This window comes from Felis catus, chromosome B1 (assembly GCF_018350175.1).
Source record: "Felis catus isolate Fca126 chromosome B1, F.catus_Fca126_mat1.0, whole genome shotgun sequence".
Lineage (NCBI taxonomy): Eukaryota > Metazoa > Chordata > Mammalia > Carnivora > Felidae > Felis > Felis catus.
In genome coordinates, this window is record NC_058371.1 from 34,328,266 (window position 1) to 34,400,354 (window position 72,089).

Here is a 72,089-nt window from a genome sequence, read left to right on the forward strand (position 1 = left end):
GAAGTATTAACAGACTCTTATTTCTCAATGCAGGTCCCCTACGGAAGCAAAAGCAAGCAAGAATCTCCTTGTATGTCCAACTAAGAGTCCCAGGTTTGGTATTTAAACTCCAGGATCTTCGGAGGCCTGAGTAAATGTAATTAAATCTAGGTTTTCCCCTACTAGACTTAATTGTCACTCACTCCATGATGGCAATAATAATACTAATAATAAGCTCTTACGTCAGTACTTTTCAGCTTTTCAAATGGCTTTGACATGCTTTATCTCACCTGAGCTTAATAATAACCATGCAGCATAAGTAGGGCAAGTATTATTATCCCCATTAATACTAATAATAGCTAACATTTAGGTGGCCCTTTGCATTTACAAAGTGCTTTCCTACATATTTTCCCATTGTGCCGGAGGCTGAGTTCCTGGACACCAGAACTGTGCCTTACTCACTTCCTTACCCTGCAGTGGTTAGCAGAGACCCAGGCACGCAGCAGTCACTCCATACATGTGTATGACCTTTTAAATTAGTTTTATCCTCATGAAAACTGCCTTAGGTCTGTAGGCAAATATGTTCATACCCAGGCATCAAATAGGGAAATCGAGGCTCGGGGTTTCAGCGACAGGAACAAAGTCACGTACAAGTGTCCAGGCCAAGAGAACGGTAGTTTCTAAATAAGCCCAAAATGCTATGCTCTTGCCTGCACACCAGTGCTTGCCAAACTTAAGGCGTGAATAGATTATTTGGAAATCTTGTTAAAACGCAAACTGGATTCAGTAGGTCTGGGGTAGGGCATGAGATTCTAAATTTCAAATTTAGAAATTTAACTGCTAGGCGATATAGAGACTGCTGGTTCAAGGACCACTTTTTTTCTTTTTTAGCTTTTGTTCCCTTTTTTTTTTTTCCGCTTTCCTCCCCCAGTTTTAGTGCGATATAATTACCATATAACATCCTGTAAGTTTAAAGTGTACAACATGATGACTTGATATTCGTATGCACTGTGAAATGATTACCACAATAAGGTTCCTGTAAGATGAATACCTTCTGGGGATCTAAGGTACAGCATGGTGACTGTACTTAACAATACTGTATTATATACTTCAGAGTTGCTAGGAGGGCCACTTTTTGAGGGCAAAGAGATTCTCTCCACCTCTGTTGTCAGAGAGGCTCCAGATTCCCTAGTGGTCTAGGAAATCCCCTTCTGGAAGGACATAGACAGAGAAGGGTCAGGCCCTAGGTCAGGCCATGCTCGAGTACCAGAAATTCTGATCTTGCCAAACTGGAAACACAAGACAGGAATTAGTAACTAGGCACCGGAGAGGGCCACAAGCGCTGGTTCCATAACCTCTCCGTGAACTTTATGTCGTTATCAGTCATTCTGGCCAATCAGCAGATCTTAGGCAGAGCTCAGGGCTGTGCAGAGACCAGGTATATTAGTCAGAGTTCTGCAGAGAAATAGAACCAATAAGATGTACATATAGAAAGATAGAGATCTATTATAAGGATCTAGCTTACACGATTCTGGAAGCTGGTAAGTCTCAAAATCTGCAGGGTGAGTTGGCAAGCTAGAGACTGGGAGAGCCAATGATTCCGTTCTAGTCTGAGTTAGAAAACCTGAGAACCAGGAGAGTTGACAATGAAGTTCCAGTCTAAAGGCCAGCAGGCTCCAGATCCATGAGAGCTGATGTCTCCGTCTGAGTCCAAAGGCAGGAAAAACTGCGACACCAGTTTGAAAGCAGTCAGGCAAAAAGAATTCTTTCTGATTCAGAGGAGGCTCGGCCCTTTTGTTCTGGGTAGGCCCTCAACTGATTGGATAAGGCCCACCCACATTAAGGAGGGCAGTCTTGCCTGGACTACTAATTTAAACGTCAGTGGGTTTTCTTGTGGTTTGTGTTGAAGTTTATTTATTTATTTTGAGAGAGAGAGAGAGAGAGAGAGAGAGCAGGAGAGGGGCAGAGAGAGAGGGAAAGAGAGAATCCCAAGCCTCCACATCATCAGCATGGAGCCTGACACGGTGCTTGATCCCAGGAACCATGACCTCATGACCTGAGCAGAAACCAAGAGTCAGACGCTTAGCCAAATGAGCCACCCAGGCGCCCCTAAATGTTAGTGTCAACACTCTTCCAGGAACACCCAGAATCATGTTTGGCCAAATATGTAGGCACCCCAAGGCCCAGTAAAGTTCACGTGTAAAATTAACCATCACGCCAGGGGCACCAACCACATTCACTCACTGTCCAATTACAGAGGAAAAAGTACCCCAACTCCAACACACTCTGACCTATGCCACTATGCATTTCCTGTTTTGTAGGATCCCCTCCTCCCCAGAGAAATTTTCTCCACATGATACAGCCACAGACTGCGGACCTGTTTGCGATCACTGCCCAAGGCGCATTCAGGAGATACTAGCTCCGAGTGACCAGCAAGCGAGGTGGGGCAGAATGGGCCACACCCACAGCAGGATGGATGATTTCAGTGTGGGATCCCTTCTATGGTGTCCAAGAGCTCACGCAGAAGGATAGATGCTGACCTTATCTCCAATCCACTGTTATCCTTGAATCCTAGCCCCTCTTCCTTAAACTCAACTCTGTCCTCTTCGGGTATAGCTCAGGAAATGAGGGACAGTTCCTCAAAAATCAGATATGTATTTAAACATGAATAATATGGGCTCAGGAGTAGTGGAGCGGCCTCTGAACTAGAAAGGAGCTGCTATAGGAGGCATAGCCTCAGGTCAGGGGCATCTCCCGTGTGCTAAGAGGTCACATGACGTCCAGTCCCTAAAGACTGTTGAAAATATATGCTGGACATGCTCCCAGAAGCCCTCCTTGGCCATGGCCCGCTCTAGTCCGTGTTCTCACCGGGCAGAGAGGCCTTGAGAAAAGAATCGCCAAGTTTCCTGCATCCAACAGGTAACAATAGAAGGTCCTAAAAAAGAAGGCGTGTACATGAATGGGCAAAAGGGAAAAAGGAGGTCACTGCGTCGGGCTGGTCATCGGAAGTGGAAAATACGATACTGATGGGTAGAAAAAAGAAAAAAAAAAGGTGGCTCAGGTATTCTGCTTGCAAACGTTTTTCTTGGTTCAATCCTGAAACAGGTCTGCAGGAATCCCAACCGTGGCCACAGCTGTGCACTGTATATGTGAAGTATGTGACATTTAAAAACTATGCTTATTATATGCCAGGCATGGTACCGGGTTACTGGAAAGAAATACAAAATAGCACACTAATCTGTTCCATTTGCAAAGAACCGTATCATTTCTTAAATACACAATCTCCGTTAGTCCCTACAACTGATTTCTGAGTCATACCTTGTAATCCCCCTTTATACATAAAGTGAAGCTCCCAAACTCAAGATGAGATTATATGAACATAAGGTAGCAGAGCTGGTGTAACTAAGAGAAGTCAACACGTACCTGCAAGCGACAGAGTTCTCGCGCCAAGAATCTCAGAGTAACCAGAGGCCATCTTGGAATCCCCAGCATCCTTTTCCATGATGTCCCACCCAAATCATCAAGCACCCAGGACCCTGATGCTGCACCCCAATTCCTCCACTGTCATTCACCAAAGTCTCCTCTCAGAAGCGTTCTGGTATTAATTATATAACCATTCATGGTGAGAAACAGTGACCTTTTCCGAGGGTAATTCTATATTGTCTTCTTATAATAGCAAAGTGAAGGTCATTGCACACCCTCCTACTAAAGGCAAGTATAATCTTCCACCAGCGAGAAAAGAATTGGAGGGCAGTTGGAAAAGTTTAAGACCCCACCCCCCTTATACTGTATCATCTGAACTTTTACTTTAGGCACAAGACTCCAAAAACATGCATATTCAACTACTTTAACTAGCATTCATTCTTCATTCATTCATCAAGAATTTATTACCTATTATGTGCCAAGGACTGGGAATTCAGAGGTTAATAAAACACAGGTTCTGCCCTCAAGAACCTCATGTCCTACGCAGGGCTGAGACACAGAACTACAAAGAAGCAGATGACCACAATTCAAGTTCTACAACAGAGTTCTAACTGTGAACCTCCAGAAAGGAGCAACTAACATGGCCTGAGTGAAAAAAGCATCACAGAAGAGTGAAATTCAAGCTGAGCTTTGAGGGACACGATGAATTATCTGGAGGTAGACGAGACAGAAAAGCATTCCAGGCAAAGGAAAGCTACGTGAACAAAAGCATAAAGGTATAAAATGGGAGAACACTGCAGCAAAGCGTGGAACATCTCCCCATGCTCTTCATACCACAGTTGGGTTCATGGAGAGCCTACCATGTGTCAGGCACTGTGGGGCATACTAAATCCTAACTCTGAGATATAAACTGATGAGATATTACAGCACAGGATAAGCAAACAACACCTTAAAAGATCATTATACCAGGCTAAGTTATCACAAGGCAGTACATGGCAATTTATTAATGGGTGAGAGGGACAATAACTTCTAGGAAGTCATTGGCATTGTTTGCAACGAAAGCACATCAAAACAGGATCATTTTGTCCTAATAGAAAGTATGTGGCAGGAGCATCTGGGTAGCTTAGTCAGCTAAGCATCCGACTCTCAATTTCGGCTCAGTCATGATCCCGGGGTCGTGGGACCAAGCCCCACCTTGGGCTCTGCTCTGAATGTGGAGCCTTCTTGGGACTCTCTCCCTCTCTCTCTCTCTCTCTCTCTCTACCCCTCTCCCCCACACATGTCCTTTCTCTCTCTCTCTCTCTCTCTCTCTCTCTCTGAAAATAAATAAACATTAAAAAAAAAAATACGTGGCAGCTACAATTAAACGTGTAGCTAGGGGTCTAGAAGACAGAACGTAAGTTGCATAACCCCAGATGACCTTCTCTCAGTCATTGATTATCAAGTACTATATGATGCCTTCATGTGCTGAGCGGTCTAGTGGGCATAACGGGATAAGCAGAATGAGTAAAAACACTGGGTGTCTTCTTCCCAGGATCCTACAGTTGAGTTAACGCACATATTTGAATCGATATTGGAGAATGAATAATCGCCAAGTGAGGCAGACTAGGGATACAAGTGGAACAGCCCAACAGGAAATGTCAGGAGACATTGCATAGAAAAGGTAGCATTTGAGCTGTTCTTTGAAGGGGTGGAAGCATTAAAGAAAGAAAAACAGAAGGACATTCTATGCATGAGACACAGACTATGTCAGGGCAGAAAAAGAAATTCTTCTGGAAAGTGCAGGTAGAGTAGGAGAAACCATTGACCTCGAGCAGAGGTTTTGTGTTGGACAGTGATGGGTAAGATAGTGAACAGGAGGCCAGAATTTAACAGGTACTAACTCACAGCCAGAGACGTCTGGACTTGACTTTGTAGACCCTGGGGAGCCACCCTAAGGACTTCTCTGATTTGGGTGTGAACTACAGATAGCCTGAGAAAGATGACTGAATTATTACCAAAGAAAGGAGAAGCTGGCATTTGCCTAGGTGGCCTATGGAGTAATGTATCTTCTTTATACTCTGGTCAGTGTACTAATTAGGATTCTCTAAAGAAACAGACCCAATAGGTGATAGATAGATAGATAGATAGATAGATAGATAGATAGATAGATTAGACAGATTTTAAGGAACTACCTCATGCCAATTGTGGGGGCTCTGCAAGGCAAAACTGTAGGCTGCAGACCCAGAGAAAAGTTCACGCCAAAGTTGGAGTCCAAAGGCAGTCTGAAAGACAGAATTGTCTCTTCCTCAGAAAACCTCAATTTTTTTCAGTTAGGTCAGACCTTCAACTGACTAGTTGATCCCCACCCATATCATGGAGGATAATCTGTTTTACTCAAGGGCGACTAATTTAAATGCTAATCTCATCTTTAAAAAAATCCCCTTAGCAGTGACATTTAGACTGGTACCCACGGACTGCGGCCTAAAGAAGTTGACACACAAAATTAACCATCACCGTAGGGAAACCAGGAATCGTTCTTATCCCTCCATTGCTGCCTCCTCTGCCTGCTGGCTCAGCTTCCTGGGGGAATCTGCAGTCTTTCTGGAGGGGATGATTGAGCTTACTTGAAGAAACATAAACAACAAGCAGCCAGTCAATGAAAAGGGGAGCCAGATCTTCTTCTGCCTCGGCAGGAAAATCTTCTCTGTCTTCCTACATCCACTTTTTCTGAGGCGCATATGACTTCCCCTCTTCTCTTTGGCTGAGCAGCCCCGACGTTGACCCTGAGAATCCACCTCTCGCAAAGACTCCCAGCCAGTCTGTGCAAAACAACCTGGCAAAACATTGCACACGAAACTCATGCCGGTAGGGCTGTGTTTTGCTTTGGTTTGGTTCAAAGATTTCTAAACTGGCTCTCAAAACTTCACTTAGCTTATAATTCACTGTGGTTTGACATGTCTGATGTGGGGGAGAGGGATGAATTTCATTTAATATTAACCAAGCAGCTCTCCACCACTTCCTCTTTTCCATTGTTTCACTTTAATAAACAATGGATTTAACAATTTGTTTAAAGTCGGCCGGGCTCTGAAACATTCTTCTAAGTATTCTGCCTCACACATGACCTGAAGATTTTATTTAACATCTGTTTAGAAAAAACACACACACACCAAACACACAAGACCCAAACTATGCATTGTTTCCAAGTAATGGTCATAACATACTTGATGTTTCTTGAAAGGGAAATACGAAGAAAAAAAATAAATAAATAAATAAAAAATTGTTTTCCCCCAAATTATTCAAGCTGAACGGAAAAAAAAAAATTAAGAACACTGAAGTCAGATACATTAACCCACAGCTGGTTAACTCCCTTTCTAGTTGAAGAAGGATCTGCGATGAAAAACAACCCTTAGAACTTCTTGATTAAAATTTGGTCTCCACCAAATTTACACTAAAACATCACTGAGGGTACAGAGAAATATAAAAACTTACTACACTAAAACTTAAAGCCCAAGGACACTGTAATATCACTCTCTGTTAGTAATTTCCAGGAAAGAGAGGAAACACCCAATCAAGACCTCTCTTCATGCCAAAACCAGGCCTGTCTTTGAAACAAGTAGGAAAAGAGATCTTACAGAAATAAGTGGGAAAGAAGGAAGGTAGCCTTCCAGGGGTGAGCCTAAAGCACCGTATGCTGGAGAAAGAGAAACCCTATATGCAGTGCAAGTCGGGAAATGTCACGTTCCCTCCGACCCTCTGTCAGTTCCTGGCACAAACTCAAAACACAGTGATCCAAAAAGTTCTAAAATAAAAGAATAAGCAAAGATAGGCCAGGTAAGTGGCAATAAATAAACTAGGGGTAGTTATATTTATGATAGACAAATTAGGATTTGTAGCCAAAAGCATAGAACATTCCAAAGAGGGCTGCGACACTAATAATGAAACAGCAGGAAGAGAAGTGAAGAAAACAATCCCATTTACAATTGCGCCAAAAAATAGTAAAATACCTAGGAATAAACTTAACCGAGGAGGTGAAAGACCTGTACTCTGAAAACTATAAATATAAAACTGTACTCCAGAAGACCTGTACTCTGAAATTGAAGATGACACAAATGGAAAGACATCCCATACTCATGAATTGGAAGAACAAATACTGTTAAAATGTCCATACTACCCAAAGCAATCTACAGATTTGATGCAGTCCCTATCGAAATGCCAACGGCATTTTTCACAGAACTAGAACAAATAATCCTAGAACTGGCGTGGAACCACAAAAGACCCTAAATAGACAAAGCAATCCTGAAAAATAACAAAACTGGGAGTATCACCAGCCCTGACATCAAGATGCCCTACAAAACTGTAGTAATCAAAACAGTATGGTACTGAAACAAAAACTGACACATAGATCAACGGAACAGAATAAAGAGCCCAAAAATAAACCCGCGATTACGTGGTCGATTAATCTTCAACAAAGGAGGCAATATGCAATGGGAAAAAGACCTGGATTGCAAAGTGTTTGTATTAAAGTGAACAGTAAAATATTTTAGCCTCATGTCTTTATGTGAAAAATAAAGCCTACTGGACACAAATCACTTACGGAAATATTCCAGCCTTCCACAGAAAAAAAACCCTCAATGTTTCTTATCATTTGGTAGCAAGAAAGAGGGACAAAGTGACTGTTCTAGGACACCAAGGACTACGTTTTCCATGATTCTTAGTTTGAAAGCTTGGATCTATCTAAAGATAAAGGGAAGACACTTTTTGCTCTGGGACATAGCGCAAGTAGAGTCTCTTCCATCATGCAGATATACTTTATTAAAGTGCTCATTATTTAGTCAAGGAAGCTCCAGATGCTGTGAAGTCATTGCAGTGCAAACACAGCAGAATGAGACGTCAAATATTCTCTCAAGGTTGCAAGGGGTCATCTATTTCCACGGGGAATAGAAAATGTGCATCTGGCTTGGGTCTATCACCATATAGCAGGGGTCACACCTGAATGCAACTTAGACAAATTAGTGGGTGGGTTGCGGATTCTGGAACACGCAAACCTCAAACCTTCAAAAGGAGCAGCTAGTACTCAACCCCAGCCTCATTACTGTGAAATGACAGTGTAGTCCCAATGCTGTTAGATCGTCCTGTGTATAAAGCCACAAATGCAGATTTTTACGCTAATTCATTAAGTCTAAGATACACATTTTTTTCACATTTTAGTATTTTTAAAACCGAGATACGTCTTGCAATCAGGGATGGCTGACAATTATAATTAGCAGCAATTTTTTTCTTCCTCGGTGCTATAGAAAATACTGGCACATCTTAAAATCAGTCCTGACATCTTGGATTTTATGGAGTGTGGGATGTAAAATCTCCAGATAGCAAGACATTGGTAACTAATTCAAGCTAGGTCAATCAATGACGCGCTCAATCACACTGTGGAGGCCAATCAGAAATACCTGTGGGCTCGAGAGATGAGCTAACAGTTCAAAGTCTTTCGTACAAAGATATTTTGGCTCACTCCCGGGAGTTTTGCAAAGACAACTGGAAAAAGTTTTCTTGGTGCCACATAAAATTGTTGTCATTGATAGAAATGAGCTGCTTTGTCAAAGACTAAGAAACCTGACGCCCCAAAAAGTTAAAATGGCCTGAATTATACGTAAATGAGATTTAAGAGACTAAAATTTTACCATACGTATATAGAATATGCCCTCTTGTCTAGGGATCAGAAAGTATTTATCAAAGTTAATCACACGTTAAGATTTTTTTTAAGTTACTAAATTACAGAAATCAAAAGTTGTCTAGACCAGGGGTCAGCAAACTATGACCAACAGGCAAAATTCAACCCACCATCTGCTTTCATAAGTAAAGTTTTACTGGAACATAACCATTTGGAACACAGCTTTTTTTCTTTTTCTTTTTTCTTTTTAATACTGTCAAAATGGCTACTTTCTGCCAAGTAGAAACTCTGCCAGTGACAGAGTAGTAGTTGAAACACAAACTATATACCTGTAGGGCCATACTATGTGGCCCTTTACAGAAATTTGCTGACCTCCAATCAAGACCAAAATCTATTATCACAACATGATTTCTAAAAGAGAAAGATAATTATACCAACCATTTCAAATCATGGCAGGAAACCAATTTAAAAACTAGAGAACAGATTTAAGCGATTTTTTATTATTGGAAATACAAATCACAGTCTGAAATTATTTGGAAAATTCATAAGATACAAGTAGCATGTAACACAACAAAACTTGGGGGCCAGGGTGGTTCTCAGAGGAGAAATGATCCCATTAGACATTTTTCTGAAAGGGCCCAAATCAACAAAGTTATGAATGAAGGAGGAAGCATTATGCCTGATAACCACAGAAATACAAAGGATCGTAAGAGACTATTACAAACAATTAATTGTATACCAGCAAACTGGACAACCTAAAAGAAATGAATAAACTCTTGGAAACACACAACCTATCAAGACTGAATCGGGAAGAAATTGAACATCTGAACAGACCAATTGCCAGTAAGGAGACTGAATTAGTGATCAAAAATCTCCCAACAAAGAAAATCTCAGGAATAGGTGGCCTCACTGGTGAATTTTACCAAACATTTAAAAGGGGAATGAACATTGACCATTCTCAAACTCTTCCAAAAACTCAAAGAGAAGGGCACACTCCCAAACTCATTTTGCAAGACTAGCATTACCCTGATACAAAAGCCAGACACAGATATTGCAAGAAAAGAAAACTACCGGCCATATCCCTAATGAATATAGATGCAAAAATTCTTAGTAAGATGCTAGCAAATCAAATTCAGCAGCCCATGAGCAGGATCATTCACCATGATCAACTGGGATTTACCGTGGGATTGCAAGAATGGTTCTACATACTAATTTGTGCTGGTCTCAGCCTAACAGGAGTGATGGTTGGGATAGAAATGCCTGGGGGCACTCATCTGGGTCTGCGGTACGCCCACACAGACATTTCTCTTTTCACAACCAATGTTGTGGCTCGACCAGCCTTTGCGATACTTCCTGATTGTAAGACACACTTCAGCAGTAACCATCACAGAACTCTGGGGAAAAAATTAGGTGTATTATTCGCATGTCGTTGGAAGGAACATGGCATGCGTGGGGCCCACACAATTGAGACTGCAGATAGAGAGAGGATGTGCTTGTGGTTATGCTTCTATTAGGACCCAAGGGTGGGGTGCCTTGCTTTTGCAGGTTCACTCTTTATTCATGAATTTAACACAGGAAAGCAGGAATTCAGGGGCAGGCAGGGAAAACAATCAGTCAAATGGTCATTTATTTAAGTCACCCAGAAGTCTGTAAAACAAGTCTGTAAAAGGAAGCTTCGAGGGCTGGGGCGGCTAGCTCTTCGTCTACTCCTGTGGCTGGCCACATCCTTATTCAAGGTAGCTGTCTTTGAAGATGATGCCTCAAAGAGCGAAAGCTTCATGTCAGGGTAGGGGAAGAAGGAATCGGAGGAAGGCAGTCAAAAGGTACAAACTTCCGGTTCTAAGTGCTAGGGATGATGCCATCCATGCGGACAACATGACGACTAGAGCTAACAGCGTTGTATGATACACAGATCTTCCTCAACTTACGATGGGGTTAAATACCAATAAATGTGGCATAAAGCAAAAGGCATTTAATATGCCTAACCTACCACACATCATAGCTTGGCCTAGCCTAGCTTACACATGCTCAGAACACTTACGTCAGCCCAGAGCTGGACAAATCACGTAACTAACACAAAGCCTGTTTTATAACCAGGTGTTGAATATCTCATGTCATGTACTGAATACCGTGCAGCCTACTTCCCTGTATCACAAGAGAGGGCCATACTGAGTATCGCTAGCCTAGGAAAAGATCAAAATTCAAAACGTGGTTTCTACTGAATGTGCATCGTTTTTGCACCGTGGGTAAAGATCCTAAACTGAATCATCGCTAAGTCAGGGACCATCTCTATAGAAAGGTTAAGAGAGTAACTCCTAAAAGTTCTCATCACCAGGACATTTTTTTTTCTTTTTCCCTTTGTTTTCTTTATTTTTACTGTATCTGTATGAGAAGATGGATGTTAGCTGAACCTATTATGGTAAGCATTTCACAATATATGCAAATCAAAGCATCATGCTGCCTGCCTTAAATTTATACAATGATGTATGTCAAAGATTTTTTAATAAAACTGACGAAGGAAAAGCCTTAATATTATGAACTTGTATTACAATAAAAAAAAAAAAGCCAACTGTCAGGCACTTACACGACGCTTACCCAAATTAATAAATGTGATACATCACATTAATAGAATAAAACCTAAAAATCATATTATCATCTCAACAGATGCAGAGGTTTGGAACTGGAGTTGGAAAGGAAGAAGTACAATCGTCTCTACTGCACAGGACATGAATTTATACATTAAAAAACCCTACATACTTCATCAGGACCTTTTCTTACTAAGCTTTCAAAATTTCAGAGAAAAAGCACACCTGTGCTGTTTAAAATTTACTAGACCATAGAACACAATAAAGTTACTTGGTGATTCATTTCACCAAGTTTCACTTACCCTCTCTGACATCCGGCCCCTCAAAAACAGGGCTGCAAAGCAACCTTTTTAGCAAAACACAAAAGCAAAGATCTGGAATAGATTCTAGTCAATGAATCCACCAATTATCAGGAAACAATGTGTTTTTAATCAAATAAGGTCTATTCTAGGAGAAGAAGGAGAAGAAGAAGAAGAAGAAGAAGAAGAAGAAGAAGAAGAAGACTATTAGAAATCTACTAATAGAATTCAGACTGTCAATGAAGAACACTAGAGTCTCCACATTTTGGACAGAAGTCCTCTGATTCGGACTCGGGTACCTGTAAATAAAGCCCTCTCTCTTAGGGCAATGAATTAGGGGACAAGTATGAAAAAGAAGAGGGACCTGATAAACATTTCAGAGGGGCTATGAGGAAGAATACTACTTTAAATGTGAATATTGCACGGGTGCCTGGGTGGTTCAGTCGGCCAAGCATCGGACTCTTGGTTGCGGCTCAGGTCATGATCTCACGGTTCATGGGTTTGAGCCCCCCGTCAGTTTCTGCGCTGACAGTGAGGAGGCTTGCTTGGGATTCTCTCTCTCCTTCTCTCTCTGCCTCTCCCCTGCTTATGCTTTCTCTCTCTCTCTCTCTCTCTCTGTCTCTCAATATAAGTAAATAAACTTTTAAAAAATTTTTAAATAAAAAATAAATATGAATAATGCAATCTCTAATGAGGTTAGGGTTGCAAACCAGGTCCTTCGTGCTCACCTTTTCAGTCCCTGAGTCACCACTTCCTGGTCACTGTATCTCCCATGCATCCTCATTTTCTCCATACTCATACTAGTCTAAAACTACTTGGAATGCCCTAAAATTGCCATGCTCTTTCCATGGCATGCTGGATCTTCTTTTTCAAAAACCCTCCTCTACTTGGCCACTTGGCACTTATCCTTTACGACTGTTGAGATATCACTTCTTCTTTTTTTTTTTTTAAGTTCATTTATTTTGAGAGAGAGAGAGAGAGAGAGTGTGTGTGTGTGTGTGTGTGTGTGTGTGTGAAAGCAGGGCAGGGGCAGAGAGAGAGGGAGAGAGGGAATCTCAAGCAGGCTTTGTGCAATCAGAGCAGAGCCCGACGTGGGGCTCGAACCCATGAACTGTGAGATCACGACCTGAGCTGAAACCAAGAGTCTGACGCTTAACCGACTGAGGCACCCAGGCGCCCCAAGATGTCACTTCTGAGAAATCTTCCCTGTCCATCCTCCAAGGAGGTGTCAGATGCTCCCTCTAATTATCTCATATGGATCCCGTAAAACTTATGTTGGGTACTGTGAATGTCTATTTGTCTCTTCTACAGCTCTTGATGGTGTATCCTTACAGACTCCCATTCAGTATTGTTCCCCTAGCAGCTAGCATTGCGCCTGACATATAGGAATATATGAAATGAATAAAGTGCCTTTAAACTATTTCCTACCCCTCTGCTTCCACTGTGGCTCTCTCATGAAGGCTGCTGGGCCCTTCCATCCCACTTTATACCCCAACATTCTCATCCATGTTTAAAGGTGAAAACACAAATTTCTTAGAGCGAGTCAAGATGCTCACAAACCAGACCCAAGTTTGGACCTTCTGCCCACCATTTCCCAACACAAATCATCAACCTTACCTTAGACATGCTGATCCCAACTGTTCCCCAAACACACCTCATGCTTTCCTGACTCCTCCTCTTTTTAGCTCATTTTTTCCTTCCTCAAACTCCTCTGACATCCTATTTGTTGGTCCAGTTCCTCTGCATCCTTCAAGGACTAGCTGAGTGCCTAATTCTTCTAATGCCTTCTTACCCTCTTGCTCTTTTCAATTCTTCTTTCGGTTTATATTGGTGCCACTTGTTAGTTACTTAGCTCACACAGACACACACATGTGCACACACAGACATGTACACTAATTTAAAATAAAGGCATCATGTCTAGTGTCTGTTCGCTATATTACGAGCTCATTCATTCATCCCATGGCATGGGATGGACCCATGGGATAGACCCCAGGGATACAGATTTCAAATAAGACATGGACCCTCTCTTCAAAGAATTCAGTCTGGTGTTTAAAAAAATACATACAATGAGACAATTGCAGTACAAAGTGAGAAATAAGTAATGAAGGAAATTGAAGAAGATATAAAGAAATGGAAGAACATTCCACGCTCATGGATTGGAAGAATAAGTATTGTCAAAATGTCAATACTACCCAAAGCTATCTACACATTCAATGCAATCCCAATCAAAATTGCACCAGCATTCTTCTCGAAGCTAGAACAAGCAATCCTAAAATTCATATGGAACCACAAAAGGCCCCAAATAGCCAAAGTAATTTTGAAGAAGAAGACCAAAGCGGGAGGCATCACAACCCCAGACTTTAGCCTCTACTACAAAGCTGTAATCATCAAGACAGCATGGTATTGGCACAAAAACAGACACATAGACCAATGGAATAGAATAGAAACCCCAGAACTAGACCCACAAACGTATGGCCAACTCATCTTTGACAAAGCAGGAAAGAATATCCAATGGAAAAAGACAGTCTCTTTAACAAATGGTGCTGGGAGAACTGGACAGCAACATGCAGAAGATTGAAACTAGACCACTTTCTCACACCATTCACAAAAATAAACTCAAAATGGATAAAGGACCTGAATGTGAGACAGGAAACCATCAAAACCCTAGAGGAGAAAGCAGGAAAAGACCTCTCTGACCTCAGCCGTAGCAATTTCTTATTTGACACATCCCCAAAGGCAAGGGAATTAAAAGCAAAAATGAACTACTGGGACCTTATGAAGATAAAAAGCTTCTGCACAGCAAAGGAAACAACCAACAAAACTAAGAGGCAACCAATGTAATGGGAAAAGATATTTGCAAATGACAAATCAGACAAAGGGCTAGTATCCAAAATCTATAAAGAGCTCACCAAACTCCACACCCAAAAAACAAATAACCAGGGAAGAAAGGGGCAGAAAACATGAATAGACACTTCCCTAAAGAAGACATCCGGATTGCCAACAGGCACATGAAAAGATGCTCAACGTCGCTCCTAATCAGGGAAATACAAATTAAAACCACACTCAGATATCACCTCACGCCAGTCAGAGTGGCCAAAATGAACAAATCAGGAGACTATAGATGCTGGAGAGGATGTGGAGAAATGGGAACCCTCTTGCACTGTTGGTGGGAATGCAAATTGGTGCAGCCACTCTGGAAAACAGTGTGGAGGTTCCTCAAAAAATTAAAAATAGACCTACCCTATGACCCAGCAATAGCACTGCTAGGCATTTACCCAAGGGATACAGGAGTACTGATGCATAGGGCCACTTGTACCCCAATGTTTATAGCAGCACTCTCAACAATAGCCAAATTATGGAAAGAGCCTAAATGTCCATCCACTGATGAATGGATAAAGAAATTGTGGTTTATATACACAATGGAGTACTACGTGGCAATGAGAAAGAATGAAATATGGCCCTTTGTAAAAACATGGATGGAACTGGAGAGTGTGATGCTAAGTGAAATAAGCCATACAGAGAAAGACAGATACCATATGGTTTCACTCTTATGTGGATCCTGAGAAACTTAACAGAAACCCATAGGGGAGGGGAAGGAAAAAAAAAAAAGAGGTTAGAGTGGGAGAGAGCCAAAGCATAAGAGACTCTTAAAAACTGAGAACAAACTGAGGGTTGATGGGGGGTGGGAGGGAGAGGAGGGTGGGTGATGGGTATTGAGAAGGGCACCTTTTGGGATGAGCACTGGGTGTTGTATGGAAACCAATTTGACAATAAACTTCATATATTGAAAAAAAAGTGAGAAATAAGCAAACCCATAAAAAAACTCTATGGCAACTCAAAGCGTGATAGTGGATGATGGATAGATGGAGAGGTGAATAGACACATACACAAATTCTTTGGAAAGTATCTCTGTTAATGAGAGAGAGGATGAGAGAGAGAGAGAGAGAGAGAGAGAGAGAGAGAATCTGATAAACAATAAAATTAAACGAACTTCTGCTAAGGAGAGAAGAAAAAAGAAATAGCCACAAGGAAGCAAACAACTCAGGACTCCGACCTCCAGTTTTTTTCTTTAGTGGCAGTCTCCAGAGATCTACTTTTCCTTCCCCGATATGTTTCCCTCCTTCCTAGTCTTCTCCAGACAACATCCACTCTGAAATATCAGGTAAATGAATACCTCTATTCCCTGCATTTATGGACATCGACTCATGGACTCTATGTACCAGTTTCTCACATTTTCCTTTAATCACTCTCGTTTTACCAGTCCACTGAAACCCAAGGTCGTCACTGTCAAAAGCTGTCATGGTTACCATGGTTCTACTTCAAGTTAATTCCAAGAGCTCAAGAAAAACAAACTGCATGGAAGGAAGCCCACCAGCCGCTTTTGTAAAACTGTGCTTCGATTCCCAGAGGTTGGTCTCTCCGAAGGAGGCGCCTCACACGGGATCCTTGTCCTCCAAGGCCGCGCTTGGGGGCTGAAGTTGAACGCTTTTGAGGGAGGCTGTGACTATCACATACTGCAAGAGAAGAGGTCTTGGTAAAGTCACTTTGAGACACAGAGAGCTCAGTTTCCTCAAATATAAAATGATGGGGTAGAACCCGATTAGTGTGCTCAACGCTCTACTGTGAAGAACAAAAAGGAGTGAGTGAAACTGAGGCTGACCATGGTCACCTGACACCAGGCGGGGCAGCGAGTGGAGAAGAGGAGACAAAAACCCGGCCTCACCAGCAAAGGGCTGTCTACAGTCTTGGTAAACTCTTACATTCATTAAATCATTGTCAAAGGAGGCCCGTTCAAAGGCAAAATGTAGATTAAGAGACGACTGCTCTCTACCTCCTAGTATTTTCTTCCTATTCTACTTGTCTTCTTGAACACTGGTAGGGTCTGACTGTTTATATATGACCCAAATTCAACTGTTGAGTTCCTAATGCCCAAGTGATGGTATTGGTAGGTAGGACGTTCAGAGGTACTTAAGTCGTGAGCGTGGAATCCTCACAAATGGGATTAGTGTCTCATAAAAGAGACTCCAGATAAACCCCTAGCCCCTGCCACCAGGTAAAGACACAGTGGGAAGGAGCCAGCTATGAACCAGAAAGAGGTGTCTTATGAAAAAATAGCCATGCTGGCAACTCACTCTTCCAGCCTCCAGAACTATGAGACATAAATTTCTCTTGTCGATAGGCCACCCACTCTGTGTACTGTGTTACAGCAACCAAATGGACTCAGACAAGCACCTCTTCATTAGGATTAGATAATTCTAAATATATCCTCAAACTTCTTCTCCATCACCATGCAGCCGCCCCCGTGTGAATCCAGTATTATACCACAATGTACAACAACTAGCTAATCTGATACAATCTACAGATTCGTTGGTGAATGTTGGAGGGAGTAGTATTTTTTTAAAATTTTTTTAATGTTTATTTATTTTTGAGACAGAGACAGAGCGTGAGCAGGGGAGGGGCAGAGAGAGAGGGAGACACAGAATCCGAAGCAGGCTCCAGGCTCCGAGCTGTCAGCACAGAGCCCGACACGGGGCTCAAACTCACGGACTGTGAGATCATGACCTGAGCCGAAGTCAGACGCTCAACCGACTGAGCCACCCAGGCGGGAGGGAGTAATATTAACCTTTGATCCCTCCAAGGAACATATTAGCATGTTCACCAGAACTTGTCCAGAGAGACAATGCTTTTACTCCACCATGTCTCAGACTTGAATTATTCACAAATCATTTTGAAAGCACAGGAGAAAGAGAGCACCATTCCAAGTCGTGACAGCCCACGGTGTGGCATGGCAGTGGCAGCAGAGAGGCATGACCCACAGTCACACGGAGAAAAACAGGGCATCCAGAACGGCGTCAGGATGACTCCCTCCCTTCAGGGACATGAATTATTCCAGGTCCTGAACCTTCTGCCTAACACCCACTACATTCTCAGGTCTGAAGACAAAAGAGTGACAGTAACAGCAGCAGTAATTAGAGAAGGTGGTGTCACTGATATCATTGGCATCAGAGATAAGGAACTTGTCCCCTGCAATAATACTGCTACAGCCAACCACCCTCAGTGCTCCACGTGAGAACCTTCCATCATCTTTTTTTCTCCGCACACGGACTGTGTAGGCACACAGGGTTCTAGAGAGGAACTTCCCTCAAAGGCAAGGAAGCCCTTTTTTCCTCAATATTTCCAGAAACGCTAGCAACCAGGTTCTTAGCCTCACCTGGATAGACACGAAAGTGGCAGAAGCCCCAGGAAACCAGACCCCCAGCTAAAGCTGCCGTGCCCACCACTGAGTTGGCCAAGTAGCTAGAGGTAAACACAAACACCCAAAGGGTCAACGGGTCCAAATTCCACTGAAAGAATGGGGGAGGATGAAGGCAAATAGGCTGTTTTCCAGAGATCCGGATGTGATGGGAGAAACGCACTGGCCCTTCTGGATGTCTGGAGTGATCACCGTGATCCGGGGACGCCTGAGGACCTGTTCGTGTCACTGGAGTTTCAAAAAGCAAGTTCTTGGCTTGAAACTAAACAGAAAGAAAAGGTGAAAGACCAAATGACAGCAATCTCATCAACTGAGAATACAGAGTAAAAAGCATCCATGAATTCTCACTGCCTCGAGAGCTAAGAGGGGATTCGTAGGTGGGGAGATTGCATCACGATTAATATCATGTGTTATTGTTTGGGGATTTCTTCCGAAGTTTTGCAAATGTGAGATCAGATAGATTAAAAGGGTAACGTCTACAACATCACAGGAAGTTCTTAAAAACTGTTTGACCATGAAAAACCAATACCCATATTTTATCTTTTAAGTCTTCCTCTTTTTCTTTTAATTGTATTTTATGATTGTAAGAAACACTTCACATGAGATCTACCCCCCTAACAGAATTTTAATTGTATAATGTAATATGTTGGCTTTAGCTACAATGCCAGTCTCTAGAACTTATTCATCTTGCTTAACTGAAACTTCATACAAGTATCGGCAAGGATACGGAGACGCTCTAACCTTTGTGCTCTGCTGGCAGAAATGCAAAATGGTACAGCTGTGACAAAAAACAGTGTGGAGGATCCTCAAGAAATTAAAAATAAAACTACCATATGATCCAGAAACCCCACTTCTGGTTATTTATCCAGAAGAATTGAAATCAGGGGCACCTGGGTGGCTCAGTCGGTTAAGCGTCCGACTTCAGCTCAGGTCATGATCTCACGGTTCGTGAGTTTGAGCCCCGCATCGCGCTCTCTGCTGACAGCTCGGAGCCTGAAGCCTGCTTCGGATTCTGTGTCTCCCTCTCTCTGCCCCTCCCCCGCTCACACTGTCTCTGTCTCTCTCAAAAATAAATAAACGTTAAAATTAAAAAAAAAAAGGAATTGAAATCAAAGCCTCAAAGAGATACTAGCACTCCCATGTTCATTGTAGAACTGTTCACAATAGCCGTGATGTGGAAATAATCTAAATACCCTTCAACAGATGAATGGGTAAAGAAAGTGGTAGATGCATACAATGGAATATTATTTAGCCAAAGGCTCTCTTATACATGAACAACAAGTGACTAGAAATTACAGTGGAAAAATGACCTACATGAAAAACATGACAACAAATATGTACCCAGGTGTGAATTTAACGAGAAACGTCCCTACTATGGGATGCAAAAGAACACTTAGCTACATAAATGGCAACATGCATTCGAGAATCAAATGGCATTAGCCAATAACAACCGTCCCTAAATTAAGTTACAAACTGAAGGAACACCAGTGAGGTTTTTCAACAATACAAGTTGGCTCCAAGGTTGATATGAAAAGCTAATCAAGAAGAGTTATCACAATTGAGCAGAAAAAGATGAATGAGGGGGAAACAGCTTTGTCATGAGTCAAAATGCATCATAAAGTTACAATTAAACAATGATATACCAGCCTGCGAGCAGACAGAACAGACCAAAAAGTCAAGAAGTGTACTGAAATAAGAATTAAAATACAACAAATTATAAGTATTTCAAGGAAGTGGTTAAAAATTAAGGATTTTTTAAATAATGGCTTTGGGACTACCATCTTGAGGGGAAAAATGAAATTGGCTCCATATTTCATAGCATACCTCATCAAAATAAATCCTAGACCAGAGATTTAAATCCTTAAAAATTAAAACCATAAATAGCACTAGAAAAAATTATGACAGGGTGTTTTATTGTAATCTCAGAATAAAGACAGCTTTTCTAAATATAACGTAAAACTGAGAAGTCGTAAATAAGACAGATAGAACCTCTGCTTCAGGCCATGAAGCAGAGTACTGGTACTCTGGTACTACATTAGTCTCTTCACCATAAACCACTATAAAGCCGGGCAAGATAGAAGAAGCAAGTCTTTTCAGGCTTCGGATAACAAGCAGGACAAGACTGCCATTTCTAAGTGAACGGAGACTCGGGAGGTGAACAGAAACCTGCAGAGCTGCTGAGCTGGGGAGGCAGATAGCAGAGTTCAGAGCAGCAGAAATGACGGATTGTTTGGGGTAAAGCACAGGACAGAGGGCAAGATGTGCAAAGTGGGGGACTCCAATAATCTGTGCTGGGTACCTCCATGGTGAGGGCGAGGCTGTACCTCCACCGGACAATTCCATTCGAGGCTTACCAGAGAGCAAGTACCACAAAGTGATATTGGAACCAAGATTCTAGAGGCTGGGCTGTGCTCCGTGATGAGCAGTAGCAGAAAGTTCTGACCCTGCTGGAGTGGAGAGACCTCATTAATAGCCCGACATCAGGCTGAATGACCACAAAAGCTTTCCTTAGAAGTTACGATGATGCCCTCGTGTAAGACATACTCCAGACCTTCTGAGAACCAACAGTGCCTAAAGCCACGCCCTGACAAGATCTTTATGGAAGAGTTTGGAAGCTGAGATCCCTCCTGTTATAGGGGACTGCCAAGACATATTGGGGCTTTGGAAAATATCCACCTAGATAAAGCATAAAAGCAAGCTAACACAAATTCAAAACGATCATCCAGTAAGCTCCCTGCCCGCTAAAACATGCCTTAATAATTTTCAGAGAAAGATAACAGAATACAGAGTCTCTGAAGTGTATTGTTCCAAATGTCTAATATCCAGTTGAAAACCACTGAACAGGCAATGCAGCTAGAAAATGTGACCTATCACCAAGGAAACAGGTAATCAACAGAAACCAACCCCAAGATGGCCCATATATATGGTACATTTAGCAGACAAAGACTCTAAAGAAGTTGGAACAGACTGTATTTTCTAAGGATGGCTACAATAATGTCTCCCGTCCTACCTGGTCTTCTTCAAAGTAACTCTCCCATGATCTGACTTGAGACCCATGTGACCAATAGAAGGCAGTAGAAGTAACATTATAGGACTTCTTAGGCTAGGTCATAAGAAACCCTCCAGCTCTTCCATCTGTGTCTGTGGGAACACTCATGCAGCTGCTATCGTATGAGTTCAAGCTACATGGACAGGCCACCTGTAGGTGCTGTCTGTGACAACTCCAAGGGAGTTTCTAGCTGACCGCCCACATCTGCTACTAGTCCTCTGAATGTGTCATACGGATGTTTAGCCCAGTCTGTCTGAAGACTTAAGTAATAGAAATTATTCAGTCTATGGGACGGAAGAGAAAAAAAGACTGGAGAAAAACGCGCACGTGCTTCGGGGCGGAAAATGTAAAATGTTCTACCATATGAGTAATAAGAGTTTCAGGAGGAAAATAGAAAAAAAAATTGTTTTGAAAAAATATTTGGAGAAATAAAGGCTGAGATTTTCCCAAATTTGATGAATAACACTGACTTGGAGATCCAAGAAGCTCAGTAAACTCTAAACAGGGTAGTATGAAAAGAACCAATGTTAGGAAGATTATTATAAAATTGGAACACGGTGAAAGTGGAAAAAGTGAACATTGTAGCGTGCTAATATTTGTGAGGAAGAACATAAACATGAGCCATCACTAGAAAAACCATGAGTCCAAATATGTTTAAATATATGTTTAAAATACACGTTTAAATATATCCAGGTGCTGGAGTGCCTGGCTGCCTCAGTCAGTTGAGCGTCTGACTCTTGATTTCGGTTCAGGTCCTGATCCCAGATTCTCTCTCTCTCCCTCTACCCCTCCTCTGATCATGTATTCCCTCTGTCTCTGTCTCTGTCTCTGTCTCTGTCTCTGACTCTCTCTCTCCCTGCTTCCCTCTCAAAAACAATTTAAATAATATTAGTGGGACCGTTCGGAAACTAGAATGGATCTAAACAATCATTAATTGTTAAAGGGAATCTGAAATGAAATTACAAATTATTGAGAAAAAAATGATAAGTGAGTGTACCAGATGACAAAATGTTTACAACATGGTCAAAACAGCTTTCATGAAAATATGTATGCTTAGTGTATTATATAACAAGAAGTGTTTCAAATAAATTAACTAAACTTCCGATTGAAAAAGCTATAAAACTAACAGCAAAATTAGAATAAGTTAATAAAGGTAAAAGTAGAAATTAATTATCTAGAACAAAATACTAGAAGACTTGATAAAACCAAAAAGACGGTGCTTTGAAAACACTATAATAGGGGCGCCTGAGTGGCTCAGTCGGTTGAGCGTCCCACTTCGGCTCAGGTCATGATCTAGCGGTCCGTGAGTTCGAGCCCCACATCAGGCTCTGTGCTGACAGCTCAGAGCCTGGAGCCTGCTTCGGATTCTGTGTCTTCCTCTCTCTCTGCCCCTCCCCCACTCATGCTCTGTCTCTCTCTCTCTGTCAAAAATAAACATTTTTAAAAGAACACTATAATAAACAAATCTTTATCAAGTCTGATTAACAAAAAAAAAAAACAGAGAAAAGATACAAATAAATAACATCAAATGCCAACAAATGGTCTTAATTGCAGGTACAGAAGAAACTTTACTAATTCAAAGGGAATACCATGGAGAAATTTATACCAATGTAATGCAAATACAGATGAAAAATTTTTTTCTTGGAAAAATATAAATTGCCATATTACTCAAAAAAGAGTAGAATATCCAAATAGAGCAATGAGATGAAAATAAATGAAAAATAGGGGCACCTGTGTGGCTCAGTCGGTTGAGTGTCCCAGTTCGGCTCAGGTCACGATCTCGAGATTGATAAGTTCCACCCACACACGTGGCTCTGTGCTGGTAGTGGGGAGCCTGTTTGGGATTCTCCCACTCTCCCTGCCTCTCTGCCCTCCCCAGTGCTTGCTCTCTCTCTCAAAATAAATAAATAAATATTTTTAAAAGTTTAGAAAGACATTATATTAATCTAGGAAATTAAAATGACAATTTGATTTCACCAAATATTTTCCAATTACTGCTATTCAGCATTGGTGAGTGTATGGATGAAATGTTCATTCTCATAGACTGCTCAAAGAAATAGCATAGGGGCGCCCGGGTGGCTCAGTCAGTTGACTGTCAGACTTTGGTTCAGGTCATGATCTCACCGTCCGTGAGTTCGAGCCCCACGTCGGGCTCTGTGCTGACAGCTCAGAGCCTGGAGCTTGCTTTGGATTCTGTGTCTCCCCCTCTCTCGACCTCTCCCCTGCTCGTGCTCTGTCTCTAGTTCTCTCAAAAATAAATAAACTTTTGGGGTGCCTGGGTGGCTCAGTCAGTTAAGCATCCGACCGGCTCAGGTCATGATCTCACGGTCCGTGAGTTCGAGCCCCACGTCGGGTTCTGTGCTGACAGCTCAGAGCCTGGAGCCTGTTTCAGATTCTGTGTCTCCCTCTCTCTCTCTGCCCCTCCCCTGTTCATGCTCTGTCTCTTTCTGTCTCAAAAATAAATAAACGTTAAAAAAATAAAATAAATAAACTTAAAAAAAATTTTTTTACATAGTAATATAAAGAGGGATGCCTTTTCAGCCTCTATAAAATATTACGTGCTTAGCCTTTGGCCCAGAAATTTCACCATGAAGGATGTATTCTACAGAATACAGAAAGCTTACACATGCCCCAAAAGGCATTTACAATGATGTAGAATAATTTGTAATATTGAAAATATTGGAACAAGCTAAATGTCCCCCATTATGGGATTGGCTACATGTTTCATATAACAGTTTTAAAATAATGTCTATCTTTGTTATACGTCAGTAAACGTGTCATGTAAAAGTGTTTTTAAAGGGGAAAAAAGCAAATTAGGGAGGGCTGTGTGCAATGCAATCCCACTTAAATTTTAAAACAATGAGAACATTGTATAGTACACTGTATCTAGCAGAATATTCACCAAACTGTTAAGAATAGTTCTCGGCTCTTACTTGTGTTAATATATCGGGCGTTTCTGGTTGCCCGACCTCTTCTTTATCATTCCCCAAAGAACTCCAGTTTTGTGCCTCAAGAGAAGATACCTCCATCCCCGTTTCCTGAAATGAGCCTTATTGCTCTATTTATCCCCGTCCCCCTTAGCAGTAATAGCATCAGGAAATCACATTTAAGTCATTAAATGCAAGATGTTTTTCAGGTCAGGGTTTAGTTCAGGCATAAGCATGTGACTCAGGTCCGTGCAATATAACAAGCCAGAAGGAGCATGGTGAGGGCTTCTGTAAAATAAGTTGACTCTCAACCGTGAGCAAGTGGAAGACAGGCTATCACTTCAGAACCCCAGGAAGTACTGATGTGAAACCAGAAGCAAATACAACTATTTTGTCTGCATGAGGGAAATCGTCTCAAGATAAAAGCCACAGAGGAGGGTGCGCCTGAGGGGATCCGGAGTAACAAAGACAGAGCTATTAAGATAAGGTGAACCTGAAGCCTTAACTTCAGTTAGAAGGGTCAATACCCTGGTTGTTTAAGCAAGTTTGATTCCGTTATTTGCAGCTGAGGGGATCTACTTTATACCCTCGATGACTCACTAGCATTTAACAGCTAACTATATTTCCTTTTTGGTGAAACACTGTCTTCTCCTAATTTGGTGATTGCCCCCTCTCGTCTCACTGGACTTGCCTTTTAGATCTCCTTGCACCCTCCTCTTCCTCTACCCAACCATTTCATGTCTGACTGCCACAAACCTCTTCCTTTTATGGCCTTCTTCAATTCTCACCCAATACTTTCTCCTTCGATAATCTCAACCACTTCCACGGTTTCTAAGCCCTGACAACCACCACCCAGTTTATAACTCCAGCTCAAATGCCCCTCTTGACCAGTAGATCTAGACACCCAACCACCTACTCAACATCTCCTATTAAGCACCTCAGCATCTTAACTCAATCCAAAACTGGGGTCATCTTTTTGCATCTAAACACACAAAAACTCTCTCCCAATGGTGTTCTATATCTCAGCGAATGCCCCCCCCATTCATCCAGTTCGAGAGAGAAACCCAGAAATTATCTTTGAATGTGCGCTCTTTCTCTCCTCCCTGTTCCCCACCCTGTACGTCAATCACCTGATCCCACTGATCCACTAACCTATGTCTCTTGGAGCCACTCATTTTTCTCCAACCCCACTATCCCTTCGGTTCAAATGCCGTTCATCCTCACTCATGTCCTATGAGTGTACCTGTTCTATCTTGGCTCTCAACAAATCCAGTCTTCATCGTGTAGTATGAAATACACACTTTTTAAATGCAAATCTTACCGGGGGCACCTGGGTGGCTCAGTCGGTTAAACGTCCGAATTCAGCTCAGGTCATGACCTCGCAGTTCGTGAGTTCAAGCCCCGTGTCGGGCTCTGTGCCGACAGCTCGGAGCCCGGAGCCTGCTTCGGATTCTGTGTCTCCCTCTCTGTCTGCTCCTCCCCCACTCATGCTCTGTCTCTCTCTCTCAAAAATAAATAAACATTTTAAAAAATGTTTAAATGCCAGTCTTTCCAGTGACACTTGTTTGCCTAAACTCTTTAATGGTCTCTCGTTGCCTGTAGGAAAGAGTTGAAAAATCTTAACATGGACCACAAACCCATGCTTGATCCAGCCCCACCCAACCTCTTTGGTCTCATCCAGTATCATTCTTCCCCTTCTTACCTCTTTCAGTTCCTTGGACTCCCCATACAGCATCTCAGGATGACCATGCATTCTGCTTCCTTCTCACTATAAACCTCTCCCACTTCCACAACGCGGGTGAATAACTAGATGGCATCCTACTCATAGAGAATGCGGGCCGTCGTCGGTGATCCCGAGGACTCAGCGACCCAACCGCCTGGCCCCCACTGTTGCCTAACTGCTTCTTGTTATTGTCCCGACTTCAGCTCAAACACCCTCCTCTTCAGGAATCTCCTCTGACCACCCACCCACGTTCAGTCCGATTATTGCCTTGAATGTTTGAACTGTGACACCCGGTACATTTGTGACTATTTGTTTATGTTAGCCTGTGGCTGCCACTTAGCCCAACTAGTGACATTAATGAAGGACTGAACATAATGTTGTACATAAGAATGTAGGTTGGATTTTCCCCCTCATAACATGGCAAATGCCAAAGTAATATTTAACAACCCCTATTTTCTTCCTATCCCTGCTGATGTTCTTGGCTTAGAAACAGTGCGAAAGAAAAAGTAAAATAACATGGATAATCCTGTCTCTGCCAATAATTTGCCTTTTAAACTTGTCATTTCATACAGTTAGGAAGCCGAGAGAATATACATGTACAAATTTCTGTCCCCTCTCTACTCATTCTTCCAAAACAAGCATGGGCAAAAGACCTCACCAACGGAGAATCAACTATTTGGATGGCACACAGATGCCCTTCTACAAAAGAGGTGCTTTAGAAAACTAGACTTTGGAAACTCTATCAGGTGAACACCCACCATACTACATATGAATGGGGAAAGGTGTAAGCTCAGAGCTTCCCCAGCAGTTTGAAGGAGCGAGAGCTTGGAACCCCTCAAGCAGTAATGGCCGTCACTCTAAAGGTCTTTTCTTTACACAGAGAGCAAGCCAAGAAACCACCACACTCTCCCAGACTCATCAATGCGGCCATTGTGCTCCTCCTCCCCTTTTCTCCAGGCAAGAAAATAACCCTCAATCAGATCGAGCCATTCCCTAAGCACGAGGCAAGAACAATTGCAAGGGGGCAGTGAGAGAAACACAGACAAGGGTAACCCAGATAGCCTTGTTCTGCTGCAGTATTTTGGGCAGCCAGCAGCCCTCGGCTGTGAGTGCTAGAAGGAGCAGTGTGGGGAGACAGCCAGTGGGGAGCCGAACCCAGCAGGGAAATTCCAAAAGTAGCAGCACTCCTACACATCTGGGTGCAGCCGGGCCCGACGACCCTGAATCATGGGTAGCAGCAGAGAATTGTCTAAGCTGGAAGAGAAAGACCATTCTGGAGGGCCCCTGCCCCTTCCTCCCCTGCTGTGCTCCACCAGGCAGTTTTAGAAGAGTTTTGTACAGTTGAACGCACAGTTTTCGGGAACCTAAAGAGAAACACGCTGTACTATCTTCCTAAGTATATTTATATCTGAAATTGAGCGTTTAAGCGTTCCTCTGTAGAATACCACCGGTCGGAATCATGCCCTCTGGAGTCAGACCCAATGTTGAATCAAGACACGCCTTCTTAATAACCCTGCCTCTTTGAACTTCCCTTTCCTGCTAGGTAAAATATGCATCATAACACCTGACTTCTCCCATTGTTTAGAAAATTCAATGAGATATGAGGTATTCAAGTCCTGTAGGCCCTCAAGGAAAGGTAGGTCTAAATAGGAAGATAGCTGTAAAGAAGGAGCTTGAGGCTCCAGGGATAAAAGCTGGTCCACAGCAGAACCAAGGTAAACTCCGAGAAGGTAAGGAGCTAATTGGCTTAAAATCAACATTCCCCAGAGTGGGTTCCAAGGAACACCAGTCCTGCAGGATGTCGATAAGTACTACTCATTAAAAAAAAAAAAAAAAAGCTTTCTGAATAATATCTTTGGGGTACATTGGACTAAACAATGTAAAAGCTCTCTTACTGCAGGATTTTTGGGTGACTTCAACATGTTGATGCTCATGGCGAAACCCTGGTGCATATCGTAGGACTATTTTACCTCTTGGAATACGCTCTAGGAAATGTCGATTTACACTAACGGGTGCCTGCATCCTGTCTGATAACTCCTTCATAAACCAAAGCCATAGGAGCAACCTATTCATTAGACACTATAGGATGCTACCCTGTGTCTCTGAGCTCATCAGGGCTTAAAGATCACCGAGAACGGGGAGAAACCTTGCCGGTTCCAAAAGAAAAAAAAATACAATAAGCACACTGCAAAAAATTTGCAACAGATATTTAAGTAAACGTCTACAAAATGCAACACTATACCCCTAGCCAATTGCTATTTAACACTGCATATATAATTACATAAAAATATACTTTTGATGGAATATGAATGCATCATAACATATTTGCCATATTGTGATTCAGGGGCTCCATTAGAGCCTAAAGTTTAAAAGGCCGTTAGTTACCTTAATAAGGGCCACACCTTTAAGGGCGCCTGGGTGGCTCAGTTGCTTAAGCGTCCGACTCTTCATTTCGGCTCAGGTCACGATCTCATGGTTTGTGGGTTCGAGCCCCACATCAGGCTCCGCACTGTGCTTGGGATTCTCTCTCCCTCTCTCTCTGCTCCTCTCCCACTCTCTTCTCTGTCTCTGCCTCTCTGTCTCTCTCTCAAAATGAATTTAAAAAAAATAAGAGCCACACCTTTAAATAGATATTACAGTGTATCACACACACACACACACACACACACACACACACACACACACACTGGAGCTGGAGATGTTCCAATCGATTAAAAATCAAAGTTATAAACCAAGCCCCCAGCATGACATCTGCAGTCAGATTCAGTCACTTAACAGTGAGATAGGTTGGGGGTTCCCCCTCCCAACCTTCCACAAGCCTTCATGCCCAAGCACTTAGTAGAGTTTGGATCCTTCACCCTGTAGCAAATCCCTTCTGGCAACCGCCGCGGAACCCTGCAGCAAGGCACAGCTCCTTGTCAGGAAATCAACCCCTCCCTGTGAAAAGCCATTCAGGACACCGATTTTACAGCGGATGGCTTTGCCTTCACGGCTTCTAGAGGAGCGTGGTGCTTTCCGTGGTTCTTCCCAATTCACGGCAAAGGCCACATTCTAGGGAGTGAGAGGGAAAGGGGTTTGAGAGGGGCTGAAAGACAATCCCAGTGTCTAAAGAGACTGCATTTGTTTGAAAGAAGACACACAAGGAGAGGTACAAAGTCTCAGTCTTGTCACCCCATGGAAGGCAGCTTCTCACTTCCTGCTCAGTCAGCCTGAAGTCTGCTGTGAGTGATTTAAACACCAAACGAAGGGCAAAATGCCCCCCCCCCAGACACACACACACACACACACACACACACACACACACAGAGGAAACTGCCTTTCCTTTGTTAATCTACAAGAGACCACTGAAGACAATAAGTTACGACCATGGGAAGAAATCATTATAAACACAAATAGGAGAATAAGGAATGAGAATATCATTAAAATTTGCTGTATGAAAAGAAGAATAATCCACTGCTCCACACTACTGTGAGCTAAATTTCCCTGTCTTAGCACAGCGACTCCCCTGATGACATTTTTGCCCTTAAGGATTTCACCACTTCCTCCAAAGCTGTAACTTTTTTTCTCTCTCTCTCCCTCCCCCTTCCTATTATTGTCACTAGAGAGTGGGGAATGACAAGTTCAAGAAAATGCTTGCCTTGAGGCCAGAACGTGTTTCCTTTGCACTTGGATTTCCATTTATTCCACTGAATTTCCTTACAATTAATTTTTAAATGGGCTGAGAGAGTTCATTTCCCCAACAGCTGACAAAAACCGTGTTCCATGAAACCAAACGAAATGGCACTTGGTGACCATTTTTGCTACCATTATAAAACCCTTACAGTATAAACTCTGACTCTGCATTCTGCACTTTACGACTCTGATATAGTCATTGGAATATGTTGATACTCCCATGATACCCACTCAGAGCCAGGAACTGGTTTATCTTAATTGCACTTTAGCCTAAAGCATATTAAATGCAACTTGATTATTAAATGCATTTGAATTGCCACAATAAATTTCTTGGCCAGGTTTCCAAACATCAAGTAAAGAAATCTATAATCTCCTAGTCTGGCCCCTTTGCTGACTTGCCAGGAAACTTTGTCTAAAGGCTGCTCCCTCTCGACATCCTCTTTTCTCAGCCAATAAACTAGTAATAATAGATTTGTCTAGCACTCAGGAACGGCTGCAAGACACTTCTTTATACCAGGATGGCATTTTGCAAACGACAAGCTGGCTTTAGGCTAAATATGTCAGAATGAGGCTTCAGCACAGGTTGTTGACGTGGATTTTCTTAATTTCTATTTCACAAACTCGTTGGCATCACCCATCGGTCTCACTCATTAGGGCTCACAGTTTAACACTGTGTATTTACTGCCTTGCGTCCAGATCTGTGTCTCCATGGCTTGCCTCGCCCCGCCCCGCACTGTCTGTTCTTTCACAGTGCTAACACTCTTCCAGGCACAGAGACCTTAAAGAATCCACACCGACAGATGGATTGGTTGGTTAGAAGCGGTAAGCCCTGATCTCTCACTGGAGGGGTCTACATTAAGCACTGAGTGGAGGACTTCCTCAGACACGTGTCGTGTGACAGGTCTGCCCCAGTGCCTGCACCTAACAGAGTGTCAATGTCCTCTTCGCCAAGGTGTTTGGGGGCAGGACCAAGAAGCAGGGGTGCGCTCGTGCCCCCACGTCGACCTCCCACACTCCCCTGGAAGATTTCCAATACAGAACAGGCACAAAAAAACATGTCAGATACAGAGCGAAAAGCTATTCAGCCTTGACTTTGGTCCGAAGACCACTGGAAGAAAGAATGCTAAGTGGAAAACGGGGTCAAAGAAATTTCGTTTTCTTCACTGATGAGGTGCAATGCTCACCACCACCTGGAAATAAAATTCCTTCTTGAAAACAAAGAACCCTAAGTCACACGTGTTACCACCTGCCCTAAACAGTTAGGTACAGACATTGCCCTCCCCTTAGCACTGGGGTAGGATAATTTAAAAAAACTTCCCTGCCACTTATCTCCCTAGTAGGCCGTGTGCATGTCACGAAAATAAAATTCTCCCCTTAAAAAGCATCCTGATGGCCTGAAACAATGACCAAGCTAACAGAGCCAGGAGTCACAACTTTTTTTTTCTTTCTTTTTTTTAATTTAAGAGCCATCGCCTTGCTGGTTGGTTCGAGCGCCCTCATGTGTCTCAACAGAGTAACGTCACTTTAGGCCTTCTGGAGGGCTAGAGGTAACGGCAGATTCAATGACACACAGTAACCTCTTCATCCCGTTTCAGGCACCTCTTGTGAAAAGAAAGATTTTCAGATTGCCCCTAGGACTATGAATTTGTCCTCCCTGATGTAAAGTGACATTATAACTTGTACCTGGAAGAACGGGAAGCCGAGGTTCACAGAAGCGGAGGCTAATTTCAACTTCTTGCCTGTTCTGGTTTAAACATGTTAGGTCATCCTGCTTATTTCTTTCTCCTCCCCCCAACCCAGACCGAGGGGCAGAGCTCTAAGCCTGCATACCCCCTCCTCCGATGCGGGGCTCGCACAACTGAAGAACCCAGGGCTGCCTCTATAATAAGCAAATCTCAGGAGACCTAGCTCCATCTTCCACTCTATGACCAAGGGCTAAGCCATTCTTCTCTCTGGGTCTTGGGCTCTTCCTCTGGGAAGAGAGGATAGTGGTTCATTTCTCACAGATAAGAAGCATCTGCAGAAATGCCTGGCAGAGAGTAGACAGGCACCCAGTAAATGTTAATTGAATGCAAACCTACAAACTCTCACACACACCTTGCCGCTTTGTCTTCCTTTTCCTTCTCCTTCTTTTCCTTAAGGTTCGGAAGGCATGACTCAACATTCCAACCATACAGTCAGGCCCAGAATTCCCAAAGCAGAATAACAATGATGCCCCAACCTTGGTCACTATGGCAGACCCGCCTTGATGGGTCTAGCACTCTGTTAACAACAAAAGAAAGATTTATCAAGAAACCATGCTCCCGGGTTCCTCTCACCAATTCACCATTAGCCATTCACCACTTAGCTTTAAGCTAGCCAAATCCAGCAAAGCTCCAGAGATTTTTGGCTTTATCTTCTCACTGAACTCACGCCAGCCTTGCACGGGCACAGCCAGGGCATCATCACCCAGCCTTAGGTGTTGGCAGATTCTCCCACCCACCTCTTTGCACTTTCCCTGCTCAGGGGCAATGGCAAAGCGCCCCTCTCCTCCCCCCACTGCACCTGGGGCGCCTCCAGCTCACAAAGGCCGGGCTGGGGAAGATGTCTCATCTACTGGAAATATAGTCAAGTCCTCTGTTAGGTAAGCCTACTGCTTTAACAGAAGCCAGAAAGTGCCTGGCCAACAGACGTGCTCCATATATCTTGTCAACTATAAACATCATAACCAGTGAAAGGGGAAGGAAACACCCTGATGTATATTGCCCCCATTACCATTAAAGTAGAAGACAGGTTTTCCCCCCCAAGAGAAGTTTGTGGAATAATTGATAATTTCCATTTTATTTAAAATAGCTTGTCCTTTCCTACTGCTACCATCACTGTCCAGGGCCTTATCAACACGAACATATTACTAACTTGTCTTATAACCTCCATTCATTTCTTCCTTCCAATCGTCGTAAGTATGATCAAAAGATCTTCCCCAAACACTGACTTCAACACATTCTTTAACAATTCCTCCTCAAGAAGGCTTGCTGACGCCCTGTTGCTTGCAGGACAAAATTTGAGCTCTGAAATCTGCTATTCAGACTCCCCCTATTGTCTCCTACCACCCCGGAGAAGTTACAAAAGAACCAGACATCACCTCCAGAGTTCCAGACTCTTACACTTCCAGACTCTTACATCACTGCTATATCCAAATCCAAGACGAGAACACGATGACTGTGGACCCTCAGGTATCCTTGAACTGAAATCTAAGTAGAAAGGCCCAGTGTCAACTTCACAACTTTTCCTCTTTGGAAAGAGACTTTACCTTGGGCGGTTCCACTTAGACTCCAGTTCCCTCCTTTGACATTCAAGAACGTCAGAGATGGGAATGACCTGATGCCCCCCGCCCCCACCCGGCCCCCCGCCCCGGTTACATTCGCACCAGTGCAGAGGGCTGCTGTTGGATTTCTTCAGAGGATAGCTTATCTGTCCTTGTGAAACACTTCACACAGCCGGCAATGAACCTCCAGGCATGTGATAATCAATGAGTGAAATAAGAAGGAACAATAAATCAACATCAGAGGAATCACAAAACACATCCAGACACTTGTAGGACATTCTGTTCTGGTGGCCGCACCAGATAATGGGAAAAAGAATATAGATGGGAGAAATCATCACTCTACACCCTACAAAGCCAGTAGCCAACAAGGGGAAAGTGCAGCAAGAGAAACAAACAGCGCTGCCTTTAACGAAGAGAAATGGCTAAGGAGGTGGAGAATGCTGAGGAACAGAAAGCAAGATCCTCGGGGAAAAGATGCATGCATCTGTTCTCTTGTCCTCCCTCTAGGAGAGAACACTGAACCATTATATTGCATTACCATACATCGACCACTCCTGCCTAAAGCAGTGAAAACAATTTCTGAGCTTTCCAGATACGAACTCTTTGAAAAATGAAATAATCATAGCTTTTTCCTAAATTCGTAAAAAGCAAAAACAGCAGTTTACATCTTTCCCACACTGACCCTTCCTTGAAGACCCCTTCATGAAGCCTTCCCCGCGTCGCCACCCAGCGTTGACCACGCCCTTCCCTTACCACACAAGGTCCTCCCATCCTGACCCTTTAGGAAACACGACTGAGGTTGACCATCTCCCCAACTTGACTGCAATCTCGACAACAAGAATCCTGACGTTTCCTTCTCCTGTATCTTCTTCTGTGTCTCAGCCCCCAGCACGCAGCCCAGGAGGTACTTGAGAAATACCAACACTGTCACTCAACCTAAATGGAAATGTACGTATTATTTAGTGAAAATGTGAAAATTCCCTTTCTTTCCTTTAGAAATTTCCGTTTTCCTTTATTTCCTCTATCCTTTTTTCTAGCAAACTTGGTCCTTCCCAAAAAACCCTTTTTGCAAGGGAGGGCGGGGCCGTAACCACTCAGCAAGCCCACTCCCCTCACACACACAGAGCGGAGTCTTGGTCTGTGGTTAGGAGAGGTGGCGTTGTTTCTTCCACCTTTGAAGGTGTTAGGATTTAAACTGAAACCACTGCCTTTGCAAGATCATCTTGTTCCTGCCTGCATGAATCTCCAATGGCCCTTTTGCATTTACATCCCGAAAATGTCTGAAGGTTGTCTTGCTTAATCCCTTCACTGCACCCCAGCCCTTAATGTAATGCCCACTTTTTTTTTTTTTTACCCTGATAAGTCCTCTCCTGGATCATCAGCCTCCTTCGCAAGTTAAGGACATGCCTCAGTGCTGCCTACTTATAAGAAAATATGAGCTTCTATACCAGGCATGATTTGTGATGCCACTGTAATTTCCCCATTAAGTCTAGAGCTTAGCAGCCCTCTCTCCTACACATTCTGCTCTTTTCCTACCCCTTCCCAGTCTTGCCTGCCCCCTTACTCTCTCCCCGCCCCCAAGAAATGAACTGGCTTACCTAGCAGGTTTCATCTTGCTTCGGCCAGCTTATTGTTTCAACGTGATTATGAAGTCCCCTGGCTTGAAAACACAGTTTGTTAATTTCCAGGCATTCACGATGTCTCCCTGCTGAGTTTAGTGTGTGGAGGTGTGCATGTGTATACCTGTGGTAACTAACACTCCTGGGCGTGCAATCTTGCTGGTGACTAACAAGATGGAATCACGGTAAATTTGTGTGACTGGAGAATCATAGTTTTTAGAGATGTAAGTGATGCTAGACTTCGATGTTGGCATTTCACAGATTGGAAAACAGAGGCAGAACAAGGTAAAAGGACTTGACCAAGGTCACAGAGCTAATCAGTACGAGAACAGGGGCCACCACTCAGAGCTGTCCTATCCCAGTCTGTCAGGGCCCTTCCACTCAGATGCGTCCCTCCTCAGGGGTTCATATACGTGAGTGAGAACTCAGGATGCCCACGTGCAACCAAAGTGCATCACAGACCTGTGAATATGTATGTGCCAACAAGATGGGGACAGTGCCGTGCATGTAGCTTACAAGGTAGACAGTATGCAGTAAAATCGGACTGAAACGGCTGTAATGAGGTTCAGTTCGAATCCAAAGAGACCACACTTCACATCCTGCTGATGCTGCCCATTCCCCACCCCCTGTAGATCATTTGAAAAAAAAAATGTATTTCCAAAAGCACCTTGTTGAGATTTTCATGATTTTCCCTCAGTTCGATCAATACACAGTCATCCCTTAACGCCATGAAAATAGCTTTTCACACATCCATGCACACACCGTCACACACACACACACACACACACACACACACACACACGTAAAACATTGGCAGCAGGTACTTTTAATTTGCTGGAAAATATTTCTAAGAAGTCAAACAGCTCCAGCCCAATGAGAGTGCCCTCCGATTGGCTAGCCAGACCAGTTGAAGGACCTGATTGGTCCCTGATCCTAAGGACCGATAAGAACGGCTATAAAATCCCTGGGTGCAGCTCTTGGGCCCCCAGTTTGCAAAAGCCAGAGGTGCAAGAAGCAGCCACTGCAGCAGCAGCAGCAGCAGCAGTAGCAGCAGCAGCAGCAGCCAACAACAGCAACAACAGCAGCAGCAGCAGCAGCCACAGCAGCAGCAAAAGCGTCAGCAGGAACAGCATCAGCAGCAACAAAAAATCCTCATCAAATCCTCACCTAGGCTTTCAGTGTATCCAGATCCACATCTTCACGCAAGCCGGGAGAGGGAAAGAGGAAAGGGGGGGAGGAAAAAAAAAAACCCAACAACTTAGCGGAAACTTCTCAGAGAATGCTCCAAAACTCAGCAGTGCTTCTGGTGCTGGTGATCAGTGCTTCTGCAACCCATGAGGCGGAGCAGAATGATTCTGTGAGCCCCAGGAAATCCCGGGTGGCAGCTCAGAACTCAGGTAAGCGGCAAACCCAGGACCGGTTTCTCCCCCAAAGAGCTGTCCTCATTTGCCTCTCGCTTTTGCAACTGTGTCTGTGACGGCTGATCTTGATAATAAATGTGCTTCATGCCTGATGGCAATAAACTGCCAGTGTAATCCAATAGCCTTAGGAAGTGGAGCTCCTTTGTTTAATAAATTGCATGCAACTAACGAAGAAGCCGGGCGCTCTGCTGAGGGTATTTCATTGCATAAGCCTACTAGCCTGATTGCCTGAAATCTGGCACGTACCCTCTTGGGGGAGGGGGGGGAGGGGGCGGGGGAAAGGCCTGAATGTTGGCATGCTTCAAAGCGCTCTCTATACTTTCCAGAAGCTGAAGCGGATCTTAAGGTGAGACACGGTTTGTCTGATGCTGTCCCCCTTTCTTCACCCTTAAGTCCCCATAACTGGACTTCCCTGCCCCTTCAGAGAACACACAGAAAGCTCCCTCTGCAGACAGATTTACCGAACCATAGCCCTCAAGGCTGACAAATCCCGGGCAGATGCAGAGAAAACCCTACACATCCCACCCCTGACACTGCTCCTTCTCTTCCTCCCGGCTTTCTCGCGCCTTCATTCAGCTGCCCGTGCAGTGCAGCCCGTGGCCAGAGGGCCCCCTTGAAAAAGAGTATTTGTGAAATGTAGCAGCTGTTTCTTCAAGGGGAAGGTCTCGCTCTCGTGCTGACTCCCAGAGCAGTTAATTGTGTATTATCTTGGTCTCTAAAGGAAAAGAGTCCTTAGGAAGCCGGTATTAACACCTCTGCCTTTTGACTTCACTTGTCCAGCTTGCCCCTCTGACATTACTGCCCCCACTCCCCTGACTGTCAGCAAAGATGGGATCGCAGGTGTCCAAATGCTGCAGACAACGCTCCTCTCCGAAGAGCACAGGTCCCTGCCCAGAGGAGGGCTTTGCTTCACTTCCTTTTGTACTTAGTTGCTATAGAAATGCAGTGATTCACAATTCGAGCTTGCCTAAAACAATAGCAACCCTAATGCATATTAAAACTGCTTAAAGCAAAGTTATAATTTGAACCCGTGGAAATATATAATTAGGGAAATGACTTGTAACATCCCAGAGGCTGCGGGTGGTGGGAGGGGGAGGGGAAGCCTAACCGAACCAGGCTTTTGATCTCAGAGGAGAATCCTATGGTATGAAGGCTGCAGATCATTTCTTGCCGAGCTGCCTGCCAGAACACCCCCCCCCCCTTTCTGTAGGAGAGAAATTACTTTTATGGGAGATCTTATCCAGAATGTAGAAAGCCTCATGCAAGTTCTTTGCGGTTTTCTTCCAGTCTTGCACAAGGGGTGCCTTGGCCTTGTTATTCCACACCTGTGTTTCTTTAAAAAAAAAAAAAAAAGAAGGAGAAATGGCTTTTAATATGAGAGAGATTATGCATACCTCTAAGCACTGTCCTATGGTGGGGGCTGGGGTGAAACATGAACGGACCAGATTCTTTTCTGCCAATATGAAGGTAAGTTAGCAGCCCTAAATTGGAAGGGTCTCCAAGCGCACTCCTTGGCAAATGGTCCTCTGCCGTTTAGACTAAAATTCCATTCTTATTACTCCGGAGTGCGTTTTTCAGAAGCCAAATGGACTCCCTGGCCCTTCTACTTCCTAAACCTGACCACCAGCCATTGCCTCCTGCCTTCCCGGGCTTTCGGGCTCTAAGTGATACCCTCTGATGCTGGAGAGCTGTTTCAAGCACTGTGCATTCCACAGACTCGCACCTTACTCCTCCGGCCACCCAAATTGTAGGTGATGGTGAGACCAACAGGGAAAGCTCCTGCCCTCTCCTTCCACGTGCAGGAGGGATCTGCCTGGCCTGCCCCCGACCCCACCCCCTCTGAACGGGTCTATCTACTGGCCCCCTCGCAGACGTCTGAAGAGAAGTTCTTCTGACCCCTTGTCCTTGAATGGCGCCCCCCCGACCCTTCCGAATCACCCTCACTGCTTGACCCAGATTGGATGGATTTGTCTCTTTCAGCTGAAGTGGTTCGCTGCCTCAACAGTGCTCTGCAGGTTGGCTGCGGGGCTTTTGCCTGCCTGGAGAACTCCACCTGTGATACAGATGGGATGTACGACATCTGTAAATCCTTCTTGTACAGCGCTGCTAAATTTGACACTCAGGTAAGCAGACCTTGACCCCTGCCTTCCACTGGCTGCTTGTCGTTAACAGTGTGCTAGACTATTGTTCTTAGGAACTCGTCTTGTAGGGAAGCAGCTGTGCTTCTCAGCCTCCTCAACCGAAATCCCCAGCTCCGGCGTGTGCACGCACACTCCCGCGTGTGCGCGTGCACGTGTGCACACACATGCACACACACACACACACACACACACACACTTTCGGCCAGGAAGCCGGTTCTGTACGAGACGCTCCCCACCCTCTAATGCACGATTATCACACACTGACACAGGTTATCTTATAAGGGAGGGGTGATGACCAGAAAATCCTCGCCTCTTCAAGAGGAAATAAAAATGTTCTTCCAACAAAGAAGTTCTCACTGTAGGACCCAGCATCCTGGCTTGTGAGTTATCAAAGTCTCGATCCCAAGACAAAACCGCATCATGGCTACGTTCAAGCTGCAGGGTGGCTGATTGTGGGTCTGTCTCTTTCTTTCTCCTGTCTCATTATCTCTACGGAGCTCAAATCTGAAGGTAGTCTACGAGAGTAGGGACATTTTTTTTTTTTTAATCCTGGTCGCGTCATGCGAAGACATACAGACAGACGGCCAGGGGACCGCGCCAAGGCAAGCCCCCTTAAGTTCCACATATTGTATGCCCCGTCCTTTCTGGGCAGCTCGAGCTAAAGCTTCTCCTCCTACCCCTTGCCTGGCAGGGAAAAGCATTTGTCAAAGAGAGCTTAAAGTGCATCGCCAATGGGGTCACCTCCAAGGTCTTCCTCGCCATTCGGAGATGCTCCACTTTCCAGAGGATGATTGCTGAGGTGCAAGAGGAGTGCTACAGCAAGCTGAACGTGTGCAGCGTCGCCAAGCGGAACCCCGAAGCCATCACCGAGGTGGTCCAGCTCCCCAATCACTTCTCCAACAGGTACAGAATGAGTCCGCTTTTTTGCGCTGGGGAGGGACGGGGGGGAGGGCGGTGGCAGAGCCAGACACAGAAGGGGGTTAATTGCCACAGTCATGATCTTATTTTAGCTTGCAGCCTTCCCAGCTTTTGCAGGGAAAATATGTTTGTGATTGGTTGTGACAGCTTAAGCAGCCTGGATTTTTTTTTTTCCTCACTGTTATAGGAAAAGTCTTTCCATGCAGCTAATAGAAAGCTCCATCTGTGGCATCCCTGAGTGCATTTTCATTGTCAGTTTCTCACAATAAGCCTGAAGGGCATTGTGAAGTTTATGGACACAAGCTTTTGAGATATCACATTTGGCTGAAATTATGACTATGCACGGTACAGTTGGCCATAATGCATAATGTCATAATGCAGACTTTAAAAAAAATTTTTTTAATGTTTATTTTTGAGAGACAGAGCACGAACAGGGCAGGGGCAGAGAGAGGGAGGCACAGAGTCCGAAGCCGGCTCCAGGCTCTGAGCTGTCAGCACAGAGCCTGATGTGGGGTTCGAACTCACAAACCACGAGATCATGACCTGAGCTGAAATCAGACGCTTCACTGACTGAGCCACCCAGGAGCCCTTTTTTCAAAAAAATTTTTTAATGTTTATTTGTTTTTGAGAGACAGAGAGCATAATGCAGACTTTTAAATCCGCATGTGTTCTGAGCAGTCCCAAGCCCAAGCACATATTCCAGTAGGTAGCCCAGAATAAGCCAGGTCACTTCGTTGGGGACTCAGATTTCCTTTGTGAAAAGTGAGATGGCTGGACTAGATGATTCCCCCTCCCAGGCCCATGTTAGTTCTTTCTCTAGTCCAGAATTTCCTGGAACGATGTTTCTGGCGAGTGCTCGTATTCTCATCTGAGTGTTCTAACGTGACCCAAAACCCCGGAAGTAATCATAGCTGAGCACCGGCCTTTCGGTGCTGCCGACTCACTGTCTTTACCAGCCGGGAGTGGACACCCAAGACACGAGAGGGCTGACATCCTCATTCCACGGCCTACAAAGTTGCCCAGCAAGACCTGGGCTTCCCCATCTGCGATCAAGTTAGGAGAGGTGCCGGTGGGGCTGGCATGGAGGTATGGCAGGGACAGTGAGGCTGGGACGCGTTGAGCCCTACTGTGATGCCACACGGCCTGAAACTCGCCGCCTAGTCCTGAAGCACTATGATCCTTTGACTCCCCAGCCAAATCTGCACACACTGACAAAGATCAGTCTTACCTATTGCCCGGACCACCAGAGAGCTAACACGAGCCTCCCTGCTTAATCTCCTAGCCAGGTGCTGTCCCTTCTTCGGGTAGCACCAACAGCCTGCTCCTCCAGGGGCTTACCAGTGATTTAGTCACACACATGTATGCAAGTAGAAGACGGGAAAGGTAGGTCTTCCTTAGGGAACTGCTAAAGGCCCCTGACATTAAAACTCTGTAAAATTTCTGATTCACACTGAAGCACACGGTAAAGGCTCTCCAGAACCTCATGTCAACTTATAAAATCGTTTGTTCGGTACTGAGAAGCGACCCTGTCCTTGGGTCCGAGCTGATTTCCTCAGAACAAGAAAATCAAATCCCACATTTATCTCAAATGGCCTATCTCTTTATATTGATCTTGGTCTTAAAATTCTCCCAAAAAGATTCTTGTGACATCTGAAGAGAAGAAGGAAAAAATAAAATAAAATCGCTGGCTAATTGTTGGAGTCTCCCTTCACCACAAAGGAAAAAAAAAAAAGAAAAGAAAAGAAAAGAAAAGAAAAGAAAAGAATTTTTAGTAGACAGGGGCTAAGGACAAAGTATGTGTTTGCGGGGCAGCTGGCGGGGGCAGGGGTATGTTGGCAAAGCCATCGTTGTAAGTCTAGACCGTTAAGGATCCTGTGACAATTTGTGACTTACAATATGGCATGTGACCAACTTTGAGGCGATGCGAACCTCTCGATTTCAACTGAGGTCATATCTTCCATTTATAAAGGGAGAGGTCGTATAGAAAGGATGATGTAGACTCTGGACTGGTGATCCTAAATATCTAAGAAGCAACTAGGAATAGGAGTTTTTAATCAGGCCACTATTGCTTTCAATGGGCTTTCTTTTACACCACTTCTATCAGATGGCCACAGGAGCCTGGTCATGTCCCTTTTTCATCTCGGGAAATCACGCTTATTCGGACAGTGGGGGAAAGTGGCCATCTCTTGAAGACCAGAATCTTCATGCAGCCCTTTCTCCCATTATTTCACTTCAACTGGTTGATATTATTCCTGCTCCGAACTGTAGAGATTTCCGGTTCCATGCTGGGCTTGGTTTGCTCTATTTAAGCTCCTCACTCTCCTGAAACATCCTGCTTTCCCAGCCTCTGTCCCACCACAGAGACACATTAAGTTGTGCCAGTTGGCACCGAATTGCAAAGGGAAGTAGTTACAGGTTCATTCCACCTTCCTGTGACTTATCTAGCATGAGATTTGGGCCTGGGAGAATCCAAAAGCCTGTGACCGGACCAGGAGCCAGAACAGGGACGTTTTCCACGGGAGAAATGCGCTCAGAAGACAAAGGAGAGTTGGCTGTCCCCCTGGCTGAATTTGCAAACTGCTCTCTTAGCCATGAGGGACGCAGACAAAATTGATCAGGCAAGCTGGGAGGCGTGAGGCTTGGGAAGAAATCAGACCAATCCAGATCCAGGGTGGGAAAACTGACAAAGCTTCCAGCTCTCTAGGGCATGGATAGGGAACAGGAAACAGAAGAATAATATTGATCAAGGGAAACAAAGGACTATTTATAAACCCTCACACAGAACGTTCCTAGGCAGTATGTGTGTATTTGGGTAAAGCATGGCTGAAACAGTAGCTATGGAGAATATCTGATGTTATTCTTTACCAAGAAAAAAAAAAAAAAGGTCAGGGATGGAATTTTCAAAGTGGGAGGAAAGAAACATGCTTTAGAAGGTCCTTCCAGGCTGGGTGATCAGAACACTTAGCCCATCAAGTCCCTGCAGCACATCCTGCCAACCCCTATAAAGGTGAAGAAAGGACCCTTCTGAAATAGTTCTAACTGCTCTTGCAGAGGATGAACCTAAAACAGACCTGCACCATCCTTGTTCAATTAAGAAGGAAATTATGTATCAAATCCCTAGAAACATAGAATGCCATAGCTGGAGACGGGCATAGACTGTAAATGCCTCATTTTACTGATTGAAAACACAGAGGCCCAGAGAGGGAAGTGACCGGCTGCAAGTCACACAGCTAGCGAATTGACAGAGTAGGGCCTAGAATGCATGTGGCCTTGAGCCAAGCTATTTGATTTCTGCTTCAAAAATGGCAACCAGTAAAACTTGTAGGAAATCTCCACAGTCCAAGTAGAATAAAAGGAGGAAAAAAATGGATTACCAAGGAGAAATGAATAAATGTGCCCCATGGTGATCAACGATTAAATTTGGTAAGTTATCTCCTCAAAGAGAAGGCACATCTTACCAACAGCTGTAGTAACATAAACCGTGGGTACACGATGGTGCACGACAAGTATGTGGCAATCGCTAATTCAACTTGTGCTGGAGACACGATCTCTTAAATAATCTCACTTAGTGACTTCTAGATGGGGAGGGTCTGTCTCATTCATCCACACAATCCCAGAGGTCAGTGCCATTCCTGTGTATTCTAGCCCTTAATGGAGAGGCACGGACCTAAACTGTGGCTCACTCTGGCAAATGATGTTGGCCTCAAGGCAGCCTGACAGGTTGACACGTTTTGCAGACTTGGAGGAGCGGTAATGGAGCCATGGACATTTTACAGGGAGCCCTGTTAGCCTGCCCTTGTTGCGTTAACAAAGCTCCACAAGAGAAACTAAGGGTAGATTCGGAGGGTGTCACTAGGGTGGTCAGGCTGGTGAGGTCCTCATCCAGAAACACCAAAAACAGGTGTCTTATCTTGGTGAGCAGCAAAAGTAGCAGTAAAGGTAGGCACCCTCAAAGAGGGAGAGTAAGTGCTTTAACAAAGTGGAACACAAGAGGCACATCTGGCCTTAAAGAGGCGAGGCTAATGACAGAAGCTTGGTTTCCTTACTGGGGTGAGACTTCGTCATCCGGGCAAAAGCCTTCAATGTCAGTCTAAGGAAAGGCCTTCTTCTGTAGCTCATTTGGCAGGGGCAGTGAGGGGGGGGGGGGTCATCTGTTGTGAACAGTTCTTTCTAGAAGTGAAAGGGTTCGCTTTAAGTTACAAAGTCCTGATTGGGGGCCAGGAGGGTGAGAGGTCAGAAACCTTATTCTCTAAGATCTAATCGCCCTGTGAAATGGACCCAGAGATCACGGGGACCCATGTCCTTGCAGAGCCCAAGAGTAAAGGGGTGCCTGGGGATCTATGTGGGTACGTAGGTATCTGAAGCCATTGGTGCAAAGTAGTTTATTCTCAGTTTTTCCAAAACCATCTTTCTCCCCATGTCCCCATCCAAGTGAGATCTGCTTTGACTCATGTGCTTTATAATTCCGAAGGGCTGGAAAATGTGTTTCTGTGCCAGAGAATCCCAATTTTAACAACAGCTGGATATAATCCTCCCTCGTGGGAGGGGTAGAGCCAGGACTGTGTCTGAGACCCAGGCAGCAGGATTTCTCTTTCGTTCGGCCCCCAGCTTCATCTGCTCGCCCACGGAAGGGTGACCGCTCTGCTTCATTACCCGTGTTCCACTCTGTTTACCGTACATCCTTGAAAGGACCTCTCTGGGGGGTTAAGTTATTCTGGAAGGATGTTTGATCCTGTGCTCTGCGAGGTGAGTTAAAAATAAACAGGTTTCTTTTCATGGAAGATCTTGTGGCCCCAGTGACCCGCAGGCTCCTCTGAGGAAAGAGTCTCCCCACATAAATACTGGAGGTCACTGTCATCGGGAGAGTCTCTTATTAGTGCACACAGAGCTAATGGGTTTTGACAAGTGCCACCTCCAAGTGGAGCAAACACGTCCCACCTCGCATTGGAAAATTACCTGAACTGTCTTCCCAATGAACAGGACAAGTAATTCATACGCTGTAAATATTAGACAGCTTGTTCCTGAGCCATAACACTTAGCTTCAGGGTTTGGTATACCTAAACAACTTGCATCTAAAATGAAGGTGATTTATACCAAACCCAAAGGGGTTTTTTTGTTTGTTTGAACTTAACCACACCTAACCTCTAATTTTTCTTCCTGGAACCGTGACTTATTGGAAAGAACTGTTATGTCTAAAACTCCCCATTTCCTCAGTGACCACGAAATAAATTAACAAATTGACAGGAAGCAGGCAGTGTGGCCCCGGGACCCCGGCACATGAGGGTTACCAAAAATAAAGCCACGAATCCTGCCTTCAATAAGTTCACTGCCTAGTAGGGGAAACAGAACCATCCCTAGACCATGCACTGCTGCCCCGTGTGATGCTAAGCAGGGATCTGCAAAATGTCCAAAAAAAGGAAGAGGCCCGCAAAAGCTAGAGCAGTAGGAGAAGACTTGGGGGGAGTTATTGAAGCAGGAAACGTCAAGGACCACCAATGTTGCCATGTAAGTGTCCTCACTGCCTGGCATTCGGCCTTCTGACCGCAATGCGCCTCTGAAGGAAGACTGAGAATGAGAGCAGCCGATGGCCTCTAGCAAGGCGAGCTGAGCGCGTGATGGGGAAATTAGGTTGGGGAGTAAAACGCGTGAGACACTCGAAGGCAGGGGCCTCCTTTGAAAATAGAAGTGAAGTCTGAGTATGCGCTCAGGTGCACATGCACCTGCACACACACCACGAAACAAAAGGAAAATTGCAAAGGGGCATCAAAATACCTGCCAATTCCTGTGCCAGTGACTCTTCATGTAAGTGGCCGGGGCTGGGCGCACCTCCTTACGTTGGACTAAGTCTCGTTACTACCACTAACCCATTGTACGACCTCAGACGAGTCGCTTTAGCTCCTCCCACGTTTGTTCCTTCTCTGTGAGATGATGACGTAGCCACTGCACGCTCTTTGTGAGCCCATCTAGCTATGCGTTTCTACGTTTTTAAGATTTGCAGACATGGCTGCCAGCTGTCAACCATTTGTGCTGTCACGCATGGTCTGGCCACGGCGGATGGCGTTGGCTGCAGCCCGGATGAAAGACCGGGTCTTGCCTGGCTCTCGCTGACTGACTGTTGCCTATATATCTGCCTTGCAGATACTATAACAGACTTGTCCGAAGCCTCCTGGAATGCGACGAAGACACAGTCAGCACCATCAGAGACAGCCTGATGGAGAAAATTGGGCCCAACATGGCCAGCCTCTTTCACATCCTGCAGACAGATCACTGTGCCCAAACATACCCGCGAGCTGACTTCAACAGGAGGCGCACGAGCGAGCCACAGAAGCTGAAAGTCCTCCTCAGGAACCTCCGAGGTGAGGTGGCCTCTCCCTCCCACATCAAACGCACCTCACAAGAGAGTGCGTAAGCGGGGAGAGGTGTTCCCAACCTCGCCCAACTAGTATCATTTTAAAGGTGTTCGCGCACCAACTTTGAGTGTACTGTGCCTGGTTTGGTTTTTTTTTTTTTTTTAAGTAGTTTCTATTTTCTATTCCCCTGACAGAAAACTGCATGAAACTAGGCTTCTGTAATCAATATCCCAACATTCTGCGATGGCAGCGTTCCCACAGACAGAATACGTGTGATCTTTCTGCCTCTCGGCAGGAGAGAGTACCCTTTTGATCACTTCCCTCTACCATGTCTTCTCCCGGGTCCCCTCAAACTACTCTCAAACACAGAGCATTCGCGTAAGGCCCAGTCCTTGTAATTGGAAGATGTGGAGGCCTTTTAGGATGGTTGCCCCAGTAGAGTTAGCTGATGAGAAGCAACTTAACTTAAATGCATGTCTTAAACGCTCATAAAGATGTTAAATGGAATTCGTGTGATGAATCTGTGCTGGCCATGGACGAATATGAATGTCGTGTTTGAATTCTTGATCTCTCATGAGCTAGTATCTTATGGTCTTGATCCTCTAGTGTGTAATTTCCTTTCCAACACATTTACCAAATTGCTCAAGCCTGGCTCTTCAACCAGAGTTTGAGCCCGCATCTTCTTGCATCTAACGAAAAACAAAAAGCTAACATCTTTATGTACTGTAACTGCTCAGAGCTTTAAAAGTACCTTTAACAATTGTCTTAAAACCAGAGAATCTTAAGGTCGAACTGTGGAATATAAATAGCTGAAAACTAATGTACTGTACATAAATTCCAGAGGACTCTGCTTAAACAAAGCAGTATATAATAACTTTATTGCATATAGATTTAGTTTTGTAACTTAGCTTTATTTTTCTTTTCCTGGGAATGGAATAACTATCTCACTTCCAGATATCCACATAAATGCTCCTTGTGGCCTTTTTTATAACTTAAGGGGGTAGAAGTAGTTTTACTCAACATCAAAACTTAAGATGGGCCTGTACGAGATAGGAAAAACCAACAGGTTTATCTGAAGGACCCCAGGTAAAATGTTAATCTCCCAGCCCACCTCAACCCAGAGGCTACTCTTGACTTAGATCTATCCTGAAACGGCTCTGTCACATCCAACTGGGAATTACGGGAACCAAAAAGAGCATCCCTTTGGGCTTGGACCACTTACAGCGTCATAAGGCCTACTCTATCTTGGGAAGTGGCAATTCTTGTCTCACCGCCTCTCATCCGTGCCTGATAGCTCTGGCAAACCGATGAAGGCATGGGAGACTTTCCATTAAATCGATCAGGAACGAGTCAATCAGCCTTTGGGTCTTCAGTTCCGGGGACTTGGGGCTGAGGGGGTATAAATAACCCTGGGCTGTCCAGCCTTAATAGACTCCTCTTACATTTTTGTCCTGTAGCACGCTGCCTGCCAAAGTAGTCCTGGCAGCTGGGCCATCTCTGTAGGATCGCAAAAAAAATAAAAATAAAAAAATAAAAAATGTAAAAAAAAAAAAACAAAAAAAACAAAAAAAAAAGAAAAAAAAAGAAAAAAGAAAAAAAAAGAAAAAAAAAGAGAGGGAAAAAAGAGCTGGTGGTTTGATTATTTCTGCCGTGATGTTTACAAGATGGCAACCACCAAAGCCAAATGACTAACCTATCTATGAACAACAGTAGTTTCTCAGGGTCACTGTCCTTGAACCCAACAGTCCCTTAAGAGCGTCACTGCCCACCAAAGGTCAATGTTGAGGGAGAAAGAGGGAGGAGGGGTAGGACTGCAGGGGCCACTCCAAACTCGCTTAGGTAGAAACCATTGGTGCTTGACTCTCACTAGGTTGAACTCAAGATTTGACCAAATCGAGTGATAGGGTTCCTGGTGGGAGGAGGGAGGGCACATCTCCAGAAAAATGAAAAGCAATACAACTTTACCATAAAGCCTTTAAAAGCAGTAACGCGCTGCTCAAGGACCAAGGGCAATCGCAGCAGACCCAGCAGCAAGAGCAGCACGGCGTTGCTGCCTTTGTCCCCACACAGCCTCTAAGCGTGCTGACATCGGATTGTTAAGAGCATTTTTATACTCAGAACTGTCCCATCCCCAGGTCCCCAAACATATGGACACTGCCTTAGCCTCTTGGAAATCAGGTAGACCACACGCTAAGTTGACTCTCCCCCTCCCGCCCTCCCCAGCCCCCACCCCCCAGGCAAGGCTGACTTCTCTGAACCAGAAAAGCTACCCAAGTATGTGTGTTGTGTCCATTTCGCAAACCCACTAAGCCAGGACCCCAATGCGACAAGTAGTTCACGAGGATTCCTAGCCAAATTCTCTCTTACTTCAGTCCAGTAGGTTCTCTTTGTTTGCTGTGACCTCTTCAAACCGTGGTACCCCCCTTTTCTCCCCACAGCGATACTTCTATATGTATCTATAATACATATATCCACACGTATGGAAAGAAGCAGTTCTCACGATGTTGCTAGTTTTTTGCTTCTCTTGTCCCCATCCGACCCCACTCCTTCCGACTCCCCTTTAAACTTCCAAAGCTTCGTCTTGTGTTTGCTGCACAGAGTGATTCGGGGGCTGACCTAGACCAGCTTGCATGATTCTTCTATCGTGATTTGGTTGCACTTTAGACATTTTTGTGCCATTATATTTGCATTATGTATTTATAATTTAAATGATATTTAGGTTTTTGGCTGAGTACTGGAATAAACAGTGAGCATATCTGGTATATGTCATTATTTATTGTTAAATTACATTTTTAAGCTCCATGTGCATATAAAGGTTATGAAACATATCATGGTAATGACAGATGCAAGTTATTTTATTTGCTTATTTTTATAATTAAAGATGCCATAGCATAATATGAAGCCTTTGGTGAATTCCTTCTAAGATAAAAAAATAATAATAATAAAAATAAAGTGTTACATTTTATTGTTTTTTTTCCCCAATGTCTTTCATTGTTATTCTTTAAAAACTTCTGGAATGAGACTTTCTGAACGTGAAGTTAACGGCCGGTTGATTTCTTTAAAGTCACGAATTAAGTGCCGATATGTAAACGAATGTAGTTTAAATCAACACTTGCCAAATTTCCTTAAGACCGTTTGGTGGCTCCCATTCCCCTCAGAATAAAACTGCACCCCAGAGTCCTTCCAGACGTCAGAGAAGCTGGATGGTCTGGACACCACTCAGCTCTCCAGCCTCAAGACTCCCCCTTCCTTCACAGCAATGAACCCTGTGCTCCCGCAGTGCGGGAGTTCTGCTAAGGCTGTGCTCGGTCTCCCTTCCGGGCCTTTATTTGTGCCGTCCTCACTTTCTAGAAGACCTTGCCCTCCACCTTGTGCTCAGACTGGAAGCCCCTTTGTGTAGCCACTGATGTGGTCCCAGCATCGGAAAAAGCACCCAGGTGCAGGATACCTTCAATGCTTTAAATGAATGGCTTAGAAGGACTTCAGGAGAGAGGGGAAAAAAAGACAAATCAAGGTGACGAGAGGCAGATGGCTCTGTGGTGAGGAGGGATCCAGCTCCGGGGTCAGACTTCTGGGGTTTCAGTTCTGGCTCTGCCACTCGTTAACTGCATGATGTCAGATGACTTCATCCCGAAAGACATCGGTTTCCTCCTCTATAAAATGAGGAGAGTGGTAACTATCCATAGCACTATTAAAAGAACATAAAATAAGTGAAGTGCTTATGTGGCCAGTACGTGGTATTGCTCACTAAATCGCAGCGATTAGCATCCGAGGAGAGGGGATGGGGATAAAAGGAGGGAACTTCCCATGTCAAAAATCGGGGACGGGATTCGCAGCAGGATGACATTTACCTGAGTCTTGAAGGATGGTTACGAGTTCAGTCACAAAAAAGTGGGGGAGGGCTACTGTAGTGTAGTGTTTCCAAGGAAAGTTCTTACATCGTTCGTTTGTCCGTTTGTTTCAATTCGTGGATTTTCTCTACATTTGAAATTCAAACACGGACTTTTTTCTCACTATCATTCATTTCTGCCTCCAGACTGCATTTTTCCAAGTTCAGGTGCACACAGGACAGCTAACAAATACTGCAAGAGTCACCACTCTAAGGCCACAAACGTATGGCACTTGCTGTTCTCTGACCGGGCCCAGGACAGACTATATTGATTTCATTATGATCCTGCCTCCTCCGTCTTCTTCTGTCACACCTGTCCAGGCAGAGAGGATGTCCACACTACACTTTAGCGTGCTATTTAAGAGCTGAGACCTGGGGCGCCTCGGTGGCTCAGTCGGTTAAGCATCCGGTTTCGGGTCAGGTCGTGATCTCGCGGTTCGGGGGTCGAGCCCCGGGTCGGGCTCTGTGCTGACGGCTCGGAGCCCGGAGCCTGCTTCGTATACTGTGTCTCCCCCTCTCTCTCCCCCTCCCCTGCTCATGCTCTGTCTCTCTCTATGTCTCAAGGATAATAAACTTAAAAAAAAAAATTAAAAAAATTAAAAAGACCTGAGATCTCCCCAAACTGAGTTCAAATCCTAGTTCCTCTGTGGCTTTGCACCGAGTAGCTGACACCTTCATATCTGTGTTTTTTCAGCTGTGAAAATATCCCTTTGAAATAGAGATAAGTAATCAGTCCTACCTCCTGGAGTCATGAGCATTAAATGAGTTGCGTATAAAATACTGAAAGTGTCCAGCACATAGCAAGTTTCCCCACAAATAGTATTTATTATGCCCTCAACTAATGTAAGTATTGCTCTGTACGTGAATGCTATCACCATCATTTCGATTCTACTCCCACTCCTCACATGAGTCTTGAGGTACCTCCTTGGTTCTTTTTCTGTTTCTTTTGTAGATCACTAAACATGACTGTTTAATCAAGACTTTATGAATTTGAATATAAAATATTACAACTAACCAAAAATGGCAGATTATAATACATGAACATCCGTATACCGTCACCAAGCTTGAGAAATAAAATTGCCTTAGGGTGCCTTGGTGGCTCAGTCGGGTAAGCATCTGACTCCTGATCTCAGCTCAGGTCTTGATCTCAGGGTCATGAGTTCAAGCCCCATGTTGGGCTCTGCACTGGGCATGAAGCCTACTTTTAAAGGAGAAGGAGAAAAAGAAAGAGAAAGAAAGAAAGAAAGAAAAAAAGAAAGAAAGAAAGAAAGAAAGAGGAAGGAAGAAAAAGGAAGGAAGAAAAAGAAAGGAAGGAAGGAAGGAAAGGGGAGGGGAGGGAGGAAGGGAGGAAAGAAAAGAAGAAAGAAAGAGAAAGAAAGAAAAGAGAAAAAAGAAAAGAAAAGAAAATAGCATAGATAAGATATTCTCTTATGTTTGCCCTCCGGAACCCATTCACACAGTTATAAGAGTCCATGGAGCATTTGGCTGGCTCAGTCAGAAGAGCATGAGACTCTAGATCTTGGGGTTGTAAGTTCGAGGCCCACACTGGGTGCAGAGATTACTTAAAAAAAAAAAATCTTAAAAAAAAAAGAAAAGAGAGTCCATGACTAAAATGTTTTTGAAAAGCCATGGCTTAAAAGAATTTTTCCAATTATTGAAATACACACAAAAATTTCTTAAATTTCTATCAGCCTTTCAAAAATGGAGTTTTTGGAACTGTCTGTGAATCTGTAGAATAAGAGAAAGAACAGGTCAGGTTGCCCCTCCCATGGGACCTACATGAATGCCATAAGAGCTATTAGCATTGCTTCTGAATCAGTGTTTCTAGATTTACTGTATATACACATCACCTGGGAATCTCATTAAAGTGATTCAGTATTTCTGGGTGATGCCCAAGAGGCTGCATTTCTAACATGCTCCCAGGTGATGCAGATGCTCCAAGAAGGATGCTTGGAGTAGCAAGGTCCCGACTGTTTCCATATAACTGTGTCAGTTCCTCCATTCTAGAACCCTCCACACAGCCACTGCAAGGATGTTGCTGAAGCGCAAGCATGATCATTTCACTCCCTTGCTTTAGTAGCCCCCCCTTGCCTAGACGACAAAAATCGAGCATCTTGACTTCAAATTGAAACCCTCAAAATCTGGGCCCTTCTTTTCAACACACACCCTAGGCTCTCCTAATGCTAACTTCTCAGTCTTCCCCCAAAGACACCATTACCTTTTCTGCCTTATTACCTTCACTCATATCATTCCTTCTCATGAATATTCTTCTCCCCAAACTCCTTTTCATTGGCCAAAGTTCATGTCACCTGGGAAGCCTTCCCCAGCAGAGCCAAGCTTATAGCCAAGTGCACTGGAGAGGGCTTGCAAAGAGAGAGAACTTAGTCATCCTTGTATTCTGATGCTTAACACAAAGCTGGCATGCACTAAGCATTTGTGAGCAGAAGAAGGAAGGAAGGAAAGAAGGAAGGAAGGAAGGAAGGAAGGAAGGAAGGAAGGAAGGAAGGAAGGAAATCTTTCTATTACCCACCAACTAATCCAGGGCTTTTCCTCCAGTAGAATGCTGGGCCTTAGCAGCCATAACAGCGTATGGATAACAGGGCATGGAGTGCATATCACCATGGTGAGTAGAGACGTTAATTCCAGGTGCCATTTGGGCATCTTTAGGTCAGCTTATCACAACACCACATGACTATATTTCTTTCCAGCACTAGCCCTGATAAAAGTTTACACTTGCTGTTCCTTTCTCCTGGTAACCTGAGCAACAAAAGACTCATCCACAAACATGTTTAGAGATTTGCTAAGTTTGTGCAAGACATCATACTAAAGAGCCAGAAGGAATACGGCCGTCTGCAAGTCAAATTACATCAAGATTTCTTATATCTTTGGCTCTTTTGTCACGTAGTTATTTTCATAATACCCCTCAGGTCACTAATTTTTCTTCCTGACACTCAAGCTCTGCCATGAACCAAATTTCCCACAGTCCTTTGATATCTTACCCCAAGGAAGAACTTGAGTGCCAGAGTGAGACATTGGCTAAGCCCACCCCACCTCTCCACCATAAAGTCTGAAGAGTAATGCATATCACCCCATTTTTCAAATAACTAATTGAAGCCTGACCACCGAAGTAATCAGCAGAGTACCTATGTGCTACTTGACATTGTACCCGGAAGCTGCATGCAGCAGGCTGAGCTAAAAATGAGAACGCACTAATTCAGACCCTTGCTTGCCAGTGAAATGCATCTCTGCTCCCCACTCTGTAATAAGGGATTTGTGGCTTCCAGTTGAGGACAGAATGCTATTCTCAACTCTAGCACAATTAAGTCACACTGCAAGTGTACTGTGCTTCAGGAAAAACCAGATATAGTCTATGTCCCACAGAGACTGTCAGTGTTTCCAACATTTGGCCAAAATCTTGGCACCCATTCCAACGACAGCCTCCTCATCTATCTTGGGATTTCTTGGAAATACAATCACTCCAGGCCATGCCTCACTCCCTCCACACTGGCCTGAGCTCCTCTCCTCCCCATCCCCTATCCATCAGGAGACTTCTAGGGCTATCTGGAAAGGCTGCAGTTGTTAATCCCTTCACGCCTTACACCTGGTCATCCAAAGTCACCACTCACAGTCTAAGCACCCCAACATCTAGCCCCTCTGTCTGCATGTTCTGTTTTGTTTTGCTTTGATTGTCAGATTGTTTAATAGTGTAGAATACAGATTAATTTCAGGTTTAAAAAATAAATCAACTTTTCAGAATACGTTTGACTTTTTCCTTGAATGTCTGCACATTTTCTTATTGTTTCATGTCTGTCCTCCCTGAATGAACCTCCTATTATTATCCTCCTTCCAAACTCTGCCCATTCCAAGGTAAATATCTTCACCTTCTCTTTTAGTATCACCTCTAGCTTCTCATCTAAAACCTGATTCCTCAAAAAACACTGTCCCCTGCCATCTTCCCAAATACTTACTTATTCCTCCAAATCTCTAGACTGATGAGCGGGGCCCAAAGGCCACTTACTCCCAACACTGTTCCAGACTGATTCTGCCACTGTTCCACAAAACTTCTGACCCACTGAGGCTCAGGCTGTTGTGTTCTGAATGTTTGTTTCTCCCCCGGAATTCATATGCTGAAATCCTAACCCCTAGGGTGATGGAATTAGGAGGTGGTGCCTTTGAGAGATGACCAGGATATGAGGGTAGAGCCCTCACGAATGGGATTAGTGTCCTTATAAAAGTGAGAAGACAGTCATCCATGCACAGGAAGCGTCTCCTCACGAGACATCGAATCCGCCATCACTTTGATCTTGGACTTCCAGCCTCCGGAACTAGGAGAAATAAATTCCTGATATTTATGAGCCACCCAGTCTGTGGTATTCTGTTACAGCAGGCCCAAAGAACAAAGATAGGCCATCTGGCTATACCACTCTCCTCCTCTTTGTCACTGTTCTCCAGCCTAAGTGTACTTTGGATGATATTAAGAGGAATTGCCTCTCGTTTACTGATGACATGGGTACCAGGTTCACGATTGTCCTTTTCACTCTCAAGTCACATCAGCAGTCTGGACAAGTTCAACTTCGTGAGAACGCTTCATCCCGTGCTCAAACCCTTAGTCCTTCCTCAGCTCCACGCCCTGGATCCAGGAGTTACACACCAGTATGGCAGTGTTTTACTCTGATTGGTCATTATCAGACCGGTTAAATATATTGACTGTCACCCTTTTGTGATACTGGTATAATTCAGAAATCTTAAACCCGGAAGCTCCCTTTCTGGTGGCAACATCTTTCCCTTATGGCTCTCCTATTCATTTATTTGCACTACATCAGTTCTTTAACCTTACCCTGACTCCCCAGCCCTTGACCTTTCTACATTCTCCTGATCTTTCAACCCCTATCCTATCATCATCCTCTCCCTGCTCTGCCTTCTACGCGTGGTTAATCGCTTCAGCCATGCAATTACATTGCCCATCAACTAGCTTGCCCCATCGATCTCTGCCACGCTCAACTGGAAAAACCCCAACCCTCAGCCAGAGAAGAAAATCCTAAAGCATGCACAGATTTGGTGTCACTTAAAACTGATCAGCTTCCAGCTTAACAGGACCCTCGGCGCGGCCTGGGAATCTTCCCACCCATCCCTGTTCCGCTCTGTCTTCCACTCTCCACAGCAAGGATTAAAACCTTCTCTACTCCCACCCAACCACCTTTCTACTAACGCTTAGCAGAAAATCTTGCTTCTCACCGCACAGGCAAAATGGAAATCCCTCAATTCCCTGCCACCATAGCCATCCACACCTATTCTTTTACGCTTCCTGCCAAAAAAGTACGGCATCTCTCTTCCTGGCTCAGAATAATGAATCCACCTCAGGTCTAGATCCCAACCATGTCCCCCTCATGCAAGATCCCTGGCCTTCAGAGGCCCCTGTCTCGCATCCCTTGGCAGCCCCTCCCTTCTGCCTCCTCCCAGAGCTGTCTCTCTTTCAGCTGCCACCACCTCTCTCACAATTGCACCATCTTCTTTACAGAGACGTCTGCACTCCTTTTCATTTCCTCACCTCCCATTCACTCTTTAGTTCTTTAGAATCTGGCATCCACCTCCACTGAAATGACTCTAAACTAGGTCAAAACATCTCTTGTTGCTAAATCCAAAATCCTTATCTTACGGGATTAATGTGCCCCATTTGGCACTGATAAACATTCTGTCCTCTGTAAAAGGCCACCGTGACAACACTCCTCAGCCTCTTCCTCTTCCCGTCCCCGAAAGGACGGAGTTGTTCAGCCTTGTGTTCTGGTCCTTCTTTTCATTCTGTGTCCTCTCTTTCAGTACTGTATCTACTGACATGTTTCAATTCCTGTTTATATATTAAGAACTCCAAAACTATATTTCCCTTGAAAATGACCCACATATCCAACACTTGGCCAACTGGATACTTCCTCTCCGATGTACAATAGCCACCGAAAACATAACATACCCAAAACTGAATTCTCCAAACATCCTTCATTGTCAGAGCCTTCCCAAACTCACCAAACAGCATCTCCATCCGCCTGAATACCATCTTTGACGCTTGTCTCCTGACTGCTCTTAGCAAATAGGAACCACGGATTTCTCCTTCTAATTGTCTCCCTACTCTGTCCATTTATCCACGTTCACATGGCTGCTACCTTGACTTAGGCCTCATTCTCAAGAGTCTCCTAAATTCTCTCTCAGATTTCAGGAATGCCCTGCCTTTGTCCCCAAACAAGTTCCCTACTTTAGGGACAAGAGACTCTTCCCAGAGAGTAAATCTGATTGTCACCCCACTGCTTAAAACCATCAACGGCAACCGTAAAATACCAGAAAAAGATGAACACCACACACTGAATATCATATAAAATGCTGCATGATCCGGCCCCTTCTTACTTTTCAATCTCCTGCCAACCTATTCAAATCCATCCTACTTCTCTTGCTGGGAGCTCCAGCCAAGTACTTAGTATGTGCAATTTCATGCATTTACCTTGCTTTCCTTGACCTTTGTTAATACTTCATATTAGCAATACAATTACACTTTGTTCCATCTATACACACACACACGCGCACACACACACACACACACACACACACACTCACATCTGGCTAACTACTATTCACCCTCTGGAACTCAGTGAAATCATCCTTTGCTCCAAGAAGCCTTATATGACTACCTAAGACCGAGTTAGGTACTCTTTCCGTTGCTTCCAAAGCTTCTCATGCTTACTTCCTTAACGGAGAATTTGATTTTTTTTTTCGTGTTTTATGTATTTTGAGAGAGGGAGAGACAGAGCACAGGCAGGGGAGGGGCAGAGAGAGAAGGAGAGAGAGACTGAAGCAGGCTCCGAACTGTCAGCACAGAGTCCAATGTAGGGGTCAATCTCGAAAACCACGAGATCATGACCTGAAGCTGAAATCAAGAGCCAGATGCTTAACTGACTGAGCCAGCCAGGCACACCCCGCCCCCCTTACTGGATCTGAATTGCCTGTGGACTTGTTTTTCTTCCTTCGTGAGCTGTATGTTATTTGAGAGCCAGGTCAGTATCTTTTTTCAAAATTGTATGCCTAGTGTCTGGCATATAATAGGTACTCTGGCTGAATTTAATTAAATGAGAATGTGGCATAGCTACATTAATTAAAAAGTGATCATTCTCTTTCCAGAAGATTCTGTTTTTATTTATTTAGTTTTAAACATTTAACGTTTATTTATTTTTGAGACAGAGAGAGACAGCATGAACAGGGGAGGGGCAGAGAGAGAGGGAGACACAGAATCCGAAACAGGCTCCAGGCTCTGAGCTGTCAGCACAGAGCCCGACGCGGGGCTCGAACTCACGGACCGCGAGATCGTGACCTGAGCCGAAGTCGGACGCTTAACCGACCGAGCCACCCAGGCGCCCCAGATTTTGTTTTTAGACAATAGCAAGACACATGTGAGACACACATACTGCTCTTAGCATCTATAATCATAAACACTCAGGTGGGAAAAGTGGCGAAGGAAATGAAAGAAAATTCCAAAAGAACAAATACAACTGGACTTTGAAAATGAAGAAATTCAAGATCTGTACCTTTTCACCTGTATAACGAGAAAAGATTTTGTTAATAATAATTTCCAATGTCGATTAGTGTTTGGGGAAAAAAAACAAAACTTTCAAACACTACTGACAGGAATGCAAAACACAATACCTTTTTGGGGATATCCTGTAAGTACCTGTACAGGGTCTTAAAGTTTATGCCTTTAAACTAGAGATCCCACAGATAGAAATGTAGTATAAGGAAATAGACACATGTAACACTTTACTCTGGAAATTTTTAACCCAAAAGTTTGTGTTACCCAATAAAAATAATCTCTATATGCAATAAGTGATTAAGGGAACTGTAATGAAATAATATTTAGTCATTAAAAAAGATAAAAAACATATTTACAGACATAGGAAAAGGTTCAAAATATATAAGTGATAAAACACTTAGCAAAATATATGTACATTATGATCTCCTGTTTGTATGTGTACCCAAATATATATATATGAATATGTATATTGAATTATATATAATTCATAATTATATGAATACATAAGGCTAGAAGATTACATAATAAAATGTTGATAGTGATTTTTTTGTTTAAAGAGTTACTTGCCATTTTGGCTTTGCTTTTTGCAGTATTTTTCGGGTTTTGGTTTTGGTGGGATTTTTTGGTATGTTTACAATGTGCTATTTTGTTGTTTTATTTTTTTTTCAACGTTTATTTATTTTTGGGACAGAGAGAGACAGAGCATGAACGGGGGAGGGGCAGAGAGAGAGAGGGAAACACAGAATCGGAAACAGGCTCCAGGCTCTGAGCCATCAGCCCAGAGCCCGACGCGGGGCTCGAACTCACGGACCGCGAGGTCGTGACCTGGCTGAAGTCGGACGCTTAACCGACTGCGCCACCCGGGCGCCCCGCGTTGTTTTACTTTTTTAATGTTTATTTATTTATTTTGAGAAAGAGAGTGCAAGCAGGGGATGGGGCAGGAGACAGGGAGAGAGAGAATCTTAAGCAGGCTCCACACTCAGCATACAGCGCAACATGGGGCTCGATCCCACGACTCTGACCTGAACTGAAATCAAGAGTCAGTTGCTTAACCAACTGAGTCACCCAGGCACCCTACCATATGCTATTTTTATGAAACAAAAATAAAATTTTTTAAAATCAAAATCAAAAAGCAGACCTTAAATCAGTCACTTATTACCCTAAAACGATTCTATTTTGCCCTTAAGAGATCCGAAATGTAGATACCATGGTCTCACCATATATATTTATATAAATGGCCTCTTTAAAAGAGCAAACTCCCTCATCATATTTGACTGACAGCTGTTCATATATACCTCTAATGGTTTTGATATTTAAGAGATATGTGTCTGTTCCAAGAAAACTGCTGAATCCCACAACTCCAGGTCAAGGCAATTCATATATCACCAAACATCATGATCCAGTTCCTACTAAGTTCCAGACTCTGTATTCATCACAGTCTAGGACTAATAGCCCCCTCCACCCCTACAAAATAATAACAGTTCAACATTTTTTTCTTATTTTTTTTTTAATGAGTAAAAACCACTCCTTATCGGGTTACAGATTTATCGTTCCCTCCTATACCATGAGGAAGCCACTGGGATGGCAAATTCTTTGAGCTGTTTTCCCCAGCAGAAAAGTAAATCACACCTGATCTTTGCCCCCTCCTCACCCTCTTGGCTGTATGAATGGAGGTGAACATTTGCGAGGTAGCGTGCTGTCCGGGAGAGGTACCACTTGCGCTCAGGAACCGGAACAAACCCAGCTGTCGCGCTTTTGATCAAACCCATTCCTCAGTCCTCCTTATTCCCTTGAATAACAAACTATCTTAACACTCGCATGAACTAAAATCACTTGCCCTGTCAGGCTCCCGAAGGGAAGTAGCAGACCTGGAAGTAAGTGAAGTTCTACAAGACCCAAAGTCAAGTTGGTGCCAAACCATCAGCGAAACAAAGTATGGAGGTCTTCAACCCGCCAATCAGGACAAATGCTTTGAACAGCGGCTTACCAAGTCAGTGAGGAAGGACATCGGGAGTCAGCCTATCTCGTGAAATCTGGGCTAGAAGGCGGCCGCATCCAACAAAACTACTCCTATGCTGCCCCACCCCATCTGTCTTTTAGGGACCTTTCATCTCTGACAACAAGAAATAAAATGGAAAGCGGGGGTTCAGCACAAAGAAATGGAATTAGCGACAGCGGCTTGCTCTAAAGCTTGTGCCAGCGGCAGTACAACCCACGTCCCCAGCTCTGCTTCACCTCGCCTCTCCTGCGAGAGCCCAGCATTGCCAGCACATGCCCTTGGCCTCGGGTGCAATGGCTGTGGCGTTAGTGTATAATCTTCAGCCCAATTTCTCTTGAACCCTCTGACCTTCTCAGCAAGTCCCACTGGGCTCCAAAAAAGGTCAGTCCTCACCATCTCCACTGTCGAGTCCCTTCCCTAACTTTTCTGCCCCCTTCTTTGTTCTCCTACAGATCAACACATTATATAACTTAACTGGGTTCTGAATCTTGTCTGGACAATGGCAGACTCAGCATACTCAGATAGCAGAAATGATCTCCCTGTAAAATAAATTCATGGAGCCATTTAACAGAGTAGCTGTGGGGGCCTGGCCGAGAGCTGGTATCTCCCGTTGCCAAAACCTAGTTTCCCTTTATCTCTCTTTTTGTTCCATTTTCTTTTCATTTAAGGTTAATGTTGCTAGGCTTTTCAAAACAGGTGACTCTGGCTATGTTAAATAAAGCAAGGTGTGATAGCATCTTCCATGACTTCAGATGTCAAACACTGGGGAGAAGAGGGAAAAGTACTTTCAAATGACCACATCCTCTTAATAACATTCCAAGGCAGAGAACGCTTATCTTGATTTTAATTTTTCAGTCTCCTGTCATCTCTTCCTCTAAAAATATGGCTGAAAGAAAGATCGCCCATGAAGCACTTATCAGAAAGCCATTAACTAACGTTTGTGAGAGCCAGCTGGAGTATGGGGCAGATGACTGGTAAGGATTGGAGTGGGGAAAGTGACAATGGCACCTGATGAGAACACACTTTATACGCTGTAAGGTCAGGCATCATTTTATAAACACAGACTTGAACAAATTCAAATATTAAAGTTATTTGCACAAAGCATGGCTTGAGATTCACCTCTGAGTTTCCTCTGAAGAAAGAGCTAATCAAGAAAATGCTTAAGACTGACAAACTTAGGGAGAGAACATTTAACTTACTTAGAAAATTAAATTGTTTTCAGTCTCCAAAGAAGCTCTGATTTAAAACAAGTCATTCATACCTAGTCTTTAAGCTTGTGGCTTCAAGCCTCTCTTAGCCAACATGGCAACATTTCCACGTATGGGAAAGCCAGACTTCCAGAAACGTCAGCATTTGTCAGTGTTGTTCACAGTGAATGATCCATGAACCACCTGGAGTTCTAGGTAGATGTAGGCTCCACTCACCCTTAGCTCTCCATCACCTCAGCCCCTTTCCTGACCTTGTGAATCAGAACCTACTCGAGGATTGAGTTTGGAGTCTAGAAGCCCTTTCCTGCAAGGCACTTCTGGCAGCATGGATGGATATGTGTGGTCGGGCAGAATTTGACCTATAGAAGTCTTGTATATAAGAATTCAGCTAGAGACAGAATTGAAGACATCTAGTACTAGAGACCCAAGTATTGATGCTTGGACAATGACCAACAGCGCCTTCAATTATTAAAGAGAAAATACAGAGCTCAAGAAGGTTTCTAGATCGAATGTAAGGGAAGAAATCAGGAATTAAGGACCAGAGACAATGGCTGCATCTTGTTAGCAAGAGGTTCAAGATCCCAAAGACAGAAATCCTAGAACAAAGATCAGAACCCAGTGGCAAAGCAGTCAATCAAGAAATATACAAAGAGCTACAGTTAGCAGCAAAATAGACATGGCGGTGTGCTAAGGTCTTCTGAGGACGGGGCTTGTCCAAGGCATCTTGGTTCTTGAGCTGGGACGAGTCCACATAAGCGCATAAGTACATCTGATTAAGAAGAACAGACACATACTAATTAAGAGCCCAAGCTACTCCCAACCCCAAGTCTCCCTGAACTCAGCGAAATACAGGAGTTTCCATAATAATGCCTCGTGTTAAACGTACAATGCCACCAATGGCTACAGTTCATCATCACAGGGAAAGAGGAGAGGGACACAGGCACTTGGGAGGGGAAGGAGCTGACATCACATTATATCCCCAGGCTGAGTTTTAACAAGGGCAAGGTAACTCATCATTAGCCCAGTGTGCAAGTTCCAGCAATCAAAACACTCAAGCCCAGGCCCAGGGGAACAGGCGCATCTGTAGAGGAAGTACTCTCATTGTTCAGTGTTGAGCAATCGGCCAGGCAAGGGGTTAGAGCAGAAGCAGGAGTTTTCCCTCTCTCTGGACTTCTCCAGCCTACTAAGTAAACCAGCACTGCCGGTGGCATGAAATAACATAAAATTCACATTCTCTGAGAACCTACTGGGGGCACTGTCCTACCTGCTCTCACACGTACCATTTAATAGCCCCAGTAACGCTGGGAAACGAGTTGTGTTGGCCCCATTTTACAGATAAGAAGGCCAAGGTACAGAGAAGATAAGGGATCTGCCCAACAACCTTTCTGACAATTTTTCATGCTCAGAACACTGGTCAGACATTTTGCAGAAGCTGCTTCTTTTCCAGTAAAAAACAAATTATACGGCAACTTCACTACTTTTACGATGAAAAAGGCTTTAGAAGTTGGATACGCACATGCATATATAAACATGAACACCGCAGTCTCAATCTTGTATTTAGTTTGGGGAAAGAGAAAAGAAGTTCCTGTGGATTCTTTTAAGTGCACCTCTCTTGTTTGGCCCAAGTTCTGCAAGAAAACCACTGTGATTAAAGCCTGCAGAAAGCCTGCAGAAGTGTTCATCCACTCACACTCTGAACCCAGTTCTGTCCAATGCCAAACTCTGCTTCTGTTTTTCTGGTTTTTTTTTTTTTTTTTTTTAATTTAAAGACAAGTTATTAACATACAGTGTAGTCTTGGCTTCAGGAGTAGAACCCAGTGACTCCTCTCTTACACAGGACACCCAGTGCTCATCCCAAAAAGTGCCCTCCTTAATGCCCGTTACACATTTAACCCATATCCCCCTCCACCCTCAGCAACCCTCAGTTTAGTCTCTCTAGTTAAGAGTCGCTTACGGTTTGCCTCCCTCTCTGTTTTTATCTTATCTTTCCTCGCCTTCCCCTATCTTCATTTGTTGTGTTTATCAAATTCCACATATAAGTGAAATCAAGTGGTATCCGTCTTTCTCTGATTTCTTTTGCTTAGCATAACACACTCTAGTTCCACCCATGTTGTTGCAAATGGCAAGATTTCATTCTTTTTCACCACCAAGTGGTATTCCATTGTATGTATAATGTATAGGCCACATCTTCCTAATCCATTCATCAGTTGATGGACCTTTGCACTCTTTCCGTAAGTCGGCTATTGTTGATAACGCTGCTATAAACATTGGGATCCGTGTGCCCCTATGAATCAGCATCTTTTTATCCTTTGGCTAAATACCCAGTAATGCAGTTGCTGATACCGTGCTGCACTTCTGCATTCCTGTTCCCTCTGAAGCTCTTTCCCCAGTTCCCGCCACTCATCGGGACCCAGTTCAAATTCCTACCTCCTACAGAAAATCTTGGGTGAGCCATCAGTCAGTGCTACCCCTTTCTTCTCACCTTATGGCAAGAAGGGACAGGCTAAGGAGTCAGCACCAACACAGGTGCTGATTTTGAGGACAAAAATCAGAGATGGTACAAGGCTAGGCTGCTAGGACACTAGAAAAAGCGAATCAAAACATAGTGAAAGCAGCCAAAATACAGCTAGGGCTGGTCCCAAGTCTAACCAGCAGGCAAGGCAGCAAAAGTCATAAAGCTTTGCAGAAAATATTGAGGGGGAAGAGTCCAGGAGTCAACCCCAGGGTATGAGATGGCCGGAGGTAACAAGGAGACCAAGTACGGGAGCAGGTGGTGACCTGGTCATTCCAGAGTGAGTCCCCAAGTTGCCTTAAGGACCAGACCTCTTTTGCCACGGGTGGGGGGGGGGGGGGGGCTTGTGTCCACCTTCAGAGCAAAGCAATGGAAACCCAGAATCTGACACCATGATTTCAACCAGCACCCCTCACCCAGAGGTGGAAGGTCCATTTTAGGGACATGAGCAATGGCACCGCTGGTCTCCCCGATATTTACCACCACCACCATGCCAATGCCTGAAATGACTTTGGTTGTAAAACAGAACATAATGGCTTCTATGAAGGATGAGACTTAAGGTGCTATCAACTGGAAGAGAGGAATCAAGAATTCCTTCCCCAGGATCAGAGTGTGCGAGGAAGAACTTGGCTCCAGAAAAGTCAGAAGACACGGACATCATGGAAGGCAAAGCGGCGTGGCCAGTGGAAAAAGGCGGCTGGGCATTTCATAGGCTCCGTTTGACCCTTATTAACAGCTCCAGATGTCTCTTACTTCTCATCCAATTGAAACTGGTCCTGGAGAAGGATGGGAGGGAATGGTCAGTGACCAATATCTGATGGAGGCTCCGTGGGCACCCCCAGCCCCCTCATGCCACTCCAGAGGATGGAACATATGCAGAACTGAGAACAAGCTCACCCTGAGTTTGCAGCCTGGAGGTGGCCACGCTATTCCTGCTGTCGCTGATTTTGCTCTGTAATGTTGGACAAGTGCCAGAACCTCTCTTGTATTTTCATTAATTCATGAGCAAGATGTCTAATCCCTGTCTCATAAGAATGCTGTGAAAATTAATGAGCTTATAAAAAACTAAACAAAACTGATGCAAAAGTCCTCTGGATACCCTAGAGATGCTATAAACACCAGGTGATCTAATTTAAAATACAGATGTGAATTTCCATTTATGTGAGCCAATATAAGAACATTCAATTTACAAAGCAATGGCTATTTGCTTATTTTTGAAAGGGGGTGGGGGGCAGGGAGGGTCCTACACAGAAAACAGAATATCCTAGAAGTGGAAGAAAATTGACGTTGGGCACTTAGTTTAAGATTTGAAATCAGTAACCTTTATTGGACTCTTACTATGTGCCAGGTGCCATACTAAGCATATATGATCTCATTTAATGCCCAGGGTAATCCACGGAAAAGGTTCTCACTATCTCCCATTTCACAGATAAGAAAACAGAAATTCTGAGAGATTAAATAATCAGCCAGAGGTCACAGATCTAACCAGTAATGGAGGCAAGATTCAAACCCCAGAACTGCTCTGTTTTTCACTCACTTCTCTTTCCATTAAACCAACCTCATCCCCAACGAATGTATAGACCCCGTAGAACATGTAGCGTTCATAGAGTATCCAACGGCAAAAATACAAAAAAAAAAAAAAAAAAAAAAAACGAAACTTGGCAGAGCAGCTAAGGGACAAAGCTTAGAAATCCAAATGCTCATCAAAGCTGGAGACTACACATACGATAAATTATCTCTAAAATTATGTAAATCCGTAAGAGAATAAGTAACACACAATGTACGAAATTCTTATTTGCCTTTGCCCTTCCACTCAGTTAATTCTGGTAGTCGTATTTGTGACAGGGGTTTCTAGGGGTGCAGAATGCTGCCCCCATGGAGAAGGGCATCTCTTGCCTGGGAGTCCAGCCTCCTCCGACCCTATACCCCTACAGCTGTGGGCCGGTCAGTGCCCCTCTCCAGAAAATCTAGTACGACTCCATCAACACTGACAGAGGACCCGTCAAGCACCGGGCACCTGCCCGACAGCCTCTTCCAGCTCTCAGGTTCCACCCTCTCAAGTGACGATTAACGGTGCACTTGCCTGCAGAAACTACAATGTTCAATCCTTCCCAATGCCTCACTTATTGCTGAGAAGGAGAGGTGAAAGGGACTCCAGGCGATCCTCAGTTGGCCCCTCGTCGCAAACCTAGCAAGCCCCGGCTCTACCTTCCCTCCCTCTGCAGCCTGACATCCCAGCCATCTGATGATTAACACGTCTTCCTGCAAAGGGAGCAATCACCTCCCGGCCCCGGGGGGAGTTGGTGACCCTGGGCTTCCTCCAGCCCACGTGGTGTCCACCTGTTTCCTCCTTCTCCCTCGTGCAGTTCTCAAGACACTGCCTAAAGCCCAGAAGCAGAGACGAATGCAACCCGGAGCCCTGTGAGTGAGGCTGAGTTTAGTCAGCCATTGAGAACGGTGCTGGAATCTTCCCTTTCCAGTCTCGAGAGGCAAGCCCGAGACCACTGGGGCTCCTCTACACCACCTGCGGACTCTATTTGACGCCTCGGCCAGGAAGCATATAATGATTGGGGGTGGGGGGAGGAGGCATACCCTTCTCCCTAGAACGGAACTGCAGGAAAGGTCAGAAAGCCAATTGTGTACATCCCTGGGGCCGGTAACACCCACATAACTATCCGAGGTCAGCCTCGGGCTTATGGAAAATAGGCAGATGCCGACCGGCTGGTAGAATTTTAGGGATACCCAGACAGCACCCCCTGAATGAAAAAGACTGCCTTCCCCCCCAACCTTGCTAATGCCTGAACCCCCAGGCTGCCAGCTCAGCTCATGGGCTTATCGTCTTTGTTCCCATGTCCTCTGAGCCTGAGATAAGCCCTGAGATGCTGGCCGAGGCTGGGGTGCTGTCCTGGGGGCTGGACAGCTGGCTCAGATGACCTGGTCACTCAGGATAAGCAGGCCAGGTCCAGGAATGAGGGTCGCGGCATGGCTGAGGGTTGCCCACCCAGCCCTGTGCCCTTGTGCCAGGCCACCCCTCCCACAAACCACAGGACCTAGAGCCAAAATATAAACCACTTCAGGTACTCCGGCTGCTTCACTCACTGTGATTGTCTCGCTTTCTAGTTCTTTCCACCCTTTCTGGGCTTCTTCTGGCTGCTCTATTTCAATGCCCAATCAACCTGTAGCCCTTGTACTTTTCTTTTTCATTTCTAGTACCTTCCTTGCTGCCTTGAATCGACAATGAGATTCCGCTTCCATGGCGCTAGGGCGGGGAATCATCACAAAGAGGCTTTGCAGTCAGACAGGCCAGGGTCCGGCGCCCGCTCCGCCATTCGTTAGCCATATGAGCTTAAGCAAGTTATTTTAGACTCCCTTAGCTTTGGTTTCTTTACCTATAAGATGAGGTCACTAATAGCAGCCATGTAAGGTCATAGGGATGATTAAATCAGATAAAGGATGTAAAGTCCAGAGGCTGGTAGGACCTCAGGAATGGTCACACTCATCCCCTGGCTGTCCCCAGTCCCGAACAGCTGCCCAAGCAAAGCCAACCCAGCCCAGCCCTCTTCCCAGCCAGGCTCCTCCTGACACAGCTGAGAGCTAGAGGCACGAGGAGAGCCGCCAGGCAGGGCCAGGGGAGAGGCAAATACTGTCATCAGATCCCAGAGGAGCATAGGCACCAAAAGGGGAGGAAACGCCAGAGGCCAGTGCTGGGTGAGTGTCCATGGCCAGGGTTGGGTATGAGGCAGCAGTGTCTGGAACTTAGCAGTGGTGATGCTGACTATCTGGTTCTTCAGGGAGGCACAGGGTTGCAAAGCGAGGAGCTGGCCAGAGCATGCTTAAAATAACAGCCAGAAGGGTAAGTGTTTATGCCCCACCTCCGTGATGTACACCTCGGGCTGAAAGCGTTTCCCTTCCTCTCCAGAGCGCGGAATTCTTGACGGAGAAGAAGCAAGGATGAGGGCACTAGACCTGGAGGGGAGACAGGAGAAAGACATCGAGGGGCAGGATAGGCTCAGAGAAGGGAGGAGGTACCCCAAAGATAACTTAATTCTTGGTTTCCTTTTCCTCTGGAAAGACCTGCAAGGTTCTTCAGCACCAGGCAGTAGATGTAGCTTGTGTCCTCAGTACCAAGCACGGGGCCTACACGGGTGAATAAACAAATCTCATAACACAAGCTGCCTTTGGACCTCTCAAGAGATTCTGCCCACCCCGCTGCTGCCCTTTATTCATGACCAGCATCCCAGCACCACCGCATGAAAGCCAGCCCAGGGCAGCGGCACCTGATGGAGACGTCTGTCGGCCTCCCCCACGCGCACTGCCCACCTACACCTGCCCTTCCTCGCTTTCCATTCCCTGACTCCGCACCCAAACTCTTAAGAGGCAAGAGTTGGGATAGTGGTTGGAAGCGCAGGCACTGGAACGGGCCTATGTCAGTTCAATGCTTAGCTCTAGTTTGGGATTTGGGCAAGTTACCAATCCTCTCGGAGCCTTGAGCTCTTTACCTTTAAGACGGGATTGTAATTCCTACCTCATAAGGTTGCGTGAAAGTTAAATAGCTTAACACGTGCAGAGTGCCTACCTGATACTAAGTGCTCGATTAATATAATAAAAAATGTATAAATTATTAATATCTTTCAACCCTTCTCCAGGGTCTGACAACTCATTTTAGACTCTGCTCTGAGTGTCTCAACTCACCTCCCCAGCAGATTGCTTGAGCAATACATCACTTCAGTGTAAGCACCAATCATTGCTATTTAGGTGAGAACCACTGCTCCCACCAGCTCCCCACTCCCACCCTTCCAAGCAAGCACCCCTGCCTGGCAAGCAAACTCCACACAAGAAAAGATGCAGACAATCAATCAGTGTGGTGTCACGGAGCATCTTCAATAAGATTAATAATAATAGTGCCTTCAATAAGGGAATGTAAATTGGACAGTAGGCAGCAAATGTTCCCCTAGAAACTTGTGCAGAGCATTTATGCTCAACCTCACTTGCGTATAGTTTCCTGATGTATAAATGCGACTGTTGGGGAAAACCTTTCTGGTTCCTAAGCTTTCTGCATTATATGACAGTTAAAAATCTGGTGAAAACTCCCTTTGAATCTGTAGTACAGGCCCTGGATTAAGAAGCCCTGGGCCAGATGATTTCTGACATATAGGAAGCAGGTTAAGAAAATAAGATAATATAGAGAGACATGGCTTTCATCTGATATGCAGTTACATCCATGCTGACTGTTAAAATCTTGAAATACTTCTATTCTGGGTAGTAAATGGCATCTGTCCCAAAGCCCTCCCACCTCTGTGTCCCTGCTAGTCTGGACCTTCTGGTTCCTGCCCCAGACCCTAAAGATATCCTCATCATCTAGCAATTAATGGAACCAAAGTGGGGGGGGGGCCTTTGAGGCCCTGTGCTAACATTACGGCCAGGAACCATTTGATCAATTAGTGCCCACTGTTTTCAGTACCCTTCCTAGTATATGCTAAATCTTCAAAGAACGGTGCTACAATGGCTTAGGAGATCAGAGGACTCAGAAAAGTTTCATAGAGAAAGTGATATCGGAACTAGGCTTTGAATGTGGAATATGATATAGCTAACACAGAGGGAGGAGTCCTTCCAGAAACAGGGAGACTCAAAGGAGGCAAAGCATGAAGTGGGTTCAGTGGACAGGAAGGACACTAGTTTGGGCAACTAGATCATATTCATCAGGAACAAAAATGGAAAAGCAGGGAGGGACCAATGGGCCAAGGACCTTAAATGGCCAAGCTAGTTTGGACTTTGCCCTCCAACACAGAACCAGGCTTATCCTAAATGGGATGAAGGGCTAGACTCTTAGCTAGGATATTCCCACTAATCTAACCACACCATATCATTCTAAAACCTCAGAGAGTGAAATGAAAAATTCGGAAAATAAAGGGAAATATACTATAACCACAGATTATCATAAAGTCCAGAGGCTTTGAATTTTGTCCTGACTCTACCTCATTCAACAGCTCAGAGTTTCCAAGGCCTTTGCCAGCTCCAAAGCTATTTGATATTAAGATAGAGAATTTGGGTTCCTGTGTATCTTTCTCCCTTAAAATTTTTAGATTTGGAGGTCCACACAGGGAGTTCTTGGACTAGTGCACCAATGATCAACCACAATCACCACATTTGTTGTGTTTTTCTTTCGTAGTTTCTCCTTTAGGTCATTAAAAATTTCCAATTCCAGCAGCCACTTGAGAATTCCATTCGTACCTCAAAGCAGTTGATAAGAATGCCCTGTTACCGGGGACACCTCTTGGTTTGGCTTAGTACTGAGTTTTTGGCACAATCGCTATGAGCTGGAAAAAAGTAAAAAATATTACTAGATGGAGCTCTGCCTTCCATATGTTCCTTATTTCCATTCAAATGGCTCTAGATTGGAAAGAGAGGTAAAGATAGGGGAGGGGGGTGGTTAGGGAAAGAGAGGACAGAAAAAGAACAGGAGAGAAAGAGAAGGAAAACAAAATAAAGTCAAAGTGTTGCATAAACATTTGCTGGCAGCTTAAGACATAAATAGACCCTAGGGGTCTTATGCTCATGAACCTGCATTAAGCTGACACTTCGAGCCAGTCGCCATGAAGGTTCCTGCCTGCAAGGGTAGGGTGTTGCAGCACTCCAGGCCGAGAGGCAGGTAGACTAGCAGCACAGTGGAGTCTGGGGGTGACAACCACCAGTCTCAGAGATGGCCAGGGGAACAGCGTGCAGGGATCTCTAGCTATCAGCTGCTGCCAAAGCACACCCCCTCCCCCCCCCCCACACACACACAACTCAAGATCACTAGGCAACTGCTTCTTTCAAAAGCCCCACCCTGGCTAGAACGTCAGTTCACGAAGTCAACAGCGGGCTAGGGTCCTGGGGGCTAAAACCCAATCAAAATGGCAGGGACAGAAAATTCCGGAGAGTAACAGCAAGTTCTGATTGCAGCCAGAAGATGGTGGCAATGAAACTCAAGAACCTGAAATCTGTCTTCATGGTGCCAGATACGAGTGATAAAGCCAAGAGCTCAGAGGCAAAGAACATCAGTAGCAGAGGGAGAAGCAAAAACAGAAGTGAAGTACCCCTGACCTAAAGAACTGTCCCCACCAGGACTGCAAGTGCCCGGGCTGCTTGTGATCCAGTTTCAACTATGAAATGGGAGGTGGGAAGAGCAGCCAAGTGTCAACTCATAAGCTTAGGCGCATATTAAGCAGATTAACCTCTTCCTCCCTTGCTAGGAACGTCAACACATTCACATCTATCTGTCCATGTACACACACGCGCACACACAATCTGCAACTTGGCACCTCTCTCTTAAGACTGTCATCTCCTCATCTAGAGATGACTCTGGGCTACAAGTGGGAAAACATAGGCCCTAGGTCTTGACTTAATACCCACCCATTTGGGGACTCTAGAATAGTCTCTTTTCTCTAGCCCTTGGTTATGTCCCGCGGTCAAACTACGCCTTATGTGAGCTAAACTTCTGGTGGTTTGGAGGAGAAAGTGAGGGAATGAGTTGTGACAGTGCTTTGGAAAAGCATATGTGTTATATCAATGTAAGAGATCCTATTATTAAAACAGCTTTGCAGGCTACTTAGTTTTTAGTTTTCTTTCAAAGCCAGACTTATCCCAAGACCAAAGCCAGTGACAGCTCATTTATGATTATAGTCAAAACATGACTTTTGATGATTCCTAGATCAGCTCACCCTGACTTGCTTCAAGTCCTTCTCCCAACCTAAGTAGTTTTATCCTAGAGTTGCCAGAAAAGAATGCAAGACATCCAGTTAATGTGAATTTAAGATAAACACCAAATAACTTTTTAGTAGATCCTAAATCACGCATGGGACATACTTATACTAAAAATGTATCCCTTGTTTATCTTAATCTCAAGCTTAAATGCACTCTATATTTTTATTTGCTGGATCTGACAACCCTATTTTTTTTCATATACCGACATCTTATCTCCTCCTGAACCCAACAGTATTATTCAATATAGTAATGATGTTGGCCAACCTTACGACAGAAGTGAGACATTAGTTGCCAATTTCATTCTTCTTGAAAACACCGGGTATCTTTTTATTTATGTATTTATTTTATAACTACATTTCAACCTTTTTTTCATAAAAAGTCTGTAAAAGCAAAAAGGTCAGAGATTAGAATGCTTAGCTCCCCAGTCCCTTTCTCTTCCTCGTACCCATGTTGCAGCCTGGCCTCTCTAAACAACAGAAGACTAAACATAAGAGACTCTTTTTCTTAATATGAAATTTATTGTCAAATTGGTTTCCATACAACACCCAGGGCTCATCCCAACAGGTGCCTCCTCAATGCCCATCAGCCACTTTCCCCTCTCTCCCACCCCCCATCAACTCTCAGTTTATTCTCAGTTTTCAAGAGTCTCTTATGGCTTGGCTCCTTCCCTCTCTAACTTTTTTTTTTTCCTTCCCCTCCCCTCTTAAGTTTCTGTTAAGTTTCTTCTGTTAAGTTTCTCAGGATCCACATAAGAGTGAAAACATGTGGTATCTGTCTTTCTCTGTATGACTTATTTCACTTAGCATAAGACTCTCCAGTTCCATCCACGTTGCTACCAAAGGCCATATTTCATTCTTTCTCATTGCCAAGTAGTATTCCAGTGTATATATAAACCACAACTTCTTTATCCAGTCATCAGTTGATGGACATTTAGGCTCTTTCCATAGTTTGGCTATTGTTAAAAGTGCTGCTATAAACATTGGGGTACAAGTGCCCCTATGCATCAGTACTCCTGTATTCCTTGGGTAAATTCCTAGCAGTGCTACTGCTGGGTCATAGGGTAGGTTTATTTTTAATTTTTTGAGGAACCTCCATGCTGTTTTCCAGAGTGGCTGTACCAGTTTGCATTCCCACCAACAATGCAAGAGGCTTCCCGTTTTTCCACATCCTCTCCAGCACCTATAGTCTTCTGATTTGTTCATTTTGGCCACTCTAACTGGCGTGAGGTGGTATCTCAGTGTGGTTTTGATTTGTAAATAAGAGACTCTTAAATACAGAGAGCACACTGAGGGTTGCTGGACAGGAGGTGGGGGAGGGATGGTTTAAATGGGTGATGGGCACTAAGGAGGGCACTTGTTGGGATGAGCGCTGGGTGTTATACGCAAGTGATGAATCACTAAATTCTACTCCTGAAACCATTACTATACTATGTGTTCATTAGCTTAGATGTAAAATAAATAAATAAATAAATAAATAAATAAATAAATAAATAAATAACAGGGGCACCTGGCTGGCTTAGTCAGTTGAGCACCCAACTTCAACTCAGAGCATGATCTCACGGTTCCTGAGTTCAAGCCCCACCTCAGGCTCACTGCTCTCAGCACGAAGCCCACTTTGCATCCTCTAGCGCCCTCTCTCTGCCCCTCCCTTGCTTGCGCCCTCTAAAAACTAAATGAACTTTTAAAAAATAACAGGAGACTAATCTCAAAGTAAAAGGAAAACGAAAGAAACCCTCCCCTGTCACCAGCACCAACTTCAGTCCTGGCCTCACATTAGATCAGGGAGACTTAAAGGCCGAGATACTGGTGCTCCACCTCAGATGCACGTCAGAATCATGGAAACATCAAAAACTTCAGAT

The 72,089-nt window shown here is 44.4% G+C and overlaps 1 protein-coding gene across 2 annotated transcripts; it reads left to right on the plus strand.

Moving 5' to 3' along the window:
• The first annotated feature begins 35,468 nt into the window (after positions 1-35,468).
• On the plus strand, positions 35,469-48,295 carry STC1 (stanniocalcin 1). Of its 2 annotated transcripts, XM_006930637.5 has the most exons (5): positions 35,469-35,880; positions 37,885-38,027; positions 38,737-38,948; positions 45,102-45,319; positions 45,508-48,295. In XM_006930637.5, exons 1-5 carry the CDS (start codon positions 35,763-35,765, stop codon positions 45,624-45,626), a joined length of 810 nt encoding a protein of 269 aa, XP_006930699.1. In that variant the 5' UTR covers positions 35,469-35,762; the 3' UTR covers positions 45,627-48,295. The 2 variants fall into 2 exon arrangements, with proteins under 2 accessions (XP_006930699.1, XP_003984739.1); XM_003984690.6 differs by having other exon boundaries at positions 35,470-35,880; positions 45,102-48,295.
• The last annotated feature ends 23,794 nt before the right edge of the window (positions 48,296-72,089 follow it).

Coding starts and splice junctions, on each gene's coding strand:
- STC1 (XM_006930637.5), top strand. CDS start 35,763: ATGCTCCAAAACTCAGCAGTGCTTCTGGTGCTGGTGATCAGTGCTTCT. Junction 35,881..37,884: donor GGTGGCAGCTCAGAACTCAG/GTAAGCGGCAAA, acceptor TGTCTCTTTCAG/CTGAAGTGGTTCGCTGCCTC. Junction 38,949..45,101: donor CCCAATCACTTCTCCAACAG/GTACAGAATGAG, acceptor TCTGCCTTGCAG/ATACTATAACAGACTTGTCC.